This window comes from Piliocolobus tephrosceles, chromosome 9 (genome assembly GCF_002776525.5).
Source record: "Piliocolobus tephrosceles isolate RC106 chromosome 9, ASM277652v3, whole genome shotgun sequence".
Classification (NCBI taxonomy): Eukaryota; Metazoa; Chordata; class Mammalia; order Primates; family Cercopithecidae; genus Piliocolobus; species Piliocolobus tephrosceles.
Window position 1 is genome coordinate 123,388,094 of NC_045442.1, and position 69,919 is coordinate 123,458,012.

At 49.7% G+C, this 69,919-nt stretch overlaps 2 protein-coding genes and 1 pseudogene across 6 annotated transcripts; 2 read left to right on the forward strand and 1 right to left on the reverse strand.

Moving 5' to 3' along the window:
• Nucleotides 1-24,725: 24,725 nt before the first annotated feature.
• On the reverse strand, nucleotides 24,726-50,507 carry GATA3 (GATA binding protein 3). 4 transcript variants are annotated; one of them, XM_023230530.3, is made up of 6 exons: nucleotides 50,413-50,507; nucleotides 43,802-44,411; nucleotides 40,874-41,410; nucleotides 35,532-35,677; nucleotides 30,050-30,175; nucleotides 24,726-25,896 (listed from the first exon to the last, which is right to left on the reverse strand). In XM_023230530.3, exons 2-6 carry the CDS (start codon nucleotides 44,040-44,042, stop codon nucleotides 25,612-25,614), a joined length of 1,335 nt encoding a protein of 444 aa, XP_023086298.1. In that variant the 5' UTR covers nucleotides 44,043-44,411; nucleotides 50,413-50,507; the 3' UTR covers nucleotides 24,726-25,611. The 4 variants fall into 4 exon arrangements, with proteins under 4 accessions (XP_023086298.1, XP_023086297.1, XP_023086299.1 ...); XM_023230529.1 differs by lacking the exon at nucleotides 50,413-50,507 and adding an exon at nucleotides 45,933-46,112; XM_023230531.1 differs by lacking the exon at nucleotides 50,413-50,507 and adding an exon at nucleotides 44,805-45,049 and having other exon boundaries at nucleotides 35,532-35,674.
• LOC111554846 lies at nucleotides 47,829-52,638 on the forward strand. Its single transcript, XM_023230532.1, has 5 exons — nucleotides 47,829-48,450; nucleotides 50,660-50,860; nucleotides 51,083-51,155; nucleotides 51,991-52,194; nucleotides 52,408-52,638. The coding sequence occupies exons 1-5, from the start codon at nucleotides 48,428-48,430 to the stop codon at nucleotides 52,513-52,515; spliced, it is 609 nt and encodes a 202-aa protein (XP_023086300.1). The 5' UTR covers nucleotides 47,829-48,427; the 3' UTR covers nucleotides 52,516-52,638.
• On the forward strand, nucleotides 48,449-49,242 carry LOC111554847 (annotated as a pseudogene). Its single transcript, XR_003309557.1, has one exon. The product of XR_003309557.1 is annotated as a translation initiation factor IF-2-like (transcript).
• Nucleotides 52,639-69,919: the final 17,281 nt, after the last annotated feature.

Here is a 69,919-nt window from a genome sequence, read left to right on the forward strand (position 1 = left end):
AGGCCAAGGCAGGAGGATCGCTGAAGGCCAGGAGTTCAAGGCCAGCTTGAGCAACATAGGAAGACCCGATCTCTAAAAAAAAAAATTATTTTAATTAGCTAGGCATAGTGGCATACACCTACACCTATAGTTTCAACTACTCAGGAGGCTGAGGTGGGAGAATCACTTGAGCCCAGGAGGTGGAGGCTCTAGTGAGCCATGATTGCACCACTGTAATCCAGCCTGGGGGAGAGAGAGACTGCCTCAAAAAGAAACAAAACTTTACATACATACATATATAAATAAAATAAAAACAAAAATAAATAAATAAAAATCCAGGCCAGGCGTGGTGGCTTATGCCTGTAATCCCAATACTTTGGGAGGACGAGGCAGGCAGATCACCTGAGATCAGGAGTTCAAGACCAGCCTCGCCAACATAGTGAAACCCTGATTCTGTCTGATTCCAGTAATGTTAATTTCATCTTCTTATGAATGGGAAGTCAAGAGACTGGGACTCAGTGTTGGTTCAGTCAATTCCTAGTGGGTATTCTTGGGCTAATCTCATAGCCCTTAGATGCCCTTTGTTCATCTCTTTAATCAGATGATTAATTTTAATCTCTACTAAAAATACAAAAATGAGCCGGGCCTGCTGGCATGCACTTGTAATCCCAGCTACTTGGGAGGCTGAGGCAGGAGAATCACTAGAACCCGGGAGGCAGAGGTGGCAGTGAGCTGAGATCGCACCACTGCTCTCCAGCCTGGGTAACAGAGCAAGATACTGTCAAAAAAAAAAAAAAAAAAAAAAAAATCCAAGAGTTTGAGAGATTAAGCCCATCACAGGAGTCCAATAAATACTTCAGATCGATTATCAGATTTGTTTGTTGGCCTGGTTGGTTGGTTGGTTGGTTGGTTCGTTTTAAGTGGAAGCTATGAAGAAAAATTACAGGACCAGAAATTGCATCGGGGGTGAAGTGAGGTCAGGTGCGCTTAGAGGAGAGAAGAACAACTTCTTCTTCGTCTTCGTCTTCCCCAAAGAACACCCCAAAGAGAGGGATCTGCTGAGCACACAGGAGGCTAATGTCATGCTAGAGCTTTCTTCCTCTGATTATTAAAGCAATATAATTTCATTGTAGAACACCTGAAATGAAACTGAAAAAGTAGACGTCACCGTGGCGGTAATCGCTGTTAACCTGTGGGCAGACTTCCAGAGCTCTTTAAAGGCAGAAAACGGTCTTTCTTTCTCCAATGGTGTCAGTGAGGCCCTATTCAGAGGCAGGACCTTCTGCTTCAGTGTCAGGGAACCCCGGGGTGCTAAGCTTCGGTTCCTGCCACAGGAGCCTTTGCATTCCGTGCCGCAAGATGACTACAGCAGAGGGACCTGGAAAATAACAACCCCGCATTCTCAGGGCCCCTGCCTGCCGCAGAGCCTCGGGGCCCAAGCCTGGGGAGTTGTCGCCTGGCCCGATCCCCACCTTGCCCTCCTGCAACGTGAGCCATCCGTCCAGGTGAGGGTGGAGTAAGCCACGTACTGATAAATGGGAAAGTATCACCCTGAGGCACTCACAGCTCCTACGTGGAGCTCTCGGTTCAGGGGAAAAAAATAAACCAAGGGAGGAATTTTCCACTGTCGCATTAATCATGAGAGCAGCAGGCTCGGCGCAGGAAACTCAATGCAGGCACTCCAGGTCTTGGGACCCACCCAGCCCCACCACGAGTCGACACTTCCCTGGCGGGGTCACCGTCTGTTGTATAGTGCCTAATGGATCTTCATGTGTGTGAACAGCTTCTGAATATTTTTTACCTAATACGGGCACGGGCCTGCAAGATGGGCCAAGTGGCCTTAGCTCTTTGCACAGCTCCAGTAGGAGAAGCTACTTGAAAAGAGTTAGAAGAAAACTCGTGACCACACATCTTCCCCATCTTGGTTCACAGTGGCTGTGAGCACCCCTGAGATTTAAATCCTCAACTGGAGCCTTTCCCGGCCCCTCTAAGAGTGGATAAGAGGTTGCTCCACCACTAACTACTAGCTGTGCAAACTTAGGCAGGTTATTGAACCTCTTTAAGCCTCTGTATCCCCATCTGTAAATAATAGCAGCATTTCCCCTTTTAAGTTGTCATGAAGATTCCATGAGATAAATACACACATGCAACCTGGCACATCCACACTTAGCAAATGTGAGTTGTTAATATCCAGCAACTCATTTATTCAACAACTACTTATTGAGAGTCAAGATACCTCTGGGGACACATGTTTCCACCTTCAAGGATGACATCGTCTGGTGGGGGAGAGAAATGTTAAAAGCAAACAATGACTACATGCTGTGCTCACTTCTGTGAGGTGTGTAAAATAATCACCCTTTTGTGGCCTATCGCCTGTATCTCCCCAGTGATGCTACAAGGCACATATTAGCATGCCCATTTTACAGACGATGAGTCTGAGGCCCAGAGGTCACCTTGTGGACTCCAACCCAGGTTTGACCACAGTGCTCTTGGTCCACATTCACCGGTCCCCTGTTTTTTTTTTTTTTTTTGGTTTTTTGTTTTTTTTCTTTAGACAGAGTCTCAATTTCTTGCCCAGGCTGGAGTGCAGTGGCAAGCTTGGCTCACTGCAGCCTCCTCTTCCTAGGTTCAAGTGATTCTCCTGCCTTAGCCTCCCAAATAGCTGGGACTATAGGCACCCACCACCACACTCAGCTAATTTTTGTATTTTTAGTAGAGACAGGGTTTCATTATGTTGGCCAGGCTCTCCTTTTTTGGGTGGTTGGGAGGACGGGAACAGAGTCTCGCTCTGTTGCCCAGGCTGGAGTGCAGTGGCACCATCCTGGCTCACTGCAACCTTCACCTTCCAGGTTTAAGCAATCCTCCTGCCTCAGCTTCCTCTAGTAGCTGGGATTACAGACATGTGCCACCATGCCTGGCCAATTTTTGTATTTTTAGTAGAGACAGGGTTTCTCCATGTTCGCTGGTCTGGTCTCGAACTCCTGACCTCAGGTGATCCACGTGCCTTGGCCTCCCAAAGTGCTGGGGTTACAGGTGTGAGCCACCGCACCTGGGCTTTTTTTTTTTTTTTTTTTTTTTTAATATCTATTGTAGGATCCACCAAAGTTTCAGGTGGACCTGCTGAGGTTAACTCAGATGATCCCTTGACACTGTACACTGCTTTAAATCTGAACCCAAATACACTCACCCATTACGTGAGCCATGCTGCCAGGTTGATGCAAAAAACCCTGCAGATTGTCATCAGTCATGGTTCACGCTGTGGTCACCGCGGCTGTTCTTTGTCATTGCAGAGTTGCAACCCTGCATGTCACTCTGGGACATATGGCCCTGGGCCTATAAACTGCCACCAGGCCACCGACGGCTGCTCCTCACCGCCTGACAGTGACGATTAAACACGGTCTATTAGAGGAGCCGTAAAGAAGCCAGACATCCCTCGCAGGGGAGCAGAGGGGCGCACAAACAATGGGACAGATTTTCCCGTCTCTCGGGAGAGTCACCCTCTCGTCTTTCACCGAGAGAAAGAAAGTCATGCAATGAGAATCTGGCAGCAGAACCCAAGGGGGGTTTCGGAGCAGGAGAGGCAGCCAGGACATGGATGCCCGCCCAACGCTTCCGCTGCCCACGCTCCTACCTCAAGCAAAGAAATGGAAAGCACTTTTATTTCTTCTGAACTCACGGCCTGTCCCGCTAGTTTGGTTCATTTGCTGCTCTTGAAGGTAGAAATCCCCCAGCCCCAAGACAGCCCACCCAGCAAGCCAGGCCTGTCCAGTCTCCATCCAGTTTCTGTGCCCTGGCACCCAGATTTCAGAGTATGGCTGCAGAAAGCCCCTACCTTCACCCAAGCCCGCCCAAGGGCTCCACCATCCTTCAGTCATCTCCCGCGGGTTCCCTGCTGCGTTCCCTGAGGAATTCCCTGGCATCTCCAACCTGCCCAGCCCTGCTGTTCTCCCTGCAGATGGCCTGGCCTCTTCCCGCCATGACCGTCCTCAACTTCTCTGTTCGTCATTAACATAACACCCAGAGACGCCACAGCTATGTGCAGACACTGCCTTGTCTACCCTACTCCTTACCTCAACTTCTGAATTTTTTTCCTTCTATTTTTCTCTCTCTTGGGAGAAGGCCTTTGTTCCTGATCCTTTTCTCTCCCATCTCCTGGAGGATTTTTTGCCATTCAGCTCCATCAGTCTTGCACTTTGATTTTATTTTGTTAATAGAGATGAGGGTCTCACTATGTTGCCCAGGCTGTTCTCAAACTCCTGGCCTCAAGCAATCCTCCCATCTTGGCCTCTCCAAGTGTTGGGATTACAGGCATGAGCCACCGTGCCTGGCCCTGTCTGCCACCTTTTATCTTTATCTTCACTCCAGTCACTCCTTCTCTTCTGCTTGATAACCTGATTGCATCACTTCTAACCTAAAACACTTGAGAGCAACCCTTTCATCCCCTCTATTTATTAATTTATTAATTTATTAATTTATTAATTTATTTAGACGGAGTCTCATTCTGTCACCCAGCCTGGGGTGCAGTGGTGTGATCTCGGCTTGCTGCAACCTCCCTCTCCCAGGTTCAAGCAATTCTAGTGCCTCAGACTCCTGAGTAGCTGGAACTACAGGCAGGTACCACCATACCTGGCTAATTTTTGTATTTTTAGTAGAGACAGGGTTTTGCCATGTTGGCCAGGCTGGTCTTGAACTCCTGACCTCAAGCAATCCACCCACCTCAGCCTCCCAAAGTGCTGAGATTACAGGCATGAGCCACCATGCCTGGCCTCATTCATCAATTTAACACCCCAGTCTCTTCTCTGACGAAGATTTCCAAGATGAATCTCCAGGACTTCTTCCTCTCTTCCAACATGTGCTTTTGCCCCTACCCATCCAGTGCCCACCACGGCCATCTCACTGAAGCTCTTTTCCCAGGTCAAAATAGCCACCTCCCTCCAAAAGCTAGTGATCTCTTTAACCCTGATTTCTGCAACGTTTCGCCTTCCCCCTTGAACTGTCTCCTGGCTTGGCTTCCAGGAAACAGGTCTTCCTGGAGGCTGCTCTCACCCCTCAAATGGGCTTCTCATCTCCCTGTCCAGCTCCAGTGCTCTCTGCCTTCCACCTCGTGTGCAGGGCGATCGTCAAATCAATGGCATTCCCCATTGATAAATCCATGCTCTCCACTGTCAAGGTCTCTCTTTATGGCCTCACAGCCTTCCCATGACTGCAAGGGGGATTCTACTCAGATCGCCCCATCACATCTCTTCCTAATTCCACTCTCTACGTGTTGAACCCCTTGATCAAGATACCCCACCAGCAACTCAAGATGTCTGAAGCTCGGTTTATCATCTCTTCTCAAACACCGCCTCCTCAAGACTTGATATACCCTTCAAAGAGGCAGCAGGGGTGTTTGAGAAAGCAGAATAAAGAAGTCACTTCCCTGTCACCCGGCATAGACTCATTCTACCTCAGTCCACCTCATCTAGTCAATTTCCAGGTTCCCCTGATTCTCCTTTGCAAGTTCTCTCCCATCCATCCCCATCGCTCCAAGTTGCCCTCTGAGATGCCCCCTTTTACCTGGGCTCCTGCAATTGCCTCGGCTAGTTTCTCCTTTTCCCATCTTTCTACCCCCTAATCCATCCCATATCCACTGCCAAATGTGGAGCTGTGATAAGATCACTCCTCTGCTGAAATGCCTTTAATGTCTCCATATTAAATACAGAAGAAAGGCCCAATTCTTTGTTTTGTTTTGTTTCCGGGTTTTTTTCTTGAGACGGAGTCTCGCTCTGTCACCCAGGTTGGAGTGTGATAGCACAATCTTGGCTCACTGCAACCACCGCCCCCCAGTTTCAAGAGATTCTCCTGCCTCAGCCTACTGAGTAGCTGGGATTACAGGTGCATGCCACCACACCCAGCTAAATTATTATTATTTTTTTTTTTGAGACAGAGTCTCCCAGGCTCAAGCAATTCTCCCGCCTCAACCTCCCCAGTAGCTGGGATTACTGTCATACCCACCACGCCCAGCTAATTTTTGTATTTTTAGTACAGACGGGGTTTTACCATGTTGCCCAGGCTGGTCTTGAACTCCGGACATCAGGTGATCTACTTGCCTCAGCTTCCCAAAGTGCTGAGATTACAGGTGTGAGCCACCGCATCCGACTTTTTTTTTTTTTTTTTTTTTTTTTTTGTATTTTTAGTAGAGATGGGGATTTCTCCATGTTGGCCAGGCTGGACTCAAACTCCTGACTTCAAGTGATCTACCTGCCTCGGCCTCCTAAAGTGCCGGGACTACAAGCATGAGTCACCATGCCTGGCCTGATTTTCAAAGGTATTAAATATATTGATAGTCAGGCCTTTTTTTTTTTTTTTTTTTTTAAATAGAGAGACAGGGTCTTGCTGTATTGCCCAGGCTAGTCTCAAATTCCTGGGCTCAAGCGATCCACCCACCTTGGCCTCTCAATGTGCTGGGATTACAAAGCATGAGCCACTGCGCCCAGCAGGGCCTTTCTAATAATAACAGTCACTATCTATGGAACATTTGCTCTATGCCATGCACTGGGTTAAATGTCGTACCTATGTTATCTCATTTAATTCTCATTGCAGCTCCCATTTTACTGGTAAGAAAATATATTTTCTACAGTCTAAAAGTATGTGACTCAGTGACCCTCCACCCCTGCCCCACTCCCAACCAGACCCCCATGGTCCTGCGCTCCACTTCAGCTCTGGAAGCCTGGGGAGTTAAATGGCAATTCGCCTTGGTGCCTCATTTTAAGAATATCTGAGTTTATGGAGCCACTAATTCTCCTTATGAAGAGCCACTCATAAAGAATTTGCCACTGCTGTTAATCAGCACTAGCCACGAGTCAGTACGATAACAGGCAGGAGAAGCAGTCAGACCTGTTTGTCTCAATGTGCCTGAATCATTTTTTCTACTTCAATATTGAAGCTTTTTTTTTTTTTGGGACGGAGTCTCGCTCTGTCGCCCAGGCTGGAGTGCAGTGGCCGGATCTCAGCTCACTGCAAGCTCCGCCTCCTGGGTTCACTCCATTCTCCTGCCTCAGCCTCCCGAGTGGCTGGGACTACAGGCGCCCGCCACCTCGCCCGGCTAGTTTTTTTTTTTGTATTTTTTAGTAGAGATGGGGTTTCACCGTGTTAGCCAGGATGGTCTCGATCTGCTGACCTCGTGATCCGCCCGTCTCGACCTCCCAAAGTGCTGGGATTACAGGCTTGAGCCACCGCGCCCGGCCAATATTGAAGTTTTATGCATCTTTCACACCACTGGGTCACCACCAAAGGTACAGCACAATGTGTGGGACACAGTGGACACTTTATATTTTTTATTGAATTTTTTTTTTCTTTTTAGGGTGTAATTGAATTTTTGCACATGCACTGCTATCATACATGCACTGCTGTACATACACACAAGTCTACCTTACTCACACGGAAGCACATGTCCAGAAGGTGCAGAGGAGAAAGTATTTCCCTCATCTGCCTGCCCAGGATTCTAAAACCTTCATATTTTAGGAGAGTCAGAGATCTGAGTCCTACGCGAAGGCTGACTGCAGCCCTGGCCTGAATGCTTGGGGAGACTGGTCTAGGTAAGAGGTCAGGGCTTGATTGACCCTGAAACAAGGACCTAAGGGCTCTTCCCAGCCTCTCTGGGCTCCATGAAAGCATGAGGCAAGCACCACACAGAACAGAAACCTGTTTACACAGCTGACAGCACACTCCCTACACCTGCCTCACCAACGGAGAACAGGGCCCTGAGCTTTTTGGGACCTTGTCAAAGCTGGTCTCCAATCCAAACAGCCTATCAGAGTGGATCTCACTGCCTTTTTCCTACTTAAAGAAAGGGCAATCCTAAAAAGTATTCTCGGCCGGGGACGGTGGCTCACGCCTGTAGTCCCAGCACTCTGGGAGGCCGAGGTGGGCGGATCACGAGGTCAGGAGCTTGAGACCAGCCTGGCCAACATGGTGAAACCCCATCTCTACTAAAAACACAAAAATTAGCCAGGTGTGGTGGCAGGCACCTGTAATCCCAGCTACTCGGGAGACTGAGGCAGGAGAATCACTTGAGCCCAGGAGGCGGAGGTTGCAGTGAGGTGAGATTGCGCCACTGCACTGCAGCCTGGGTGACAGAGCAAGACTCTATCTCAAACATATATTCTCTTCCCCACCCAAATATTGAGCCTCAGATATCTGCTCTGATGGAAGAAGGAAAAAAATACAGGCACTAAACTCATTTACATTTGGATTTGGGATGTCAAGTGAACACACAAGCATGTAAACGCTTGCACATCCATTCAGAAAGACACAGGTGCACATTCTCCAGACATAGTCACTTCTGTAGCCATCCGCCACATGACTTTAACCTGATCCTATTATTGGGGATCAATGCCTTGATCACATTAAGCTATAAAGTTTTTCTTTTCTTTTTCTTTTTTTCTTAAGAGACAGGATCTCTCTCTGTCATCCAGGCTGGAGTACAGTGGTGTATTCATAGCTTGCTACAGCCTTGATTTCCTGGGTTCAAGCGATCCTCCCGCCTCTACCTCCCAAGTAGCTGGGACTGCAGACGCCACCATGCCTGACTATTTCTTCAATTTTTCTGTAGAGACAGGGTCTCACTATGTTTCCCAGGCTGGTCTCCAACTCCTGGCCTCAAGCAACCCTCCCATCTCGGCTTCTCAAAGTACTAGGATTATAGGCATGAGCCACCATGCCCGGCCCAACTTGTTCCTTTTGTGAGGATCCCCTGAGTCCGTTTGGGGCTGACGTCCACACCACCGATACTCCACTCTGGAGGACAAGAGTACATTCAGACGTTGAGCCAAATAGCACGTTGCATTGTGACACTTTTCAAATACTGTCCAACTATTTGACCTCAACCTAGGCTGGAATAACAACCCTTGGGGGAGGTCACAAAATAGGCCGCCTTGGACAACATATTCTTATCAATACTCCCTTCGCCAAAGGACCCACAAGCTATAATTACCATCGTATTCCACCGTCTTGAAAGGAGAAAACTAGCACGAAGGAAGTAAGGCCCTGGTCTGGTATTGTGTAACAAGTGAACATTAGGACAAAGACGACGAATCTCTCACGTTCTGCATATTTTTCAACACTTTCTTTCATAAACCCAGTGATTCCAAAAGGAAGAAAAGAGAACTTGAAAGATCAAATCCCAGCCCTTGGCGGGCATCCATTTCTCTTCATAAGGATGATTTTCCTTCTTGCCTTTTTATAGCACTGACAGGTGCTATAAAAAAAAGACAAACAAAAACCTGAATTGTACCTAGCATTGCTCTACTCATCCTTCCAACTCTAGGGATTTTTTATATATTTTTTTTTTTTAAAAGGAATTTCAGACAGTTAGAAATTTGACTTTATTGATCTCATAAGTGGGAGCTGAACAATGAGAACACATGAACACAGGGAGGGGAATGACATACACTGGGGTCTGTCAGGGGGTTGAAGGAAGGAGAGCATCAGGATAAATAGTTAATGCATGCAGGCCTGAATACCTGGGTGATGGGTTGATAGATGCAGCAAACCACCATGACACACGTTGACCTATGTAACAAACCTGCACATCCTGCACATATATTCCGGAACTAATTAAATTAAATTAAATTGGAAATTTCACTTTATTGGCCAATTCCTGGTAGGTAGCAGCATTCATATTCTTGTTTATTGCCTTCGTATGACTGATTATTTCATTGTCCAGTAAATGCCTTAATAAAGTCCGGTAGCCACCTCTCAGAAGGCAAGTTGTTTGGATTTTCATTTAGTTTTGCTTTGCTATAAATGCTTCAGTTTGTTCTGCCATCCCTTGAAGGATGTCACGTATAGTAATGACAGAGTGGGGCCACCTATTTTGTGCCACACGGGAATGTTTGGTTTCACAGGGTGTGCTAGGTGCAAGACTAATTCAGGACAGTGACTCCTAATACCCAGCCTAACCTTGGATATCACAGAGAGTTCGTAAGTCTCCTTCACAACCCCTAAGAAATACAATGGGGGCCGGGTGCAGTGGCTCATGCCTGTAATCCCAGCATTTTGGAAGGCTGAGGTGGGAAGATCACTTGAGCCCAGGAGTTAAAGATCAGCCTGAGCATCACAGCAAGACCCCTTCTCTACAAAAAGAAAAAAAAAAAATTAAAAACTAGCTTAGCATGGTGGCACATGTCTGTAGTCCCAGCTTCTCAGGAGGCTGAGGCAGGGGGATCGCTTGAGACCAGAAGTTCGAGGCTGCAGTGAGCTAGGATCAGTCCACTACTCTCCTGCCTGGGTGCCAGAGCAAGATCTCGCCTGTAAAAAAAAAAAGATTTATTTATTTATGTGTGTGTTTATTCTGAAATGGAGTCCCTCACTCTGTCGCCCAAGCTGGAGTGCAGTAGCATGACCACAGCTCACTGCAACCTCCGCCTCCTGGGTTCAAGCAATTCTTCTGCCTCAGCCTCTCAAGTAGTTGGGATTACAGGTGCCCGCCAACACGTCCGGGAAATTTTTCTATTTTTAGTAGAGTTGGGGCTTCGCCATAATGACCAGTCTGGTCTTGAACTCCTGACCTCAAGTGATCCGCCTGCCTCAGCCTCCCAAAGTGCTGGGATTACTGGCATGAGCCACTGCGCATGGCCAAAAATTTAAACTTAAATTTTCAAAAAATACTTCTGTTTTCATATTAATTCTGTTCAACCTCCAAAAGGGGGAGCGAGCCAGGCTAAGACCACCACTTCCACTTCCCCCACACGAAGTAGGACGGGGCTCACAGTGAAAAACAGGCAAAGCATCGCTGCTTCTTTTTCTAGATCCATGTACAGTTCTAACAGGGCCAATCACGCTCGTTCACGTTAACTAACCAGTCAGCCACTCTCAGATCTGGGACAAAAGGCAAAAGGCATGCAGAGTGTACCTCTATTAATATTACCATGGTTGTAATTATATCTTACGGCAGTTTCCCTACCCTCTCCTGCTCAAGACTGGTTAGTTTCTCCATCATAAAAAGAGGGGTTCTTTTATGGGACTAAGTGTTTTGTGATGAGTTTGGTTTGAGTTTTACCAGCCTAGACATAATTCAGGGTAGCAAGCCTCCACGTGGGGCCTGAAATCCGTTATGTGCTTAAGTGTGTGGGCAGGCAGGCAGTCTGAAAGGAAATGGCCACTCCCTGCAGTCTGTCCAATAGGAAACCACATCCTCCTTCTGCATTAGAAGGGGATTTTCTTTTTTTAATTTAATTTAATTTTTTTTTTTTTTTTTTTTAAGAGACAGGGTGTTGCTCTGTCTCCGAGGCTGGAGTACAGTGGCACCGTCACGGCTCACTGCAGCCTCAAACTCCTGGGTTCAACTGATTCTCCTGCCTCAGCCTCCCAAGTAGCTGGGATTCCAGGCACGCACCACCATTGCCATATAATTTTTAAATTTTTTGGTAGAGATGGGGTCTCTCTATGTTGCCCAGGCTGGTCTTGAACTCTTGGGCTTAAGTGATCCTCTGGCCTCAGCCTGTAATCTCACTGCAATCTCCACCTCCCAGGTTTAAGTGATTCTCCTGCCTCAGCCTCCCAAGTAGCTGGGATTACAGGTGTGCACCATCATGCCCAGTTAATTTGTGTATTTTTAGTAGAGACAGGAATTCACCATGTTGGCCAAGATGGTCTCCATCTCTTGACCTCATGCTCCGCCAGCCTCGGCCTCCCAAAGTGCTGGAATTACAGGCATGAGCCACTGCGCCCAGCCGGGAGGAGATTTTTTTAAACCAGAGCTTCCAAATTGGAGATGATGCTAGGCTCCTCAAGCCTATTAATGACCAACAAGAGATCAAATCTAAACTTAACCTACTTCTGCCAAGAACATTCCCCAAGTTATTGCCTCTTCACAATCCGTCTCTTGGTAAAACTCACGGTTCTTAAAGTCATCATCCCACACGTAAGTGCCTACAGGAAAAAAACCAATTTTGTAAAGGGGGAAGATCAAGCAGGTGCAGTGGCTCATGCCTGTAATCCCAGCACTTTGGGAAGCCAAGGCAGGAAGATCACTGAAGCCCAGGGCTTAGAGGCCAGCCTGGGCGACATAGCGAGACCTTGTCTCCACAAAAAAGTCAGCTGGGCATAGTGCAGGCCTGTAGTCCCAGCTACTCAGGAGGATGCCCAGACCTGAGCACCTATGGCTGTGACTTTTCACCCCAGTGCTGATTTGCTTGTAGTATTGGGCAAACAACCTCTTGAGATGAAGGGTTTAATGGTCAGGCTGCCTTACAAGGGAGAAACTGCAAGGCAACCACTCAACAGAAAAGATCAGTGGAAAATACTCTACAGAAATCCAGAAGCCTGGGGACATACAGCCTCAGGCTCCTTTTTCAGTTTCTATCTAGGGTTGAGGAGGGATGGTCACTCTCAGTAGAAAGTAAAGATAGTGGCTGGGTGCAATGGCTGTAACCCCAGCACTCTGGAAAGCCGAGGCTGGCAGATCACTTGAGGCCAGGAGTTCGAGACCAGTCTGGCCAACATACCGAAATTCCGTCTCTACCAAAAATACAAAAAAAAAAATAGCTGGGCGTGGTGGCGGGCACCTGTAATCCCAGCTACTGGGGAAGCTGAGGCAGGAGAATCACTTGAACTCAGGAGGTGGAGGTTGCAGTGAGCAACTTCTGTACTCTCCAGCCTGGGTGACACAGGGAGACTCCATCTCAAAAAAAAAAAAAAAAAGAAAGAAAGTAAAGGTAGCAACACAGCTCTTCGGTCAAAGCTACAGACCAGCGATGAGTTAATTCCTCAACTTAGCTTCTCTAAGCCTCTTTGTCCTCATATGTAAAACAGGGATGATAAATAATAATACTTACATCATAGGATTGTTGGGAAGATTAAGTGAGAGCATTTATGACAGCACGTGGTAAACGCTCAGAATTCAGGGTGGTCACTAAGTCTAGAAACGTCAGGGGATGCAGAAATGCTGTGTTGATATTAATTTCCTTACATGATAAAATCACTTCTATGTTTCCAGACTTGCTGGCCACCCTGCACATCAGCTGACAGTTATTATTCGACAAATTACACTGTGCTAGGTGTTGAAAGACATCTCTGACCAAAACTATCGTATCTCCCCTGGTGCCCGGAATTCCCACAGGATTCGCTTGCTTGGTATAAGTTTGAAGGCATTAAAGGCTTCTTTTACATGCAAAGCTCAACAAAGAAGGATAACATTAAGCCATTAAGAGTCATCAATACCTTAGCTCAAAAGAATGTATCAGCTCAGACTTAGTGTGGAGCAGGACTCTGAACAGCTCAGGTTTATTCTAGGGGGCAAGGATCAGTTGACGAGGGCCCAGCATACAGGGCCCTATTTGCATCAGGGTTCCGCAGATGAATGAGGAAACTGTACCAGGGGCCCAGTACCACTGTGACAAATACCAACATTTGTCACATTGTGAGGGCCAGAAACCGGAAGACGGAAGTAATTCTACTTCATCTTCTTGAGTTATCGCCTCTTCACAATCCATCTCTTGGCAAAACTCATGGTTCTTTTTTTTGGTTCTTTTTTTTTTTTCTTTTTTTCTTTTTTTTTGAGATGGAGTCTCAATCTGTCGCCAGGCTATAGTGCAGTGACACGATCTCGGCTCACTGCAACCTCCACCTCAAGGGTTCAAGCGATTCTCTTGCCTCAGTCTCCCGAATAGCTAGGACTACAGGCACCTGCCGCCATGCCTGGCTAATTTTTGTATTTTTAGTAGAGATGGGGTTTCACTACGTTTGCCAGGATGGTCTACATCTCTTGACCTCATGATCCGCCTACCTCGGTCTCCCAAAGTGCTGGGATTACAGGTGTGAGCCACCACGCCCAGCCCAAAACACGTGGTTCTTAAGGTCTCCATTCCACAACATAAGTGCCTACTCTATCCTGTCCACCTGCAGGAAAATAACCAATTTGGTACAAAGGGAAGATCAGCCAGGTGTGGTGGCTCACGCCTGTAATCCTAGCACTTTGGGAGGCCGAGGAGGGAAGATCACGTAAGCCTAGGAGTTTGAGACCAGCCTGGGCAATGTAGCAAGACCTTGTCTCTATAGAAAGAACTTAAAAATTAGCCAGGTGTAGTGTGCACATCTGTGGTTCCAGCTACTCAGGAGGCTGAGGGGAGAGGATTGCTTGATCCTGGAAGGTCAAGGCTGCAGTGAACCGTAATCACACCACTGCACTCCAGACTGTCTCCAAAGAAAAAGAAAGTGGAAGATCATAGTTCATCCTCCTTTTAGCACGGCAGTCCACTTTGACAGTGACATCAGAAGCCTTGGTGAGATTTCTGCATTGTAGCAAAGTTGCATTACCACTGGGAACCCATCTCAGATATGGAGGATAATCCTCCCCCTCCTTTGCATAGACTGTTAAGTATTCTGTTTTGTTTAATTCCCTAAGATGTCTTCAAAGGGTCCTCTAGATGTTCAGCCAGGCCACGCCTATGCAAGAGCAATAGACAGGGTGGGATCGCACGTGAAGCTGGAGCCGTGGTAATTACAGGGCAAAAAGGTTGGTCTGACGGGGTACGTGGGGTTTCTGTATTAGACATTTCATATTTCATGTGGACAAGTTTGATCCTTTAAGCTCTGAAAACACCCAGAGGGCAAACTGTCAGCACCATGCACAAGAATTTTGCCCTGAACAAAATGACCTTTGAGTTCTTAACTGGTTTCATATTTTCCAGGTCTCTGCATACATATTCCTCTTTGGTCACTCCCTAACATCTTAAATGCATTTATTTGCTGGTAGGGTTTGGCCTCCCTGGCCAACAGCCACTGATTAACATCTAGTCTGCAAACCATGTAGAAATGTAATCCTTAACAAAATGAGGGAAGTTCCCAGCAAGCCAACACATTGTATTGATTTGCAAACTTCAGCCCAACTTGAGCATCCCTTCTTACTACATTACAGCTGTCTGTCTTCAGCGAAAATTCATGCTTGCCATTCAGACTCTAGGATCAAGCTGGAACTCCTACTGGTCACACCTTCAACAGGCATTAAGTTCCATTGTGCAAAGCACAATTCAAAGACTTTTAATGGGGCATCCATTGACAAAAATGGGACTTACTTTCTTTCTTTCTCTCTCTCTCTTTCTCTCTCTCTTTCTTTCTTTCTTGACAGATTCTCGCTCTGTCACCCAGGCTGGAGTACAGGGGCAAGATCTCAGTTCACTGCAGCCTCTGTCTCCTGGGTTCCAGTGACTCTCCTGCCTTAGCCTCCTGGGTAGCTGGGATTACAGAACACCTGACTAATTTTTGTATTTTTAGTAGAGACAGGGTTTCACTATGTTGGCCAGGCTGGTCTCAAACTCCTGACCTCAGGTGATCCGCCCACTTCGACCTCCCAAAGTGCTGGGATTACAGGCATGAGCCACCGCGCCCAGCCCAAAACAATGGGACTTTTTTAAATGACAAATCAAGGTGACAACTCTGATTTGGGATATTTCTATCTAGATGTCAAAATGTATTTATCAGTCCTAAGCCAATACAGCATTTCCCTCAAATTTAAGAATCACACTGTGGGCTTTTCTTTTCTATTTTTTATTGTGAGTGCTGAGAGCAGATACACCAACAGTCTCACAATCTAGGACAGGCCCTTGGGGACAAGCCTTTCTGTGTCCTTGGGTAACTTCAACACATCCCGGAGTTTCAGTTTCCGGGGGCGTGACAGAGAGGACAGCAGTCTACCTTAGAGGACCATGCTGATGGAAAAAGTGGATTGATAGACGCCTCTTTTTCTCCTCCTCTCCTTTCACCTTTGGCCAGCCAGCTGGCTCCGAGGGCAGACATTCTGCCAGCACACTTCTATCTGGGGTAATGGAAAGCAGAGACACCTAATCCCCAGACTTCATCTTAGACACAACTGTAGTTTAAAACCTCTGCCTTCATCAGAGCTGCTGGTGATCCGTCCATGCGGCTGGCAGTGATGCTGCTACCTCTCCTTCCCCTTCTTCGCAGATGTGCAACGGCACGGAGGAGTGAGCTGCCTCCGGACTCTACAAGGAAACCGTGCAACAGGGTCTGTGTCACGAACAGCCTGGACAGCCAGCCTCGGATGGAGCTGACGGTGTGGAGTGCTGGCCAGAGCAGCAGTGAAGTGAATTAAGCTCCAAGTTCCATCCCTTTGTACCACCCACAATCACATTTTGAGAGCCCGAGTGGCAGCTCCAAGCCCCCTGATCCAACTAAGAGGCACAGCCCTCCTGTCTTCTGTTCGAAGAAAGGGATTGAGTGTCGCCACTTCCTCATCCAGTGAGCCAGAGCCACGTTCAGGACTTAATTGTTCTCAGGCACATCTTGTCACCCCAAGGAGATTGTAAACCTCTGACGGAAAGGGTTGACTTCACACATAGTTGGATTAGTTGCTCACTTACTTGGTATAATTTATTGGGAGCTGAGAGAAAGCTGTTTCCTGCTACTCACCCACCATAGTCTCTGAAGTTTCTGAAGTTTCATTCTTTTTTTTTTTTTCTAAGCCGGAGTCTGGCTCTGTCGCCCAGGCTGGAGTGCAGTGGCGCAATCTCGGCTCTCTGCAAGCTCCGCCTCCCGGGTTCACGCCATTCTCCTGCCTCAGCCTCCCGAGTAGCTGGGTCTACAGATGCCTGCCACCATGCCCGGCTAACTTTTTGTATTTTTAGTAGAGACAGGGTTTCACCGTATTAGCCAGGATGGTCTCAACCTCCTGACCTCATGATCCACCTGCCTCGCCCTCCCGAAGTGCTGGGATTAGAGGCATGAGCCACTGCGCCCGGCCTGAAGTTTCATTCTTAAAACAGCCTTTCATTGGGTAGAAATACTGTCATGAAAATGCCTTCATTTATAATTTTACAATGAAAACAGGCAGAATAGCAGAAGTCCCTGTCATTTTACTACACTCCACCATTACAGAAAGGTCCCACGTAGCAAGAAGAGATATAGAAAGAGGGCGTGCCTCCCTGCCCTGCTGAGAGATCTTGCACGAAGCCCTCTCGCCGACACATCTCAGGACATTCATCACACAACGACAAAAATCACACTCTCACCTCACCTTGGGGTCCAAGGAACCAGAGTCATCCTGACTTTGAGATTAGAAGACACGTACAAAACTGCCCTGGGCTTAGGTAAAAGAATTTCTTCAGTTTCTTATGTCTTTAACAAATACTTTGGTATCAGCTACATGCACAATCACTGAGGCCAAGTTCAGCTGATGAATGCCTTCAGCAAATAAAGCCAAGATTGCGGGCCCCATCTCCAGTTGGGGCTCACTAGCGAACTCTGCAGAGGAGAAAAACTCCCCAACTTCACCTGTCTCATCTGACCCCAAGAGCCCTTCCCCTGCTGTAACCTCTAAGCTGCATCTTTCTGCAGAGCAAAGGACAGCCAGATGGTTAGGGGATGTGATGACAGAAGCAAGAGGTTGGAGTGATGGCAGGAAAGGGCCATGCACCGAGGAATGCAGGCTGACTCCCAGGCGAGAGAAGGCAAAGCAGCAGACTCTCCCCCTGGAGCCTCCTACGGGAATCAGCCCTGCCAACACCACGACTATAGCCCAGTGACGCTGATTGCGAGCTTCTGACCTCCAGAGCTGCAAGAGAATACGTGGGTGCTGTTGAAGGCAACCAAGTTCAAATAACCATTCGTGAATGACAAATGTTATTTACACGTTAACGTGTTATTTAAATGTTATTTACAAATAATATTTGTTATTTGGAAATAACAAATAAACATTTGTTACAGCAGCTACAGGCAACTAACACAGATGCTGACTGAATCAAGGCCAGGGACTGGACATTGCAGAAGAGCGTCCCTAGAAGCTGAAGATCTCAGTGTTCTGTGGGTCTGTCCTCTGGCCTCTGAGGATCTTCAGACACATCCTGTCTGCCTCCCAGTTTCCCAGGACCTGCTATCTAACAAGAATCAGGGGAGACGAGAAGCCACTGTTTCTGACGGGTGATGTCAGTTTCTCCTCCAAAAAAGGGACCTACTTATGTTCAAAGCAGCATAACACTGGCCTTCATGTATTCAACCAAACCTATTGGGTGGGTCTTGCCTGCCGGCCACTGTGATCCTAGCAGGATTCTGGGAGGAGCAAAAGGGACCTGATGCCCCTCCTTATGTTGAACTCCTGTTGGAGGCAAATTACTTACCCTTTGTATCCCGTGATTTTCCTACCCATAAAATAAGGGGAGTGATCTTCCCACATTCCAGAGCTTTTCTGAGTCAAGGGAGAAAAATCTCTCCAAAGAGTTCAACACTGAGCATGTGCTCAGTGGAAACACCCACTGCCATTTGCCAGGGGTTTGATGTGTTACAAACTTAGTTTGTTAGCCTCTGTGCACTGTGTGAGGCCAGCTTCCCAGCCTATTTTCTCAGGTGGATTACTCTCATCGTCCAGGCTGAGTGAGTCCCAGCGGCTGTACTGAACAAATCCATTCCCTTATCTTTCTAGGATGGCCCCATGGGTCTATGCAGTTGTCCGGAGTTCGGAGGTCTGGTTTCCAGAACAGTGACTCCAATCTGGGAAATTGAGAATTTGCCACCGGAGGCCCATCTTGTGTCAACGCACTCAGGTCACTCTGGCACAAAGGAGCCCGAAGATGTTCAAAGTGAAGAACAGGGTGATTTCACACACTTGGGTATCGAATTTATCAAAGACAGGCCAGCTCGTGTGCCTGGCATGGGAACGGTCTTCCTGGAGTGGAGGAGTGTCACAGAGCTCCTGACTCGGGATCATCAGGTTGGCGATGGAGGGAAAGTCAGGCAGTGTCTGCTGAGAGTTGGCTGTGCCCGTGGGTAGAGGCTGTCCTGGAAGCTGCGGGAGGTTGTGGGGCAGTGTGGGCCACTTGTTGCGCCTGCTCAAGCAGTCCCTGTGTTATCCTTGGCATGGCTGTAGCCTAGTAGACCCAATAAAGAGGAACAGAGACTCCCCAACAGTAAGAAGAGGGTGGCCACAGTTTACAAGGTGGTTTTTACTTAACGACCCCTTCCAGTTCATGAGATGAACTTTTCATGACCCTCAAAAAAGCAAATGCTATACGCAAGCTTCCCCCACCCCCACCCCCAGAGACCATCAGGTTCAAGACAGCATTCAGGACAAACCCTTCCTAAGACTGCACTGCACGTGGTCAATTCAACAGCAAGGAGGAAAACTCTGCAGCTTCTGCTTCTTTTATTTATTTATTTATTTATTTATTTATTTATTTATTTATTTATTTTTTATTTTGAGACAGACTCTCGCTCTGTCGCCCAGGCTGGAGTGCAGTGGCGCAATTTCAGCTCACTGCAACCTCCCCCTCCTGAGTTCAAGTGATTCTTGTGCCTCAGCCTCCCGAGTAGCTGGGACTACAGGCGTGCACCACCACGCCTGGCTAATTTTCATATGTTTAGCCAGGTTGGTCTTGAACTCCTGACCTCAAGTGATCCTCCTGCCTTGGCCTCCCAAAGTGCCGGGATTACAGGTGAGAGCCACCACACCTGGCTCTTCTGCTTCTTCTAAAAAACAGTTTGGTACTTTATAAGTTTGGTCAATAAATTATTAACTAATTTTGTAATTTTTTTAAAAAAGGAAAGAAAACAAAACTTTAATTTTCTGGAAGTTTCTTATGCCCACAGGCAGCCCACCCCCACCCCCTCAAAACAAAAACAAAACCGGATTGGCTGGTTTCCTTGCAGAGCACGCAGTAGTCTGGGCATTGTGCAACCCGCATCTCTGAAGCAGGGTCCTCTTTAGACCTGTTCTCTGAATGAGGACCTGGTCCTGGGAGCCTCAATTCCCCACACAACATCCCTTAGTTACACAATGCAAGGCCCAAGCACAAAGCCTCCTCCAGGTGTTTACACATCTTTCAGGCTCTTGCTGGGGACCCGGACCTGCCACTACAGTCAGGGATGAGATGAGTGGCTTTATACAGCATGGCTTTTGTTTAGCTTGAGACCTGTGGGGGTAGGGAAGGGCGAGGGGAGAGGGCCCACTCTCTAAATCCCTGCTCCAATGTGCAGCCTGCCGAACTGCACACAGACATGACAGGGGATTGTAAAAATGCACCACAGACAATGTAGCTAATGGACCAGCGTCCCCTGCACCAGAGCTCAAGGGCGTGTCAGGAAGTGACTTGGGGACACCAGGATCCAAACAGAGCATCCTAAAAGGAACCACTTTTCTGAGCACTGATCCACTTCCTCCGTTGATCCCCTTCTCCAAAGAGAAAGAGAGACAGGCAAGACAAGGAAAAAAAAAAAAAAGACTGGACTCTGGCTATAGCCCTAGAATAGCCTGTAAGCAATTCAGGCAGAATTTCTTTACACAATGGATGAGAGAAATATGAACCAGGCTGCCAAAATCAGCAGGACAAGCAAGCCCTGTGTATTCAGTTCGAGAGGGGCCTGGACACATTTCAGAAAGAGCAGACTCCTAAGACTGAGACGCTGACTCGTATCCCGGGTTGACAGTCATGAAATACAAGTTAATTTGCAGTTCACGAGATAGCACTAAGGGCAGATAGAAGTGGAACTCCCCCAGCCCATCTGGAATCTTTTTTATTTATTTATATTTATTTATTTATTTATTTATTTATTTATTTATTTATTTATTTGAGGCTGAGTCTCGCTCTGTCACCCAGGCTGGAGTGTAGCGGCAGGATCTCGCTCACTGCAACGTCCGCCTCCTGGGTTCAGGTGATTCTACTGCCTCAGCCTCTCGAGTAGCTGGAATTACAGGCATGCACCACGACACCTGGCTAATTTTTGTATTTTTAGTAGAGACAGCGTTTCACTTGTTGGCAAGGCTTGTCTCGAACCCCTGACCTCAGGTGATGCGCCCGTCTCGGCCTCCCAAAGTGTTAGGATTGTAAGCATGAGCCACTGAGCCCAGCCCCCATCTGGAATCTTTAATTGGCTATTCTCCCTTCAGGCTTTTCAAATACCCTGGTCAAAATTATGGGCCAGGCATGGTGGCTTATGCCTGTAATCACAGGCACTTTGGGAGGTCGAGATGAGTGGATGACTTGAGGCCAGGAGTTTAAGACTAGCCTGGCCAATATGGTGAAACTCCATCTCTACTAAAAACACAAAAATTAGCCGGGCATGGTGGTGGGCGCCTGTAATCTCAGCTATTCCAGAGACTGAGGCACGAGAATTGCTTGAACCCAGGAGGCAGAGGTTGCAGAGAGCCAAGATTGTGCCACTGCACTCCAGCCTGGGCAACAGAGTGAGACTCCACCTCAAAAAAAATAAATTAAAAAAAATATGGCTGGGGGTGCGAAGAATCCTTTCCTCAGAAAAGTTCTCAAAAAAAAAAAAAAAAAAAAAAAAAAAAAAAACTCCAATGAGTCTTAGAGAGTCTCTCACTAATTACAGAGTTACAAAGCTCCCAGAGAAATCAAACAGAGAGCCTCACATCATCCCGTTAACTGTCAGCACAGCCAAGAACGAAGCCCTAGTTTCCAGACTCCTAGGACAATAGTCAAAACACGCTCAAATGATCAATGAGTGTCTCAGAATTCCAGGGTTTTCCCCTTCCTGGGCTCTTTGCAAAGCGTATGGACAAGACAGAGCTGATGATGTCAAATCTGCTTGAGCTGGAGGGTACAAAGACAAATGAAGACGTTTTCCGGAAGTTTGCTTCATTTTGAAGGGCGAAAGGTGTTGGTGTGTTGCTCTGCTGATTTAGATAATGGCTAGCATTTTGTCCTATGGATAAGATTCTATGCCATTGTCCAAATGTTTTCCTTTGGTCTTTTAATCTCTCCTTAGCTTGGAAGTTGCAGAGGGCTCACCAATGTCCTCTGTCCATGCAGGATCCCAAAAATGGCTCTAGGGGTAGATTTGGGGTTGAGGATGTGGACAGGGGAATGGAACAAGAGAAAATGGAGTAATAATACCTCTACATCTTCAAAATGTAAATAGGACAATTTACCATGAGGAGGAAAACATCCAAGGCAGGCAATGGATTGCGTTGGAGTTTGTGGGTTTGCATTTGGGAACGGGTGTTTCACTAAACTCGAGTCACGTATGCAATATCTGGAAAGAATCTGCACCCTTCACACACTTTGAAACTTGTGAAATACCAAAATGAAGTCTTGTGATGAGGAGTAGGCTTTAAAAACAACTTTAAGACCTTAGAAAGCTTTAGAAAGCAAGGGCCGGGTGAGGTGGCTCATGCCTGTAATCCCAGCACTTTGGGAGGCCAAGATGGGTGGATCCCCTGAGGTCAGGAGTTCAAGACCAGCCTGGCCAACATGGAGAAACCCCATCTCTACTAAAAATACAAAAATTAGCTGGGCGCAGTGGCGCGTGCCTGTAATCCCAGCTACTCAGGAGGCTGAGGCAGGAGAATCACTTGAACCCGGGAGGTGGAGGTTGCAGTGAGCCGAGATCGCACCACTGCGCTCTAGCCTGGGCGACAGGGCGAGACTCCGTCTCAAAAAATAAAGAAAAAGAGGTTTAGAAAGCAGACGCTGATCTCAGAAGGTGAGCTCTGGGTAACCCTAGTTCCATCACAACCTGTCTGCTTAGGGACTAACCCAGAGGCCCAGTGAGAACACACCCCAGTTCACGCAGTTCATTTTAAAGAAGAATAACAATGTAAATGTCACAAAGTAAGAATGACGTCACTGGAATCTTGATTTCTCTGTTTCCTGATCTGCTTTTTAAAAAATTAAAAAAAAAAAAAAAAGGTCAACGTAGACATTTGGGTATTTGTTGAATAAATGAAAAAAGTGCTTAATCCAGAAGCACTATAGAGGCGTTTATAAATAGCAAAACTTTTCGATTCCTACGTAATTTTTTTCTATTTTGTTGGATTTTTAAATGTTTTAAAGAACTAACCCAAATCCTCAGATCTTTTAAAAAAAAAAACCCATACATTTCTCAAATATTCTCCCATAGATGTGCTAATACAACAACTTCAAAAGTGAGGTCAAACAGATTGGAAATTAGTTAGGAATACAATTTACTCAAAAAAAATTTAGCAATATTTTAGATCTGCAATCTTGTTCTACTTTTCTAGATTAAACCCTCTTTAGTATTGCTGTTCTACTGTGTCTTACGGTTTTGAAAAAGGAAAAAAGAACCAAACCATTCTGGCCATTAAAATATATGATAATATTCCAAAGAAGAAATTGAATGGGCCGGGTGCAGTGGCTCATGCCTGTAATCCCAGCACTCATTTGAGGTCAGGAAGTCGAGACCATCCTGGCCAACATGGTGAAACCCCATGTCTACTAAAAATACAAAAATTAGCTGAGCATGGTGGTGGGCACCTGTAGTCCCAGCTACTCCGGAGGCTGAGGCAGGAGAATCGCTTGAACCTGGGAGGCGGAGGTTGCAGTGAGCCGAGATTGCGCCCCTGCACTCCAGCCTGGGCGACAGAACCAGACTCCGTCTCGAAAAAGAAAACAAAAAAAAAGGATCTGAATCACTGTTATTATATATATATATTTATATTTTACGGCTGTTGCATCATCTGCTAGAAACATCTTAGAAGGTTCAATCCATGCCCACAACGATGAAATGACATTTCCTTGAAGAAGGAATGGGATGAAATGTACCTAAAACAAACCGTAGCTGAGATACTGAGTTTGGGATTTTTCCACGTGTCCCCCGCCCCTTGTCCAGCCCTAAGAATGTCAAGAATTTGAACTCCCTGTTCTTAAGGTGAAAGGGCATTAACTCAAATCTGTTCATGAAGCAAAGCGGTGGCAAACCTGAAGACACTGGAACTATGTGACAAAACCTCCCAAGTTTACCACGGCCAGCAGTGATTCTTTCCTTCGGTGTTTCAGAAGTAATTGGAAACAACATTCGAGTTGTAGGTCATTAATTAGGAGCCAGAGAGAGCTCCGTTTGCATCTCAGTGATGCTCTACACCTTTACTTCAACATTTAGCTTTAGGTTTAAAATATTTGCCAAGATAGCGCAGAGGCAATTAACAGATTTCTTTTAAATGTGTGCTATAGTTACACACTCCCTCCACAGGAAAAGAAAACTATACAGCAGAAGTTTAAAATGGTTATTTAGTGTTTCGAAAACATTCCAAAAATCCCTTCACTGTGGTGTTATTCACTCAACAGTAGAAAAGCAAAACAGAAATGAACAGAAGAGCAGCCGGCTCGTTTCCATCTCAAAGAGAACCTCGAGGAACCCGTCAGCTGCAGTTTGCGCCTGGGAATCTCAGCATAAAATCTTCCCAGTCCTCCTTCCATGGGCAGGAGGAGAGCAGGAAGACACACTGCCGCTCACTAGGGGACCCCAGATGTCACCCCAGCCCCAGGATAAATTCCTCCAGGCCGCATGTAGAACTCCAGATACTCCCACTTTCCCCCAAAAGAGACGTTGACTCTCGGGGGTTAGCATCGGCTCCTAGTGAATAACTTAACACGTCAGGTTGTTGTCTCTTTTAACTCCTTTCTCTGAAATGAACTAGAGCTACCAGATCATTCTAGAAGAGCTTGGCCACCACGTGGATACGATGTCATTTTGTAGTTTTAAAATATTTCAACTTTATTATTATGCTTATAATATTATTCCAACAGACTGTATTAAAGGCAGTGATCACTAACACAGAACACGACAGGGCGAAGAGGCAGCCGGGCTGCTTGCAGGACATGGCCTGTCGGGCCGGGGTCGCTGACATGCACGTTGATAGCTCATACACTGCTACCCTCAGCACAGGCTGCAGGAATAGGGACAAGACAGATGGCGCCGGACTCTTAGAAGCTATTTAATAAATATCATCCAAAAACAAAATGGAAAAGAGCAAGAAACCCTCCGAGCACAACCACCTTAGGCCAACTGAATGTAATCTAGTTTATTCAACCAAAAATCGAGAGAGAAGGAAAATATTGAAACAAACAAAGGAAAGAAAGCAGTTCTTAAGACTAGCAGTAAATAAATTTATACAACAATTCGGTCTGTATAATATGATGAAATAAATCTACATCTTTTCTTATTTTGGTGCTTTGAATTATACATACAAACAACAATTACAGGGACTTGTTCACAAAGCATGTAGGCCCAGTAAAAGGCTCTCTGAAACCCTCAATGGCAACTGGTGAACGGTAACACGGATTGCCCGGAACTGGTATTTCCTTTGCAGAGGCCAACAGCTTTGAACGAATGATTCGCCTACAACTTTTTTCTTTTTTTTTTTTTCTTTTTTCTTTTTTCTTTTTTTTTTTTTTTTTTTCTTTTAATGCATCAAACAACTGTGGCCAGTGAAAGGAAACAAAACTGGCAATTTGTCCTTTTGAATATCAGACCTAGTTTCTTCTTAATTTCCACACTCTATTTCTCTCATATTCCTTAAACTTCTTGGCATCCTTCATGCCTTACAGCTACCCAGATGCAATAAAGTCATTGTACAGTATTTCTTACAATATAAGTTATATGCAATGTTCAGCATTTTTTTTTTTCACAGCACTAGAGACCCTGTTAAATAGGGGATATGAGTCAGAATGGCTTATTCACAGATGGGGTCCAGATTCAGTGGTTGGAACACAGACACCACAGTGAGCTCCTTTGCAAAGTGGCAAACATAATTTTGCTTTCTGCCTTCAAAAAACATATATCCATCGCGTTTAGGCTTCATGATGCTGCTCCTGCAAAAATGCACGTCGAAGGGGGCTGCAGGGACTCTCGCTGGCGGCCCTGCGAGCCTCAAGCAGGGCTCTAACCCATGGCAGTGACCATGCTGGAGGGGTGATGCGGTCCAAAGGACAGGCTGGATGGCGGGTGCATCGGCGTGGGCGTGGTCAGCATGTGGCTGGAGTGGCTGAAGGGCGAGATGTGGCTCAGGGAGGACATGTGTCTGGACAGGGCGGCCGGGTTAAACGAGCTGTTCTTGGGGAAGTCCTCCAGTGAGTCATGCACTTTTTTGCACTTTTTGGATTTGCTAGACATTTTTCGGTTTCTGGTCTGGATGCCTTCCTTCTTCATGGTCAGGGGTCTGTTAATCTAAACAAAGATCAATTTTTTTTTTTTTTTTTTTACTTTTTGGCTGCCTCTGAAATGCACAGGCTCTCCCACACCAACAAGGGTTCCACCGGCCGCCCTGGTCAGGGATCCGTTTCCATTTCAGCCGGCCCCTTCCTCTATCCCACTTTCTCCTGTCTCTGTCCCAGGGACGGAAGAACTCAAATACATACAGTTACCAGATTAGAGACCCATCTAATAGCATTGTATTTCTCTGGTAACGAAAATGGAGTTCACTTGTCTTATTTCTTTAGAACTTCCTTAGGCTATATCATAAGAATCGAGGTAGTGAAGAATCTTCAAGAGGGAAATACCATTTTGTCTACTCTGACAAATCTGAACTTGAACAGCACTCCCCAGGTCATCAGCCTCTAGGTGGTTAAGGCCGTCTGCCTTGAAGAAATGAGGACTGTACCGCTCTACTGAATAACTTGTGGTTGCCTCTTTTCTACCTGGCCTTTGAGAGGTCATAAAATCTTCCCCTAGAATTTATATGTAGCAGGGTTATACTTCACGAAACCATGCGTTTCTTAAAGGTGATCTCTTTTTTTTTTTCTTTTTTTTTTTTTTTTTTTGAGACGAAGTCTCACTCTGTTGTCTAGGCTGGAGTGCAGTGGTGCAATCTTGGCTCACTGAAACCTCTGTCTCCTGGGTTCACGCCATTCTCCTGCCTCAGCCTCCTGAATAGCTGGGACTAGAGGCGCCCGCCACCATGCCTGGCTAATTTTTGTATATTTAGTAGAGACGGGGTTTCACCATATTGGGCAGGCTGGTCTCGAACTCCTGACATTGTGATCCACCCAGCTCGGCCTCCCAAATGCTGGGATTACAGGCGTGAGCCACCGCGCCTGGCCAAAAGGTGATCTCTTGCCTCTATATTACTCCAGCAGCAGCTGTAGTGGTTGCAAGTGCTATTTCCACTTAGCTCTGACTCTCCACTTCTAACCAAACAGCCAACCAACAAATCAACTAGTATTTAATAACCACCTATGGGGTGCAAAGCACAAAAGGGCACTCATGTTAATAAGGAAAGACCAAGAATGTGCTAGAGTAAAGAGACGGAGACCAGACCCTACTCTGAAGATCAAGAGACTTCAATCTCGAAGACAGCTACCATTTCTCTCTTCTTGATAAACCTCATTTGCCTTTTAAAAATACACTTGCTTTGGGGGCCCAGAATCAAGAAAGGAAACTTGACAAAGTAAACAGAAGCTACTCCCCACAGGGAGGCAGAGGCAGACTAACCCCGACAGCAGACATCTGCCCGGAAGAGCAAACTCCACATCTGGCCACATTCCCAGGGGAGGGTGGCAAACAGACTCAAGGAGGGAATGTCAGTGTCGGGCCGCTCCTGACTTCCCAGGCTGAAAGCATCGCTTTCCACCACAGTTCTCAAGCGTGGAGAACCCTTGGCTCTGGGTTTTACCTATCTATTCCCAAAGCCAGAAAATCACACCTGAGAAAGGGAGAATTCAAATGGCCAGTGTGCTGAGAGCAGCCAACACCCAGCTTCCCGAAGATGAGCTGGGAGAGGTCACCTGGAGAAAGAGACAAAGCCCCACACTGGAGCTGAGACCTTATTTCCCCCACACCCAGGAAGGCAATGTGACCGACGGCAGGAGAGCCCAGAAAGGTCACTGCCAGAAGAACATCTCCAGGTTCCTTCTTCAAAGTTTTCATCAAGATAAAGATGCAGACTACAGAAATGACAGGAATCTACTCCCACATCAAATCTTCACCAAGATGATGTCCAGATACACAGCTGTGGATGCTGACATCTAGCTATACATAGCCGGGTATCTAAATATAATATCTAGTTACACCAGTAGCCACACAACCCCAGATAACCAGTCACAACACCACTGAGAGATGCTGATACCGAGGTAGGCAGTTATCTCAACACCTAGATAAGAAGAAGGAGCTTATGGTGTCCATGTAGACATGTCTAGAAGGGCAGAGCAAAACGCAACGCGATGACAACGTTAATAGATTGTTATCTCTTACTGTTCAATACACATCAATCGCCTCCTTTTACAAGTTCCTGGTAAACCAGAGAAGACAGAAAAACCACTCTTGAGGATGAGGAAGTTTGTCTCCCACTCACCCGAGCCCAGTCATGAAGACCAAGCTCATTAAGACTGAGGAGGTAGAAGTGAGCCATGCAGAGGATTTGTCAGCTTTTCTTTGATTTGAGAAATTCATATTCTTCAGAAATATATTACATATATATATGTATATGATCAGACACAAGTGAGATCATATCTCATCCCAGCTAACTATTCAAAAAAGCATATAACTAGTTAATCTCCTGTAATTCCTATACTTTCACGGATATAGGGATGAAATATACATACACACACGATTCGTTACGATTTTGTTGTACTCTAAAAAAAGACAGCATTCCCTTTCCCCTGGTTCTCCTCTTAGTTCTGACACTGCCAACCTCCCAGGAAAGCCTCCTGACTCTGAAATGGGCCCCGATTCTTCTTTCTCAGCCACGTTACCTTGTGCAAGCAACTTGCTTTTCTGAGTCATAATTCCTTCAAGTAAAACCGAAATAAAAATAATTTCTGCCCCATCTACATCATGGGACTATCTCAGGCTCAAATGTAATCAAGTAACAGGAAAGTTCTTTGAAATCCATAAATTACGGCCCAGAAATAACTTCATAGGCAGTGCTGATGACTTGATAGCTAATAAACCCTAATGCTAAGAGCCTAATAGCTTATAAGCCCAAGTCTTCCAGATTTTAATCATGAATCTCTATCTCTACTGCAGTCAGCAAGTAAATTCCCCAAAGTGAAAACAGAACTTGGATTCAATTGCTGATAAATGTATATGGACCACAGTCCCAGGACCTAAGGGGAAAGAAGGGATCGTAGTAAGACTCTAGTTTCATTCATTGGACCGGGACCACAGCGAGAGAGATGGCACAGGCAGGGAAATGAGTGTATAGAGCTCCTCGGAATCACAACAACTTGTTCCCAAGAAGTGAAAAAGAAGCAGGGTGCTGGGGTCACCCTAAGAAGTTCTCTATGACTCAAAAAATCCAACCAGAAAAGCTTCCTCCCCAATTCCCAGGTATTCCTGAGTAAGATGAGTTCATTGCCAGAACCGCCGCAAGCAAACGTCCCTGTCTCCTCCCCGTTCAGCCCCAGACTTTGCCAAAGTCAGGTCGGCCAAGAGAATTTAGGAGAATCAGAAAGAGCTAAAAAGGAAGGAGAGAGAGAACAAGACAGAGAGAGACCAAAATGACCATTTTTGTCTTTGGAATTAACGTAAACTTGAAGCCTCACTAGGATCATGGCCTGTGAGCCAGAATGGTTTCAGGAAAAAGGAAAAAAAAACCTGAAAAAAAACTTTTTAAGGTTAAGATATATTACGAAATGAGAGGACCCCAAATGGAAAGATTAGAAATGACACAGCTAAACTCAGGTGACTGGCAATTACCATTCTGCTAACATGACATAAAAGGAGAAAATGACAGCTTCTTTTCCCTGGTATGGTAACTTCTCCCAGGTGAGCCACCTTCCTCAGGAGCTAGCTCTCTGCACGTAAAAGTTGGTTCGGACAAAGACATCAGACAAAATCTCTCAGACATTTTTTCCGTGTCTTTTATACGGAGAATCCATTTCAAATTCATAGCACAGATTTAGCCAAGACTTTTTACCTCTCAGTAACCGAATGGATCCTCTTGGTTTCCAGAGGCCCTACCACTCATTACAATTCTATTTACCTTTCTCTTTCACTCTCTCTTTCTGCAAAAAGTTTAAAATGTAAGGAAACAACAACATAGGACCGGTGGCTGTTTTTGTTTTCCAAAAGGAAGATTTTTTTTTTTTTTTCCGTTATAAACCAGACAGGCCCAGCCAGCACATCGGATTGCTGCATGGTATGTGGAGTGTCCAATGCATACCAAGGGGGCTGTGTGGCCGCCAGGCTGTAAAACCCCTCGGCCTCAGCAAGGCTATGCTAGACAAAGTAGTTTTCCAAGCTAGGTCCTATTGCATCGATTATTTGGAGCCTGTGATCTGCCCCCGCGGTGGGCGATTCACATGGAGAGGGCGGTGGTGACACTGTTTGCCAGTCACCATCAGGAAGGGAGCCCTGTTCTTGCTGGTCCCAGTCCACTTACATTGTGCAGCTTGTAGTAGAGCCCACAGGCATTGCAGACAGGGTCGCCATTGGCGTTCCTCCTCCAGAGCGTGGTTGTGGTGGTCTGACAGTTTGCACAGGACGTCCCTGCTCTCCTGGCTGCAGACTGAGAGTGGGGAGAGAGGAGAGGGTAAAATCAAAACAAATGTTAAATGTGTTGCCATCACTATGAAGACAGCCTTAAAAAAAAAACAAAAGGAAGGAAGAAATTATCATTGAAATCAAAACTAGCAAGTGGCCCACATGAAAGTGATACAGATCCCCAAAAGCTGCCTCGAGAAGAAAAATGTCGCCACTACACTGAAGCATGTCAGGATTGCAGTAACGTGGCCAGAATTTCACCCACCACTCTCCGGTAGGAGCAGGAAGCCAGGGCCTCCTCCCACAAAGTACACCAGAGGGTTCATTTTTATGGGTGGCAATTTTGAATTAGCCAGCCAATTTTGGAACTGGGCTTTCAGTTGCCTTTTTCACCAAGTCCAAGGCCACAAGAGGTCGTTTCCAAACTCCAACTCAACTCCCAAGAATATCCATCCTCAAACAGGCTCCGGTCATCAGCAAAGGAAGCACAAAGCCAAGCACCAAAAACACTCTGGATCCCAAATAAAGAAATGCTGAGTTATCAAGAAAACAGCCTACTAACACAACAGCAAATTCTGCAAAGAATGTCTGTGCAAGTGTGTGGCATGCACACATGGGTGACACACCTGAGGAAGCGCTGAGTAGGACATCCTAAGTTGACAAGACCTCCTAAATTTATACAGCCTGCACTTACTTTTTTTCTCTTTTCGAGACAGAGTCTCACTCTGTCACCCAGGCTGGAGTGCAGTGGTGTGATCTCAGCTCACTGCAACCTCTGTGTCACGGGTTGAAGCAATTCTCCTGCCTCAGCCTCCCAAGAAGCTGCGATTTATAGGCACCTGCCACCACGCCCAGCTAATTTTTCTATTTTTAGTAGAGACAGGGTTTTACTATGTTGGCCAGGCTGGTCTTGAACTCCTGACCTCAAGTGATCCGCCTGCCTCGGCCTCCCAAAGTGCTGGGATTACAGGCGTGAGCCACCACAGCCTGTGCTTTCAAGCTTGGTCACTTCCCATTCACGAGACAGCCATCCTCACTCTCTTTAGGTGGCTGTCACCTAAATTTGATTCACCAATCAAACAAACTCAAAAGACCAAGGAATGTTGCCACTCATCAGGAACCAGAATTCAAGGATCCAGAATCCCTTGCCTCCTCTGATACCAGTTCACCTTCGTGAAATCAGGCATTTCCTATTTGCTGTTCACGGAGTAGCATAGTTGCAGGTCAAAGGTCAGCCTCAACTTGAATTTTAATTCCTTGGTTGTGTTACTGCCCTAATTTCCTTTAAAAGAGAGATTTTTCTTTCACTTTTTGACATATTTAAATTGATCAAGTGACTATTCTCTGTTCATGCTTTTAAAAAAAATGAAAAAAACCGTTGGAAGAAAATGGAGTTGGGTCACTTCTAATACTAACCTCTCTCTCTTCCTCACCTTCTATCACGAAAAAAAAAATATTAACTGCAAAATTATCCCCGTTCCTGGATCAAAAATGTTATCAAAGGAAAGGTAAGAGAAGAAAGAGTTTAGTCTCTGTCTGTGATGAAGAAAATTCTGGTATGGTTATAAGAACACAGAACAAGAACTATAGGGATCGTGCTACAGTTTTGTTTTTTGTTTTTCATTTTGTTTTGCTTTGTTTTGAGACAGAGTCTCGCTCTGTCGCCCAGGCTGGAGTGCAGTGGCGTGATCTTGGCTCACTGCAAGCTCCGCCTCCCGGGTTCACGCCATTCTTCTGCCTCAGCCTCCCGAGTAGCTGGGACAGCAGGCACCCGCCACCACGCCTGGCTAATTTTTTGTATTTTTAGTAGAGACGGGATTTCACCATGTTAGCCAGGATGGTCTCGATCTCCTGACCTCATGATCCGCCTGTCTCGGCCTCCCAAAGTGCTGGGATTACAGGTGTGAGCCACTGCACCTGGCCTGGGATCCTGGTACAATTTTATATCAATATTTTATCAAGCAAAACGTTGAAGTCAACACCCAAAGCCACCAAATATGGAGAACCCAGTGGCAATTTTGAATTAACCTGAGTGACCCTTTTTCTTTCAAAGTTGCTAAATTGTTCCACAGATATGCTCCTGTGGGATATAAATAACAGAGTATATTATGACCTTTTTAAACAAATTCTTTCTTTTCTGTATTCTAAGGAACTGGAAACTAAAAACTGCCCTGATCTATCACAATGGAGAAGATGGGAGTCTTTTGCTGTCCATCTTGAACGTAATTCACATTGTCCATGAGTGTCGATTCTAACCCCATATGCCTCTGCCAGACTGCCTTTATGAAACGTGATAATTTAAGGCTGAAACAACTGTTTCATTTGTGTACTCTTCGGGAGAAAGTACAACATAAAACCAGTGCTTAATGATTTTGACAATTAAATTATATGTGATTATTATCTTCCTATAGTGTTTTTTTTTCTTTAGAAGAGCTACTCAGATATAGCAGATTAGTATCACTCAGGCACCTGGGTTTCCTAGCCCAGCAATTCTGAATGTACACAGTACAAGCGTATAATGCCAACTGGTAAAATCAGAGCTCCAGATGACAAGGTGCAGCGTGTAATCTTTTGCAGTCTATTGACAGCAACCTAAATAAAAGCAAAGGAAGATGCTTCCCGTACTGCAAACTTTATGGGAACTTAGGGTCTCTCAAAGCCATACTGTTTGGGTCACTAGCAGGAGGTAGAATATATTAAGGCAAGCAGCTCAGCCTCTCGCTAGTGGTGAGATGGATGAAAATCCTGGCAACGCCAGGGGGAAAAGAATCTATGAATCTTCCTTTCAGTTCTCTCTCCTGTTTCCTGCATTAGTTTCTTCAGAGTTGAATATGCATCTCACAGAAGAGCTAGCTATGTATGGGCTGAGTGGTCTTCAGTGAATCTGCAAATGTTTTCAACAAAAATAGCAATCTGGAACTGGAATAAAGGGTTAGGGAATACAGGAAAAAAGAAAACAACGGGTTCTAGGTGTTCAGAAGTCAAATACATCTCAGGGCTGAAAAAAGACAGAAAGAAAGAAAGAGAGAAAGAGAGAAAGAAAGAAGAAAGAAAGAAAGAAAGAAAGAAAGAAAGAAAGAAAGAAAGAAAGAAAGAAAGAAAGAAAGAAAGAAACTAAGAAAGAAAGAAAGGAAAAGAAAGAGAGAGAGAAAGGAAGCGAAATCTGAATGTGTCCTGTGTTCTATCTCCCTGTAGCTTATGAATTCTATAGAAATAAAAACATCAAACCGCCCAAGACAGATGATTAAGAAAGAAAAGACAGATGAAAATGTGACAGTCATTGAACTCTAAAATTCAAAGCAATTATTACTCAGAGTTCTAGAGCTTTCCTATGAAAGGTGAGTGGAGACAAAATTGTATAAAATGGAAGTACGATCCTCCTCTGCAATCTGACCAGACACAAGAAGAAAACCCAAGAAAATGTCAAATAAACTTTTGCTCACCAATCAGCCCATACCTTAAGACTTTTAATCCTTCTCTTTTGCCTTCTTTACTTTTATTTAAAAAAAAAAAAAAAAAAAAAACTATAATGGTACCAAGACACATTTTAACAAGAAGGTTTTTGTTGGGTTTTTTTTTTCCTCTCTCTCTCTCTCTTTTTTTTTTTTTTTTTTTTTTTTTACTAGGGCCAGGTTTTTGAGTGATTCAAAACATTCTTTTGTGGTGTGATCATATTCATTCTGCACTAACACCTCTAGCCTTTTTTTTTTTTTTTTTTCAAACACTTCTTGTTCTGATACGCTCAAACATCTTGGTGTTTAGGTTGGGGAAGCTGAGTTGTTGTTTATGAGTTATCTCCAGTGCTCAGATATCCGGCAGCTTTTTCCTAGGAAGTCAGCTTTGCACATGAGAGAAAGGAAAAAAAAAAAAAAACCAAACTGCAGGAGGAGAGCTGGGGGAAGGTTGAGAAAGTTGGAGAAGGGGCAAAGATCAGAAAGAATAAAGCCTCAATATCCAGGATTGTCAAAGATTAAAGTCATGTGGACATTTCCATCCCTAGAAAGTTTTCCTTCTTCGGCCGGGAGCGGTGGCTCATGCCTGTAATCCCAGCATTCTGGGAGGCTGAGGTGGGTAGATCACCTGCGGTCAGGAGTTTGAGACCAGCCTGGCCAACAAGGCGAAACCCTGTCTCTACTGAAAAAATACAAAAATTTGCCAGGTGTTGGGGTGTGTGCCCGTAGTTCCAGCTACTCGGGAGGCTGAGACAGGAGAATTGCTTGAACCTGGGAGGTGGAGGTCACAGTGAGCCGAGATTGTGCCACTGCACTCCAGCCTGGGTGACAGAGTAAGACTCTATCTCAAAAAAAAAAAAAAAAAGAAAGTTTTTCCTTCTTCAAAAGAGGATGTGAAACGTGTTGAGTTGCACTACAATCTGATGGGGAGGGCAAATAATTCTTTAAAAAGAATACAAAAGTGTTCTTTTTCCTCCCTTAGAAATTGATGGATGCTAATGTATCCATCAATCTGCATGGGGAAATCCCCTCCTCCCATATCTACTTGGTGAATGTCAGCACCACATTCACATTTTGATCTCTTAGCTGTGGCTAGAGTTGTTATTTGTGTGTCACGTACATTCACTATTCAAACTTCCAAAGAGGAGCTTGCAAATGAATGTCCCTTTTGAGTCTTCCTTATAAATGCTTGACAGAACCAGGTTTTCTCAAGGACCCCTCATGCTTCAAAAGTTTTTTAAAGAATAATGAGAGAGGAGGGAAAAAACTATCACCCTACTGGTAGTAGTTCAAAGAGAAAATAAGACCAAATGCCAGGTATGAGAGGACTCACACGACGTTGCCCCCAGGAATTGCCTGTGGAAAGTTCTCGAATGCTGAGACCAAGAAGGGAGGAAAGTGGCATTAGGCTCACTGGTTGCTAGTGAAGCCTCTGAAATTCATTTAATCAGCTCCAACCATTTCGAAGCATTAGCATAACAAGTCCATCCACTGCACCGAGTCTGTGATCCTTCCTAGGAAGCCACACACCACAACTTCAGGAACCCACTCTGGATGGTTTCTGGAACATTCCATCCTCATACTAAATATCTCTATCTGTCAAACAGCGCTCATCCATACATTTAAACCAGCTGCGCCGGTCCTGTTCATACCATTATTCTATTCAGGAATACACTGCAGATTTGATAACCAAGGATTCAGTCTCCTTAAAATTTTCACAAGTGACTTAAGAAACACGGATGGGGAAAAAGAGTTGTTCTGTGTATCAAACTTGAAAGAAAAAAAAAAAAAAAAACTACCCCAAGCCAGCTGACATGATTGGAGGCTATCCTGTCAATCAATTTCCTGCAGAAAGCTATCCTTCCGGAAGAGAGGAAATGAGAAACCCGGAATGGTCAGCGTGGAATCCATCCCTTCCCGAGAACTTACCAGCCTTCGCTTGGGCTTAATGAGGGGCCGGTTCTGTCCGTTCATTTTGTGGTAGAGCCCACAGGCATTGCACAGGTAATGCCCCGTGCCATCTCGCCGCCACAGTGGGGTCGAGGTTGCTCCGCAGTTCACACACTCCCTGCCTTCTGGAAACAAAAGCACAGATAAGCCACTTAGGGAAGGAAAACACGCGGGAAGGCTGACAGCATTTGGAACTGGGGGAAGAAAAGTAAAATGGAGAACTTTTTTCCTTCTCCTTCCTCTTTTGGGGAGCGTGTCCACCCCCACCTCTTTCCAAGACGCTCCAAAGTTGAGCTGGGGAATGCTGTCCCCGCGTGACCTCTCCCCCGACACACATAGAGGCGCCCGCAGAAGGGGTAGATGCATCGTTGCAACAGAACCCTGTTCTTGGCTTGCCCGACCTGATGGAGAAGATCGGGCAGGACTGAGAAGGAACGCAGATTCCAGCTCAAAGACTTCCCTGAGAAAATCCTGAGCCCTGGATGGTGGCAAAAGCCACACATTCCGTTCATTTCCCTCAAAGGAAAAAAGGAAGACAAAGGTGACCCATTATCATCATGGGTCTGTCTATAGAGATTGATTAAATAATGAAGATTAGGATAGGGGAAAGGAAGGATTAATCAATGGCTAGATAGGTGAACAAATAATAGATAGATGTATAGATTGGTCAATCGGCTGATTGATTTCAGTAGCTAGGGTTTTAGATTTTACTTCCAATCAAACTGTAAATGTCCCCGGCTGGAGAGGAAGCGATTAGGACCCAGCAGGGGTTTCCATAGCTTTCCAGTCACTGTTACAGAGACTGAAGTTAAAGTATGACCCCAGCCAGGGTGTGCAGGGGGGAGATGCAAACTTTAGGCGGGGAACCCAGAAGAGGGGGAGGGAGGGAAAAAGGAAAAGGGAAGGTTTGGGAGGACAGAGTGAAGCCGATCAGAGGAAGATCAGGAGAAGAGGCAAGTTAACGAAGGGGGGTGGCTGCTCATTAACCAAGGCCTGCCTGCAGTTTCTCTTTTTCCAAAAACACAAACAAACAAAATAAACGAAAAACCGGCCAGGCCGGTAGGGAGTTTGAGCGGCATATTCACTCCCTCAGTCCCGGCTGGAAAGTGACCCAGACCCACCCAGAAAACTCCTTGAAAGAATCCCTTAAATTACCATTTCAAGACATGGGGGAGTTTGCTAACTGATTTCAACTTCTGCAGGAGGAAGAGAAAGATGCTTTCTAGGAGAATCGCCTTGCTTCTGGGGGGCCCAGGGACACCTGGGTCTCTAGTGCCCAGTCTCTTGGTGCGGGGAGAAAGCCAGGACTCCCATTCCCTGAAGGAACAGGAGGCTCAACTCCAGTTGGTCCCCCAGAGAGGGGAGGCACAGAGGAGGGCCCTGGAGGGTGGGTAAGGAAGAAAAATGAGCCCTGAAGACTGTTTTGTTTTAAGAGAGTAATTAATGACCTCCAACCTGCCTGGACCACTGGGGTGGAAACAGAGAACGCAGTAAGGTCCTTAGAATTTTGATTCCCCTAAAAGGAGGAAAAATCTGCCTTGGCAGATACGGGACCTATTGGGCCTTTGGAAAGCCCCAGACCAAGTAGGAGGGATCTAGGGGGGGTTCACACTTGGGGGCCTGTGATCCTCTCCAGGGATAAGTTCTTCAGGAAAGTTAAAGACTTTTGCAAATGGAAGAAGGTCTTGCACCCTTTTCCATGAGAGTCAGGGATGGTGCCCACTAGTTTTTGTCTACTTTGCTTTTTCAAAAAAGAAAATTGAGGACGTAAGAGAGGTTTTTTTTTTTTTTTTTTTTTTCTCCACATTCCAAAAGGTTCTTAACCCAGGGTCCCCAGAGTGCCTTCACTGTGCCCCAGAACCCCTGAGATTAAACACAAACATGCCACAATTCGTGCCAAAGGCACCTTCCTAAGCACCCAACGGCTCTTCTCAGTTCTTGAAAAAGACTCAGGCCTGAATCACACCCAGACACCTTTCAGTTGGGGTCAAAAGCCTGAGGGATGTGGCAGACTGGATGTGGGGGAGGCTGGAAGGAAAGAGTGAAGGGTGAGTGGGCGAGCAGCCGGCTACAGCCCAAGCCAGGAGGCCACAGGCCTGCCTTTTTGCGTCCCCGGTGGCCGCTGGGTTAGCTCCTTCTAGAGCAGCACTGGCCCTGTCCCAGCTAGGACTGCAGGCCCACTACCCACCCTGCCCAGACAGGGGACCCCTTCAGGCTCCTCCCCTACTTGTGCACTGGGCAGAGGGCAGTGTGAGGAGAGGCCGCTGTGGTTGGAGGCGGGGAGTGTGGTTGCCACCCGGCTCCTGGGCACCCTGGCGCTGGGGGACCTCCCAGTCTGACGTGATCAGTCTGATTTCCTTTCATTTGCAGGGCGCTGGGGAGGGTGATAGCTTCCTTTTCAGAAACACCTTGAAAGCTAGCAACGGTTACCTCTTCAACAAGGATCTGCACACTAGGGCAATTTTCTGTCTTGATTCACTCGGCAAGTTTGCCATTGCCTCTATGGGCTTTTCTTCTTTTTTCCTTGCTGCCTCTGATCTGTGACTTCAGCAAACAGCCAATTTTCCTAATGGAGGCCCTGACTCTCTCGTGCCTTCTTTCCTCCCCACTCCTCACCCCTGCCTGCTGTGAGCTGCTCAGGCAGACACCTCTCTCTTAGGTGACAAGAACCACAGAGCTGCGAGGCCTCTTGACATTCAACAGCTGCTGGCAAACGCCTCTTACTCTGCCTTGGCCTGAAACCCTGAAACCAGGCTGTGGGAGTGGGTAGAGGGCAGGGCAGGAGCTTGGTCAGAGGACAGTGGAGGGAGATGCCCAGCTGGAAAGGTGGCAGGGGAGCTAAGAAGCGGCCCTGGATACAAAGACTCTGTCTTTTGTTTGCAAAAGCTTCGTCCCAGCCCTGAAAGCCTAGGCGTTAAGACAGCAATAGGTGCCCTAACCACAACTTCAACCGTTTCCAGCGACAACCCCAAAAACTCTCTCTTCTCTGTGTCCTCCTTCAGCAAATGCATTTGCAAAGAAGAGGTTAAAGGGGGAAAAAAAATAGAGAGAGAGAGAGAGAGAGCAACCACTAAAACCAAGAGAATCCCCTCCTCAAGAATTCCCACCACCTCCACCCCCTGCACAAGGAGGGGCTTCTCAAAACTTCCCCTCCACACTCCCAAAAGTCCCAGCCCGCTCGCCGCCCCCGCCAGGTGTGCTGCTCTTGGTTTTCATGACTGTGAGAAAGGAATTAAGAAGGAGGAAGTAAAAAGGCCAAATTGCAATGGCCTCCTCTCCCCCTTGCCAAAAAACCAAAATCGGTGTATCGGTATTCCTAGCTCTGGCTTAGGGAAACCACAGACCTCTCTTTCTCCCCTCCATGTCCAGAGTCTTACAGAAAGAAATGAGAGGAAAGAAAAGACTAGACTTAAGGCCGAAAGTGTGCACAAGAGGAGGAGAAATCAAACACGGAAATGAGGGTAAAGAAACCAGAGTATCTTGGAAAAGTCACTCTGTCCCCCCCGCCCGCCCCCCCCCCCCCCCAACCACTACCCCGGCCTCAGATACCACGAGCTCTCCCCAACCTCATAGCCTTACCAGAAAAGAGAACTTTAAAAAAAAAAGAAGAAGAAGAAGAAGAAGAAAAAGAAAAGAAATCCTATCATGACCTCAAAATGCACAGGTCTGCTCTCTTTAGATTTAGCGACCCAGCCTGTGTTTCTGAGTCAAGCTGCACCCCACTTCTCCTTAATCCTTCCCTCCACCTCCAAGCCCAGCCCCTGCCAGGCACCACGGCCACTTTGTGCCTCCAGCTCTCCCGGCCTCTTGCTTTCTTTTTGACTCCACCAGCTAGCCTGCCTCCCTCTCCCTCCTGCCTACTTTCATGTACTGAACATGCAGGTCTGAGTTCTTCTGTCAGCCTAACCGCATCCGGACTCTATTAAAGTTCCTGGCTCGGGATAAACAATGCAACTGTCGCGTGCAGCAGTCTGAAAATAATTGGATTAGCTAAAACATATCAACTAAATAGAGACAGTCCTGCTCAGGCAGTCGGAGTGAATGTCACCCTGGAAAAAAACCCTGAAAACTGATCTCATGGTCACTGGGCTCCCAGAGTACTCCCTCTGAAGTTTTTCAAACCAGAGCTTTGGGAGCTCGGTTTCAAGGCTGCTCATCTCATCCCTAAAAGACAAGTGATTTTCACGATTGCTTTCTATATAGGATCTATACAGAGAGAGAGCAGAGGCAAGATACCTGGAGTGGATCAGGGAAGAGATGCCCACTCTGAAATGGACACGCCTAAGGAGACATCAAAATCTTCACCAAACCCTGTCTAAAAATACAGTTAAATCGATCTCAGAGAATCCCTAGCTCTCTTTTGACTCAATCACTTTGGTTAGAAATGGAATTGGTGATGGATTGATTTATTTTTAAAGCCAAAGTATTTTGTGGGGGGGGGGGTTCTTTCATGCAAGTAATGACACCAATTGAATAAAAATGCAGCGTGCTGCTAGGCAGCGCTTGCATTTTGGAAAGGAACAGAGCACAGGAAACTGAGATACACACCTGGAGCACTTTTCCGTTCCTTTCTACCTCCTCTGGCTGCAGCTCAGCCAAGCAGTATGTCCTAATACGGCTTCCTGCCCCTGCCTGCACTGAGAGCTCTAGGAGACGCTGCAGGTAACTAACTGGGCCAGGCAATATTTGATTTTCATTCAACTCGGCTTCCCCAGTGCAAAGCCACCACTTTCTCTCAGTTCAGCTGAGAGCCCCCTCTTCCACGCAGAGAATATGTGTGCAGCTTTGGCCAGGCTCTTGCACACACACTTTGTATCTACATGTCTAATAAAGGACTGTCCTCACTGCATGGTCCCCTTTGAGCTGAGCGAGAGGAACAGTCAGAATGACAGAGGCCAAAGGGGTCATAGAGGGACCTGTGTTTGTTTAGGCTTGAGGAGGTTTCGTTTTAGCATGAAACACTCAAGATTTATTCCCTCGGCCTTCCATTTGGTTTTGGAAACTAAAAGTTACCAACCGAATCCAGAAGTCCTGCGACAGGCAGAAGAGGGCATGACTTTGTTTTTGTTTGTCTTTTTCCTTTCCCAGCTCATTTGGGGGTTTTAAATCAGATCCCACTTCCCCTCTGCTTCCGAAGCCAGGCCTGAGCTAGGATGGGAGGACATGCAGTGCCTTCTCGGCAGGAAGAATGGGAAGAAATGGCATCTCAGCGGGCTTTGGGACACACCGGCTCCCCGGAGGGGTCCCTCTGGGTGCGGTCCTGGATTGAGGAAAAGGGGAGGAGGGAGGAGAAAAAGCTCCAGGGTAGAGCTGGCTCCTACCTGTGCTGGACCGGGCCTTGGGCCTGGACTTGCATCCGAAGCCGGTGGGGGAGCCGCCCAGCAGACTGCTGGGGGGGAAGAGTCCGGAGCTGTACTCGGGCACGTAGGGTGGGTAGGTGGTGATGGGGTGGTGGGCCGACGAGGAGGCCCCCCCCAGGGCGGTCATGCTGCCACGGGAGTGGGACGACTCCAGCTTCATGCTGTCGGGCAGCGGCACCTGGTACTTGAGGCACTCTTTCTCGTCCTGCCGGGCCGAGCCGGCCGAGCCCGGGGTGGACAGCGACGGGTCCGGGGAGACGTCCTTAGGTGGGGTGGGCGGGAAGGTGAAGAGGTGCGGGCTGGCGTGGCCCCCCGACAGGGAGGAGGACGAGGCCGGGGGATAGACGGAGAGGGGCCCCGGGGAGCCGTGGTGGATGGACGTCTTGGAGAAGGGGCTGAGGTTCCAGGGGGAGGCGGCGTGGTGGCTGCCCAGGGCTTTGCCGCCGTCCAGCCAGGGCAGGGATCCATGAAGCAGAGGCGGGCGGCACACCTGGCTCCCTGTGGGGCAGCGGGGAAAGGGCAGGACAGAGAAGGAGGGTGAGTGTGACCCTGCAAGGCCGTCAGGGACACCTGGGGACTCTCTCCCTCGCACTAGCCTCCCTTTCAGCAAAAGTCCAAGCACAGACAAGGGCTCAGGCCCATTCTCTCATCCCAGTGGTCCCAGGAGTAGCTGCCTGGCACACCTGGGGGTCAGGCTGGGGACAGAATCCTTCACCCCTCTCTCCCACAGGGATGTCCCATCAAATCCAGCAGAATGAAGGGCCTGTGGCTGACACCCGAGAGGTTGCTGCAGGGTGGAGAAGGGCCCCTTTGCTTATTTGGCCTCTCCAGATACACCGCCTAAATCACATTCCCCAAAGTCTCTCTCTAGAACCTGACTTGATTTATGGGTTTCCTTCAATGGCCCTGAGTTCCCCGACTGGGACTTAATCCCAGTCAGCCTGATAAGAGAGACGGCTGTGAGTGAGGAGGCCTGAAGGCTGGAGCCCGGCCACACAACTGCTCCACACCAGAAAACGACCCTGGAGTCAGGCCCAGCTCCCAGCACTGAATGCAGGAAGGAGAGGCCTTGGGACAGAAGTCAGGAGATTTCAGGGTTAGTTCCCGGAAACCTAACCCAGTGCTTGCTCAGAATCAGCCAGGCTGCCTGCAAAAGGCCTGAAATGGGATTTGCAGGGACATTTTCATTGCTGGGGCTGTTGGAGAAAGTTCCCAAGGCTGGACCCTGGGATGGCCGTTTTCTCTACTTTTCTCACCCTCCCAAATCCTAAAGGAGAAGGAGATAACATAAGCCCCAGGCGCCCTCCATAAAACTATGAGCCCACCAGTGCCACAGGTGCGTTTTCACCTGAGCCCCAAAGACACAAAATTCCAGTTGATGTATATATTTTAAATCAAAGATGACTCAGATACAGAGTCTGTTTAGCCTTCCTTTACAACGCACAATAAAGTAGCTGTAACTCATGTACTCTGAGGGGTTCATTTAAAAAGCAAGTGCAAATCCACAGACTTCTTGATCTTTAAATCGGGTACCTGCCTCAGCATTTGACATTCGATTCAACCATTAAGAACAATACTGAAACTAAACTTAAGAGAGAGGAAGGGGAGGGGAGTGGAGAGGGAAAGAGAGTTCTCTGAACACCAAGGGTCAAGATTCATATTATGCAGGAAGTAGTATAGTAAATAATATTAAGTCTGCCTCTACCGCATTTCCACTTAACTGTTGATCTGCACACAACGTGGGCAGAGAGCGCCCCATCCGCAGAAACGATTGTTTAAAACCTGGCGACAGCAAGGTAGAGGACGCCTGCTGCCGGAGGGGCTATGTCATCGGTGCCTAGGCAGGCTCTAAGTAGGGGGATCAGGGCAGAATTCCGTCTGGCTGGACTCAGAAAGCCTCACACTTTTTCTGACCAATGTTTTGCCCCTGTTTCTTCTTTAGGAACAAACTTAGAGCTGGAAAGTATTCGATCTTTTTTCCTCAAACTGCACAGGCCCGGTCTTTTTTTACATTTCAAAACTCTCCTAAACGTCTCCAGGTGAAAGGGGGAAAGAGGTGCTTCTGGAATTGCCTCTATTTAAACGGGGGTGTATCCTACATCTTAGGTGGGAGGCTAGTGGAGGGCAGTACCCAGAGACAGAGTATAAGGCACGAGTTGCAGGCAAGGAGGCAACTTGAAAGCAAAGACGCAGGAAAATTCTGTGCAGCCGGGAATCTGGGAAACGTCAGATCCCTCAAACTTAAGACAGGGGTCTCCCCTCCAAATCCCTTCAGCATCAGAATTCCATTCCTGAAGCCAAGAGGTAGGAGACCTGTCTAAAAACCAAAGGCACTAGCTTTGGGAAAAGGTCAAGGAGAAGGGTGTGAATAAGTAAGTCTCTGGGGCCTTTCTGAAAATGTGCGAATTGAGGGACGCTGGCAGAGGCCGCCCCCCTAGAAAGAGCTAGCGGGTAACAGGGAACGCCAGGTTTTTTGGAAGAGCCGGGTTCCAGCCGGGCTTGGCCGGCGCCAGCTACCGGGCCCAGAGAGCCCGGACCCGCGGAGACAGAACCAGGGCACCCCACGCCTGGGGACATCCCGAGACCCCCCCTCCAAAACCTGCAGCCGCGCAGGGACGAAGGGCTGCGGCCTGGCGCCCGCCAGGTGAGCGCCAGGCCCCAGGGCCACCAGCCGGGAGAGGCGCCTGCTGCGACTGTTTGAAAACACACTCTGGCGACGAGCAAGAGGCCTTCCTTGCCCATTTCCGGGCCCCAATTTTTTTGTAAAAGAACCAGGAACGGCAGATGGGGGCTTTCGATTGACCTCTCCCCGCCCTCAGGTCCTTCCCGACCTCCCCGAGCTGGGACTGACGCAGCCGACAACAGCCCCCGCACCCCGGGCGCACTCACCATGGTGGGTCGGAGGGTACCTCTGCACCGTGGCCCTGACCGAGTTTCCGTAGTAGGGCGGGACGTGGTTGCCTTGACCGTCGATGTTAAAAAGCACATCCACCTCCTCCGGCAGTGGGTACTGCGCCGGGTCCATGTAGGAGTGGCCGAGGCCCGGGTGGTGCGTGTCCGGGTGCTGCCCGTTGAGCACGGCGGGGTGGTGGTGGCTTACCCAGCGCGGCTGGTCTGCCGTCACCTCCATGGCCTCGGCTGCGCTCGCGCCCTCTCGCCGGGCCCGGAACCCGCGCGCGGGGAGGGAGGGCGGTCGGCCTGGGAGGTGGAGGGGCTCCTGCCGTCGGAGGGTCGGGGGTCGTTGAATGATTTGCTTTCGGTGGGGGGATGGGAAGGCTGGGAAGCAAAGGTGAGCAAAGGAGAGGATTTTAAAAAACTAATCTTGGAGGGGTCTTTTAGCAAAGAGAAGACGGGGAAGACAAAAATCCAAAAACTGGGTACGGCAGGATAAAAGGGGACCAGGTTGTAAAAAGGGGCGACGACTCTGGAATTCTGCGAGCCAGGCTCCTCTGCACCGGGGTCCTCAGCCGCTCCGAGGCGGAGTCCCTCCTCGGGTCACCTGCAAGGGAGAGAAGGGGAGACTTGGATGAGCCCCTGAGTTGCTGGAGTGGCACCACCTCCCTTCGCGCCGCCCGCCCGCGCAGCGCACCCGAGACCCGCACAGGCGCGCGGGGAAACGGCCAGGGAGCCCGCAGGACTCTCAGGGACGTCCCTGCAGCCTGACTCGCGGGAGCCGGGGCTGGCTGAGCAACTTGGAGGACAAGTCCCAGGGCTGACTGTTGCAACTTGGAGGACAAGTCCCTCCCTCGGGGACACCGGTCCCGGGACCATCCCCTCAGCCCCTAGAAAACCTCCAAAAGAGGAGAGTTGAGTTTTTAAAATTGCTTTACGTCCTCCCAAGTGGTTGGGGGCAAAAAATAAAAGATAAAAAAAAAAAGTCACCAGTACCAACCTGGGTAGCAAAGAGCAGAGAGGAGAAGGAGGCGGCGGCGTACGACCTGCTCGGTCAGATTGCGTAGCTCGCTCTGTCTCGCTCTCCCTCCGTCCCTCTCACTTCTTCTCTCGCTCTCTCCCTCTCTCAGTATTTTTTTTTTTTTTTTTTTTTTTTTTTACAGGGAATGCATTCTTTCTGAAAGTATCAAGACGGCGCCAGGCAGCTCAGTGTTCGCAGACAGCTGTGGCGCGACGCAACTTAAGGAGGTTCTAGTGTCATCCGCGCCGAGGGGGGAGGAGCCTGGCGCTGGCGAGTAGGGGACAGGATCCCCGGCACAAGGAAACTGCAACCCAAACCGGCTCCAGGACTTCTCCCCCCGCCCCGCGCACCCCCGCCCCTCCTCCCGCCCCTCCACTGACCGGAAAGGGGCGCCGCAGAGGGCGGCCGCGGGCGGAGGGGCGGCGGGCAGGGTGGGCGAGGCCCGCGGGGCTTAGGGGCGGACGGGAGGGAACGCGCGCTCTGGCCCTTTAAATGTGGCCTCGGCTCCTGCGGATTCATTCGGGTCGGGTGGACGATTCTGTCCCAGTGCAGCCAGCCTGCCCCATTCATGAAGTTCATTTCGATGGGCAGACTTTTCTTTTTCAGACTTTTAAACAATAGGCACGCATGGATCGTCATTAGGATCCAATGCAGGCTGTTTGGGAGAGCGCATCGATGTGGGGAGACGTGCGCGTTAAATTGATCAGTAAAACAAAATGTTTGGTGTCAAAGTGCTTTGAGATTTGCCTCTCCGGCCGACTTCCTAAGAGGGTGAGGCATCGGGTAAAGGAGAGATGCCTTTGACTGGTGAGTCCGTGTCAATTTTGTTGTCACTGTCACCTCTTTCCCGAGCCTTCTGCGCTCTCGAGCCCCCAGAGTGAACACGCTTCAGCTGTTGCAGCTGCCCTTTCCAGACCTAATATTTGTAATCAATGTGTGCTTTTGACTTGAGTGGCAACAGTGAGGGATTAGAAGGGGGGAGGGGAGGGGAGGAAGAATGGCTCTAACTCATTCCCCGAGTACGCTCAGTGTAGACGGACAGAAAGAATTCGGTCTTCACTCCAGGAACCCAACTTTTCCTTTCGCCCCGCCCGGAGTCCTACTTACTCCGGCTCCCGGCGTTTCTCCCCCAGTCGAGGAAACCAGCCCTCAGTCTGCACCGACCCCAACCCCGGCCTCCGGTCGGGGCTCCACGGCGACCTTCCCCGGCTCGCGGGTCTCCAGGCCAGGCCACGCTCTGCGCAATGGGCACCCCGGCGCGGAGGGCACACGGCTGCAAGGCGCCCCAGAGAGGGGGCGGGGCGAGAAGGGGCGGGGCCTCGAGGGACCAATCAGCGGGCGAGGCTGCGAACTAGCCGCGATTGGCCCGCCCCGCGGGCTCCAACCTGCACGGCCCGCTCGGTCCTTTGAGCCACTGCATCCCCTAGTGGCGCCCGGGTGGCTGCAGCCGCCGGCCCGAAAATGCTTCTCGGGCGAGCAGGGGTCAGGCGGGAAAAGACTCCAAATCCACTCTCTGCTCGCCCCCAGGGCAATGCTGAGAGAAGAGGGAGTGGGTTCCGCCGCAGGCTATCCCACCGACGGGGCTGAGAGCTTAATTTGGGGTTTTATTTGGAGACGTTGTGCCCTCTTCGCTCTTCTACTCCATAAAATTCCCTACAAATGCAAAAATTCGAGATAGAAGAAGCTGGCCCTGAAAGTAAGTTCCGAAGGATTCCTTTCATGCGGTGAAGGAACATCAGCATTCAGCTTCAACTTGGTGTGTGAGGGTTGTCGTGTTTTAAAACACTATCCCTGTAGAAAGATTAGTGAAATGTATTGGAAGAAGTGGTGGAAACGCAGCTCTTCCTGGTCTTGCGTTTGGATCTTCTTTGGAGTCCTCACCTTCTTAAATCTGATGTTTGTTTGAAATCTGGGCTGAATTTCCATATATAGGACAGAAAGAACCCTAATTTTTCTTAAAGAAAGCTCTCCCCCACGTTTCGCCTGAGCCCACTTGGTCTCCCGTTATTAGGCGGCCCAGTTAAGAGGCATCGATTTTCCTTTCGTTCTCTGACCACTCGTCTCTCCTGGGCCAGCCAAGCTGCCCGCATCTTCTCCTGCTCACAGCGCTCTCTAAACCTTTTAATTATTTAGTTGCTGTCTAACATTCACCGGAAACCTCTCCATAAACAAGGAGAAACGAACGCACACGCATTTTTTGCTAAGAAGCCCGGGATTAAGATGAAGGATAGAAGCTGAAAGAAAAAATGAAAAATGTTTCTCCGCCCGTCAATCGGGGGGTGGATGCGCCACGCAGCGTGAGCCCAGCTTACAGCCACGCGTAAAACCAAGAGCAGCCCTGGGTCCTGCGCGCGGAGACCTCAGAGCCGAAGAGAGAAGTCCCCGCGATAGAAACGCTGCGGATGCCAGGTCTTGAAAATGCTAACTTCTGAGGCTAAGAATTATTTTAAAGCCAAAAAGAAAAGACTGGTGAGGAGGCCTTCCGGTGCGGGGGCGCCTCTCCGCTAATTTTGGATGGCGAAATGGGGATTATTCGTTTAAATTCAGTTGCCAGCACCAAGTCGGACTGGCCGGGGATGGAGCACAGCAACCCCCGCCTTTAGAAAAATAAAAAATCTCCGAAGGCCCTTCTTGGTCTGGGTGGTTTGAGGCTGGCAGAGAGGGGTGGGGGGCCTGGGGCTGGATGCCCCGGGTAATGGAGCCAGCCGGTAGGGGGTATTTAACATTTAATTCCCAGCCGGTCCGCCCCTGTTCCCGGACTGACAGTGGGTAATTGGGAGAGAGGACGTTGCTCTTTTGATGGCCCGCGCCGGCCAGTCTCGCCGACGCCACACTGGGTTTGACGTCACGGGCCCAGCCCGGGAGCCCGGAGCACAGGGCAGCGGGGGAGGGAAAAGGATGGGAGGGGGATACCCAGGAGGGAGGGCCGAGGTCGGCCCCGGGACCCACGGGGAAGGAAGGGGGAAGGGAGAGAGGTTGGAGAGGCTGCGGCGCGTGGCCTGAGGCGGGGAGCCGGGCTGCGGGGGTCCGAGCCAGGCCAGGCGCCGGCATGACCCGCCTCGCCAGCAAGAGCAGGCCGGGCTTCCTCCTCCCTTGGCGGGGGGGGGGGGGGAGGGGGGCTCCTGGCTGGGGGGAAGGGGGATAAGGTGGTCCTGATTCTCCCTGTGCCACAGCCACAAAGCCGATCCTGGCCTCCTGCGGAGGAGCCTGAGCGCCTTCCCGCAGAACTGACGCGACCCCTCCCCAGGTACCTGGGCCTCGGCCTGGTCTAGCGAGTCCCCTTCCACCCAAGGAGCAGCCAGCGGAGCTCGGGTGGAGGAAAGCGAGGAGGCGACCCGGAGGATGCCGCCGCCGCCGCCGCTGCAGGGCCCAGGGCTTCTGTAGGGCACAAGGCCTCCCTCACCAGGGTAAGGGGCTGGCGATCAACCTGGACGCCTAGGACCCTGGGAGCAAGCATGCCGCAACCGAGCAGGCGACGGCGCGGCCACCGCCTGGAGAGGAGCCGGGGCCCAGGGCGGCGTGCGGGGCGGTGGCAGCCGGCTTGGCCTATCTGAAACCCCTGGCCTGGAAGCGGCTGCTTTAGGCGTCAAGTTGAGCCGGGTATGTGTGTCCTCTTGGGGAAAAGGTGAGAAATGGAGCCGGAGTTTCTCCGCTCGGTAGGGGTTAAGCTGGGACCCACACCCCCCCCCAAACACATGCCCACGTGCAAGTCCCTCCCACCCGCCCTCCCAGGGGCGAAGAGACCCTGTCCCGGTGGAAGTGGGGACACCCAGTCGGGTACAGAAAGCAGAGGCCATGGCGCAGAGAGGAGTCGCGGCTTTCCGGGGCTCAGCCCTAGGGCTACGGACCCAGGCTGCGGAGATGCTCGCGCCACCCACCCGAGCCAGGCAACCGATGCTTCCAGGCGAGCTCCGCGGGGCCGAGGTGCCGGGAGAACCGGCCCCGGGCGCCCGCGCGCTGCCCGACCTGGGTAACCGGCAAAGTGGAGCCCCGGGGTCGAAGTCCTAAAGTTACTAATCCCGCGCAGGGGGAGAGAGCATGCCTCGGGCCGCCCGGGGCGGTCATTTGAGCGTGTTTACTTAAAGACTTTGCAAGCAGAGCGCGCGCGAAATCGTCGGATTTCCAGCAAGGCAGCAAATATTTGCAGGCAGGAGAAAGAAGCGGAGCCGAGCCGCGCCGCCGAGTCCCTCCCCCCTGAGCCCCGGCGCCGGCCTGGGCGGACCCGGCCGCGCAGTTAAAGACAGAAAAGAAACCGGGAATCTGCGAGGCTGGGGGGCGGGGAGCGACACCAAAGGCCAGAAACTGCAGCACGGCCGAGGCCCTGACGAGCCGGGCCTGGGGGAGGAGAAGTCCCTTCCCATTCCAGCTCGATCAATCTTGCTGGGCTGCGATCGGTCAGTAAAAACAGTGTGAAGCGGCCGCTGTCGCTGTGAGTCTGGGGAGGAAGTGGAGGCCAAAGGTGTCGAGGCCGGCGCCAGCGCCCAGCACCAGCCAGGTCCGCGGCCACGCGGTCTACACGCCGCAGGCCGGGGGACAGAGCTTTGCCGGGAGCAGAGCATAGCCCGGCGGGGCCTTTAATTGGGTGTCTCCATTTTAATAGAGGCCATTGTTCGAGCAATTAGCCAAAGACAATAACCGCCCAGAGGCGTTTAATTCGATTCCCTGCGCCGGCCGCAGTCCGCGCCGGGGCGCTCTGTAAGAGTGGCCGAGGCTGCGCGGAAGGGAGGGTCCGCTTGGGGAGGCGCCGGCTCCTTTCCTTGCTCGCTTTGCCTTCAGTGTGGGAATTGGAAAGGGCGACTGGGGCAAGATGAAAGCGGGGCGAGGGCGACCTGAGCCAGGCCAGGGCGGGAAACTTGTCCCTGGCCTCGCTAACCCACGCCGGGCGCCCCCGGGCCCGCCGCGCCTTTCGCTGCGCGCGTCTAGCTGTGGCAGCCGCGCAGGTCCCCAGCGCCTGTTCAAAGGAGAGAAGCCGCAGGACGGGGTCGTGAAAACTGGCCTCCTTCCTCCTTAGCCCCGGGTCCCCATTTCGGTCACCCGAACCATGTCCAAATTTCCTTCCCTATGGTGGGAGGAGGGGCAAAGGAGAGATCCCGGATAGTGGCGCGCGCACACCTCCCTCTCCAACCCAGCCAGTCTCACTGCCCCCTCCTCCGCCTCGGCCCCTGGATTAGGTTACCCTGGCCGAGCGAGGGTTTTTACTGGATAGGACTGTAGCACAGGTAAAGCTGTATAAACAGCTCGCCGGCTGCCGGGCGGGAGGGTTATGCCGGGGACACGGCTCCAGGCGCCACCGCTGGCCCCGGCTGCGCGGGCCACACCGCGGGGAGCTCGCTGCGGCAAGGCGCCCCGGACCGCTCAGGTTAAATACATATTATCTCTGCATCTGCCGCCCGGGCCTCCTTTTTCTTTCCCTGACGAGCTGAAATGCGGAGAGCGGGGAGCAAGATCTAAACGGGAGGAGAAAGCAGCCGGGCAGTGGGCAATGCTGGTTGAGGATCCCGGCCCAGCAAGGCTGGCTCTTCTCAAACAAAACCCAGCGAGCAGGGAACTTGGGGAAAAGCAGAGAAAGAGGGACCCTAAAACTCACTGGCGAAGGGAAGATGATGGAGGCGGGTGCGTCCAAGGGGCAACTCTCCCCGCGGCTCCCACGCCCACGCGCCCCGGGCCCGGAGTCTACCTTCCCTGTGAAATGAGCCATCGTTTTGGGGGTGGTATGTGATTTGATTTGCCCTTTTTTCTTTTCCTTCATTTCTTTTTTCTTTCTTTTTTTTTTTTTTTTTTTTTCCTTTTTTTTTGTTTTGCTTATTCATCTACCACCGTTTAAAACTCGGAAGGAAACCCGCCCAGGCCAGGAGGAGTCGCGAGTGGTGGGGAGAGTCAAAAAAGAGGAGATGCGCCGGGAGATTACCCCCGCCCCCGCACTCCGCCCCCAGCCCGGCCCCGGCCTCCACTTCGAGGGATCCTGAGCCTCCCACAGCCACTACCACCTTTTCCCCGGTTGAGAAAACCCCTGATTGTAGCGAGATAAAAATTGGGTAGGTAGGGGTGCAGCGGAAAGGGGGAGACGGGAAGGGAGAAGGCAGGGGATTTCTGCTTTCGGGTTTAACAATGCACACGTGAGGCGGGTGGCAGTTGGGGGGAGCCCTGGGTTGGGTGGGAGAGAAAGAACTCGCCTTGAGGGTGAGTGGAAAGCAATTGGAGTCACCCTGGAGGAAAAGTGCCCTTTTCAGCTCTCTCCCCCCTCCTGGCCTTGGCAGGTGGGGGAACAGGTGGATGCCGCCGGAGAAAAAGGGACGGAGGCAGCCCAGCCGGCGGCCCTGGGTCTCCAGGGTAAGCCCGAACCGCTTACCCTCCCTCAGCGGCATCAGTGACTCTTAGGAGCTTGCTACTTCTAGACCCAGCCTCTCCTCCCTCCCAGGGCACCCCTCAGCCTCACTGCTACAGCACCCAGGACTCCAGCCCCTGCACCTAGGAAAGGCTCCAGCCTGGCAGAAATTCACCCGTTTCAAGGCTTGGCCCACCAGACCTTAGCATTGCCGGGTGAGGTGGGGTGCACGCGGTGCTCAGGACGGCCAGTGGAGTCACCTGCTCCACTCCCCCTGCCTGGACACCCACCTCCTCACAGCTACCCAGCTCCTGAGGCCCCTGGCCAACTACAGCCCCAGCCCCCAGCGCTGGCCTCACCCGAGTCTCCTCCGTCTGCTTCAGTTTGGCCTTTTTGGAGGAGAAGGAGGGCTTTATCTGGGGACTATTGTGTTTTGACTCCTTTATATTAGCCAAGGAACTGGAGTGTGATTGTAGCGGGACGATCTGGCAGGCGGAGTGTTCACAGCAGGGGTAGGAAAAGAGGGGGAGGGGGACTCCGTTCAGATCCTGGAGACAGTAGAGGCGCACTTTTAAAAGCACAAGCCGTTCGTGTCTTCCTTTGGACGTGCTAGAGACCCCCTGGTAAAAAATCCATGTTTGTGCCTGGCTCAGAGGTGCAAAGGAGAAGGTTTGGCGTGCGCACCCTTCTCCCGGCCTCCCTTGGTCCCGGGCTGCCCCCTACCCACAGCCTCTCCCTCCCGGCAGCTCAGCTGTAGGCTGCCTTCCACCTCGCGGACCCCAAGCAATTTGTTATATAAAACAAAACAGCAACCAGACGCATGTGCCTGTTCTTCACTAGCGCCAGCAGTCCAGCAGCGACGGACACCCGGCGGACCTCAGCCGGGACGCCTCGGGCAGCTGCTTCTTGCTCGCTGCCGCACCCACCTCTGCACCCCAACTCCGGTCAGCCCAGCAGCCAAAGCAAAAAGGAGATTCCTCAGTTTGCTCCCTTGGAGGCTGCAAAGCCTCTCTCTGGTTATTCCAACCATTAAGGAAAAAAGAGGTGATGGGAAAGATTTGGTCTGCACACAAAGACATACCAGAAGAATGCACATTTATGTGTAAAATAGCCCAGGCACCAAGAATGAGACATTACTTCAGTACAGCCTAGAAATGGTTAAATATGACTGAATGCTAGAGGACAGGAGTGGTTTTGGGATCTGCCCCACACACCTTATCAGGATCCCTAATTCCCCGCCATCTCCTATGGTTCCAGAACACAAACTGCTGTAACCCCCAGAAGAGGAGTTCTCAGCCACCTGGCTCCCACGCACCTGCCGGTTCCCCAGGCACTCTGTGTGTCCGGGGCAGCTGGAAACCCTAACAGAAAACCCCTACCGAAGAATGCTCACGAGTTCCCACTCCCATCCCTTCTCTGCACCCCTGACTGTCCCCACCTCCTTTATCTTTTGCAAGAAGGCAGGTTGCAAATGTCAAATAAAGAAAAATGCAGCTTGCCAAGTCTCCTTGCTTTTGGTGGGGACAGAACAGCCCCAGTGCAGTGCTGGGGCTGGCAGAGACCTCTTGTGCAGAGTGGAGGATGGGCCCGTGGATTGCAGCCACTCCGCATTTTCTAAGCCCTGCGGCTTCTTAGGCCAGGGACTTTGGGCTTTAGGAGGCAGCTGGCTGGAAGCTGCAAGCAGAGACTCCTGCTTGATCCCACCGAGAGACTCCATAATCAGATCCCCCATGCGACCAGACACCCAATGGGGTCTTGGTCTGAACTGACACCACACCCCAACTGGGTTCAAATGGGTAGAAAACAATTCCATTCTTCTGAATGGCACAAATAGGTCATGGTAAGCCTCTCTCTCTCTCTCACACACACACAAACTACCAGCTATGTGGGCCCCCAAGCATCTCATTTACAGATGCCTGGATGGACTCAACGTGACTGGCTAGTCCCCAGCCCACCCATGGTCACTACCAGTACCTTCCCTGCAGCAGCCGGTAAGCAGAGGAGACTTAGGAAATGCTGTTTCATCACGTATCCCTTTAAAGTTCTTAATGTCCCATCTGCGACCCCAGCATCCTGGTGAGCATGGACAATGGGGAGGAGAGAAGGACCAGGAAATATGGGAACCAAGCCGAGGGAGATGCTGTGCCACTGGACTCCCGTTCCTCCCTGCCCTTGCCAGAGAATCACCCATGTCACTTTCCTCAGGCACCCTGTCCGTATCCCAGAGAAAGAGAAGGCGTGTATAATAGCAGCTGTCCTGCCCAGACTCACTTCACTTCCTTGACATTTTAACATTATCTGTCTTCAGGGGGCAACTGCCCTCGAGTGACTTTTTGGAGGTCTGTTGGTCCGATGTCCGAGAAGTTAAGTCCAAATCTTTTCCTCTCTGCCCCTTCCGCTTCGGATGCCCCTGGGCAACCTCTGGGGAGGCTGCGGTTTTCTCACCCACCTCAGGGTGCTCCTGGAAGCAAAGAAGCCTCCCAACCCCTAGCTTCCCCGGGCTATGCCAGATGCTGACACATCTGGGTTCCAACTTTATCTTACAGCGCACAGCTGTTTATTTAATTGTATGCAGAGACAATGAGCCTCAACACACGCTTTAAAACAGAGGAAAATACACATGAAATTGACACTGAAGCCACCTTTAGGAGAAGGCTCCTGGGCACAGGAGTTGTCTTCCCCAATCCTCTGCCCTCCTTGCAGTGGGAAACGTGTCTCCGGCCCTTTCCAAGCATTCCCACGGGCTCTCATTCTTCCGCTGGGTTTTTCTTCCCATCCCCACTTCTACCAGCTCTTTCCCGCAAACGAGGACATCCACACACTCACACACCGTGCCCGCCCAAGGTCACCACAGAAACCCAGAGATTTCCAGGGACCAAAAAGAACAATGAGAACTGGGTTCTAGCTGAGTTTCTTTCAGAGGCAGTCTGCCCTTTGGAGAGGAGGCCTCCTCCTAATTCTCTCCACGTGGAGCGGGGAGAGGGCGTGCGGAGTTAGAGAGGAAAGAGAGTGATACTCACTGACCTGGGCAGCTCGCTCCCGAGGGCCAGCTGTTTTTTATTTGTTTTTTCCTGACTCGCCCGGAGATCTGAAGGCAGAAATGACAGGCAGACTTCGCCACTGTGGCCGCCGCTGCCGTCCTGGCCGCTGGAACTGCTCACCGCATCTCAGGCGGGCTTCCAGCGAGAGGTAAAACCTGGGCGATGTGCGTTCTTCCTGGGAGCCCCCTCCCCTCCGCCTTCTCCTGCTCACTGTAGAGAGCGGAGCTCTTCCGGGTTGCGAAGAGGGAAAGGGAGGGAGGGAAGGAGAAAGAGCGAGGGAATGAATTTCACCCCCTTTTGCAAACAGGCAAACCGCACCTCAGGGGTGTGTGAAACTGACAGAGCTGGGGGGGGTGGGGAAAGGCGGCCTGAAATGTGACCGGCACCTGGCGCCGGCACAGCTCGCTGTCTTCTGGTAGGGTTGGAATTAACACTACACATGTCATCAGAAGTGCGGACTAGGTCATTACCGTAGGCATAAACCCATGCATGGCATTTTCCTTCCACTTTTGGGAGCAGTGGGGATGCAGGGGGGATGTCTTGGTCCAGCCAGTGGCATCCATTAGCAGGGCGAAGGAGCTAGGGTCTCTGCCCTCCAGGGCTCTCCCTCTCCCTTCCGACTATTTCTCCTGTTCCTGTCTATGCTGACGCCTCCAAAACGCCCCGATTCTACCTTCATCTCTCCTGAGCCGTAGTTGCCCTGTAAAAGTTAGGAGGTGCAGGATGCTGGGTGACTGGCTGCTACCCCTTGACCCTCCTTGGAGTAGACATAAGAATATTTGGAGATGCAGTATCCTTGGGCACACATACTAGAGGCTGGGGGGATTCTCCAGGGGTCTCAGTTTTTTGTGGTTTTGTTTTGTTTTGTTTTGTTTTTTTGAGTCAGAGTCTCACTCTGTCACTCAGGCTGGAGTGCAGTGGTGCCATCTTAGCTCACTGCAACCTCTGCCTCCCAGGTTCAAGCGATTCTCCTGCCTCAGCCTCCCGAGTAGATGGGACTACAGGCTCCCGCCACCACACCCAGCTAATTTTCTGTATTTTCAGTAGAGACGGGATTTCACCATATTGGCCAGGCTGGTCTCGAACTCCTGACCTCATGATCCGCCCGCCTCTGCTTCTCAAAGTGCTGGGATTACAGGCGTGAGTCACCGTGCCCTGCCTCAATTCTTTTTAAGAAAACTTCTAGGACAAATCTACTTCTAGGAGAGTGAGATAAGAAAGCAGGAATCAGAGGTCGCGCTGGAGATAAAATGTCAGAAAGAAAATGATCCCGTTGGGCCACCCGTAGGGCCAAGTAAACTCCAGCCCTCCCTGCAAAACCACCTCTCTCCGGTACCATCCCTACCCCTGCTGGTGAGGAGATCAAAAGAATCCACGGAGAGAGAATCTGTCATGAATAAATTTCGGCAAGAGTAAAATGAAACTCCATAAACATTGGGGTAGAAAGGCCAGAGTCCATTTGTTTTGACAGGTAGACTTTTCCCTTCACAATATTTATACAATAAGAATATGGAGACTGACTTTAAAAATAAATAAATCTTTGGGGAGAAATAAAACAAAATTTGTCTGTGGCTGGGCCAGGAAGTCAAGAAGTTTCTTGTGCTCCAACCGGTTGGATAGAAAGGAGTTGCTATTTTCATGGGGCAAAGGGTTTGGGGGGTGGCCATTTCGTGGCGGGGAGGCCGAGGCACTTGGTCCCTAGAGTCGGGAGAACTGGGGTGTGGACAGAGGTGGAGGTGGGGTGAGGGCGAAGCTGCGTGGACATGGGGTTCAGAGAGCGGCTGAGCGCGATGCCCAGGCTCGGGGCGCCACGCTAGGAGCCATGCCGCAGCTCTGCGCGGTGGGGCCTCCTGCCCTCTCCTCTGGTTCCGTGGCCTGCCTCCAGCCGTCGGAACCCCAAACCAGCCTCCACCCAGGCGCACCCCAGCCCGTCAGCCAACCCATGTGCGTCTCCGCTGCACACCCCTGGGGGAAGTTTAGGCCAAGGGTCCAGGGAGAGGGACTTATGATTTGCCAAGTTGGCCAGGTCTGTCTGCCCTCTGGGGAGTCCCGAAGTCCTTCCCCCTCCGCCCCCCGTCGTCACGAATGCAGCCCCTCCTCCACCTTCCTGCCCTGTCCCTCCCGCCTTCCGCCACCAAGTGGCAGAGCCACGTTCTTGGCGCGTTTCGAGGACGCAGGGAGAAGGCCATCTCTTGACAGCTTGCACCCAACCTGTTGCCCTGACGAACGGGGTCGAGGGGGTGGGGGCTGCCTGGCCTGTCCCAGGAAGGTCCCTGCTGCTGGGAAAAGAAGCGTCGCTGGCATTCCGGATCCCCGGAGGGTCCCAACACCGCCTCCTCCCTTCTTGCGCGCTGCTCTCCCGTGGGGACTAGGGCGGGGGCGCAGGGAGGGGGCATCGGTCACCAAGGCGGCGACAGTTGTCTCCTTGACCCGGGCATTAACTGTACCTCAACTCGCCGACCACTGGGCCGGAGGGGACACAAGCGTCTTCCTCCAAGCTCCCCTCTCCGGCTTCTCGTCCTCATTCTCCTGCCCCTCCTCCCTTCCCGCCTTTGGCTCGCCTCCCAGGGGAAAGCCCTTTTCCCTTAGAACCTGGAACCCGCAACAGCACCCTCTGAGACCCAAGGCGGGCTCTCCTGTCTCTCCTCCGTCCCCCGGGCCACCCAGGCCCTGATCGCCGGCGACCCTCTCTCCGCCTGTTTCCCGTCGATCTGGCGGCCTCGCTCCCCGTTCCTTTTCTGCTGACGCGGGCACTTGCTTTTCTCGGGTCTCAAGTGACTCCTTGGTGAGGGGTTGTGAAATCTGATGCCCTACACACATCTCCCCATCACTCCAATTCTACCTTTAAGGGAAGATGCCTTGATGGAAGGAAATTTAGCTGCCAAAGAGACTCAGGCTTTAGAAAGAAAATCCAAAGGGCTTAATAAAAATACTGCTGTTTTCCAATTTAATGGTCAGACAGGGGCACATGCTGCCAGCTGGACATTTCTTGCTGTCTTGATGGGCTTGGGGTGGAAATCCTGCTAATTAGGGTGAGGTATTCCAGGAGAGTTGGGACAGGTTTGAGGGTGGGGAGCAAGTGGGGGAGGAAGGAGAGAATTTATTCTGAGAAGGAAGCAAAGGGAGAGAAATCCTCCCTTGGTAGTAGCTTGGTCGGACTTCCTGGGCAGTAGGGCTGAAGATTTATTTCTGACCAGTGGACATGTGGCCAGGCACACGGCAAAGATACTGCTTTAATGAAACCCCAAGTCGCTCCCTGAATTTTAAAAGCTACCACTCTGGCTCACTGATTCGTGGCTCTGGTTTCTGTGTGTGTAAATATACTTGGGGGTGACAGAGGACGAGAAGAGAAGAGAGAGTAAATGGCATTATGTATACAGGGACAACTGTCTATTACACACTAGGGAGCAGTGGAGGAGGCCAGTTGCTCAGAGCCCACCCTAACCTAACATGCCTGAGAGGACAGGGGTGGCTTCGCTCCCAGGTTTTAGGACTTTCTGGAGGGAACCTTTTCACCGAAAAAGTTTTTGAGTGGGGTGCATGCCTAGAGTCCCAGCCCAGGCACGGATCCACTCACAGCCACACACAGACACAAACACCCACTGCTGGTCACCTCTTCCTCACACGCCACGATCCTGCACCCTGCTTCAGGCCTCTCTGGCTCCATTTACCCTCGCTGAAGCACCTACCACCAGTCTTTTAGCCTTTTGTCCCCGGGCGGGCGTTCATGCTTCTCAGAGGGAGATTCAGAGCTGAACCAGCTAGCCAGATGGACCAGAACCCTGGTCCTGGAGACAGAGCTCAGCTTTGGGACTCTTCCTGAAGGCAAACACCTCATCCTAATTGGCATCGGCGCCAGCCACTTTCAATCCTGTGGTACATCCTGCAAGTTTTATCAGACCACATTTCTAGAAGCTAAGGCATTTGATTGGATTTTAAATATAAAGGGAAGTCACCGGACATGTGGAAGTAGAAGATGGATCAGCAAATGACTGATAGATAATAGAAACAGCTTGCTCAGATCTCCACGATGGCCACGTAGATATGAAGTTTACCTGTTGGATAAAGAAAAAGGAGATTCCGTAGGAAGAGGTAATCAGTGGCAGAATCTCCAATCTTCCTAAGAACGTGTGGCCACATAGAGTAGCTCTGTGTAGAGCTGCAGAACCAACATATTTATTCATCCGCGTTTCCAACATCTTGTTTCTTTTCCCTAAAACACGTATTTTTCTTTCTGCCCATCAGTATTCAGAGTCACCCTCCCTTTTCAATTGTTCTACCTTCCCATAAATACTCAGATTGGTTTAGTTCTTTAAAGTGCACTCTGCCACACGACAGCACACACCACCGGGTTTGAAAGTTCTAATCTTCCAATTCCACTCATTGAGATTTATTTTACTATAAATGTGCGTGGGGTGGGAATTGAGAGGGCATAAAGGAGGTATCACATGGGAACCATCCAGTTTTCTGCTGCTTCTTATAAAAGAACATTTTTGTTAAACTCAACTTTCAGAACCGTGACTACCACTACATTTCCGGGACAAGAACTGCAGCCCGGGTGGGGCGGGTGGGGCGGCGGCGGGGGTGGAGGGGGGGCTAGGTGGTCTGGAACTATGGACGTCGCAAATGAAAGTTTCAAAAGCAGTGACTGGAAATTTAAAAAAATAATAAAAAAAATCAGACCTTTTCCACCCAGGCGCCCTAAATAAATAGCCCCGTTTGCAAATTCCTATCAATTATTACGTGATGGGAAAAAATCCTATCTGAAAATAAAGCACGTGGACGTGGAGAATTTTAATTAAATCTTACTGTGGATATAATAACATGGAAGTGATTTTTCATTCGGCGCTTGCCTGCTCACCAGTGTTTTATGGCGTTTTCTTGCCTCTGACTTTATTTTAAAATATTAGACGAGGTGGAGAATTATAAACGACTCTTTCCTTATCTGTGCTGCTCACATATCCAGGATCAGAGGAGCTGATTAAGAAAGAAGTCAGAGGCAACGTTGGATTCATAATGATTTGGAATAATGAATCCTTATCTCTGCTTTCCAGATTATCTGCCTTTCAGCTCCCAATGTTTTGTTACATGGGATAATTTATTGCATCTAATACATCACAATGAATCTGATGGTAGAAAGTGATGGCCCATGTTGTGAAAAGGGGGCCCTTATTTTTTATCCTGGGGCAATGAAACTGCTTTTTGCAGTTTTTAATTGGGAAAATATAAGGTAGATCTGATTAAAAAAAAAAAAAAGAGCTGGGTCTAATCTTGCCTGCTCGTGCTTTACCACGCTGCTCTTTAATTAGTGTGTCAATTTCAGGCTGAAATTAACAAGATCGACCTGAAACCAGTGCTTAGTTTCTCCCCAGCGTGGAGATCCTAATTTTTAACATGATTTATTTTTATGAAAAAGGAGATAATTAATCATAAACACTGACTAAAGCACAGGGCCAAGTTAAGATAAAATGCCATTTGCATCTTTATATAGAAAGATACCAATAATGTTAATTTTTCTGAGACTTTCTCTCTCCTCACCAGAGCTCCCTGCCCCCTCCAACAACCCCACCCTAACTGCTGCCCACTCCAGCCCCATTCCAAGTAAACAAGAAAAAAAAAAAAAAATCAATTCCTGGTTCCTCTCCATGTTTATTGCTTGTTTTTATAAGAATATGCATGTATGTGTGTGTGCGCGCGCGTGTGTGACAGATAGAGAGATAGATAGATAGATAGATAGATAGATAGATAGATAGATAGATCTACAGCTGTCCTGGCTTTGTCTATTAACACAAGCAGAATACATAGGTTTCCTCTAATTAGATCTCAAGGGTGAGAGGGTGCTCCTAGACCCCACCCCACACCTACCCTCATCAACTTCCCTCCATTTTAGAGTTAGAGAGAAGAGGGTACATATCTCATTTAAAGGTCAATTAGGACCAATCATTGGCATTTTTGTTTCTTTTGTCTTTTACCCTAATGCCAAAGGAACAAAAGCCACCTCAACGCAACAGGCTTTACTGGCTGCTTCTTGCAGGATGGATTTCAGAATCCAAGGCTGCACGGGGAGTGTCCTCCCAACCACTGACAGCACCAGAATCTCCCGACTTCAGGAAGTGGAAGGGGCAGGAGTCATTGGTAATTTGCTCTTTAAGCTTTTTGTGCCTGTTGATTACTTTCTGGTTGCTTGGATTAAACAATCGTTGCAAATATGCAAACCACTGAGAGGAGATTCATACATATTCGTTCTCCAATTGTTCCTCTTGACGTCAGATCATAATTTCCTGGTAATTGGATGGCTTGCACCAAATAATGCTAGTCTGAAATTCTCCCTGTTTCCCTAAGTTGCAGCAGATTTTGTACTGGGAGATGGGAGGAGGACTTTTTAAAAAAAAAAAAAAAAAAGAATTATTTTCTGTTCACTGTAGTTCCCATTGTCTCCCTTCTCCCCCATACTTAAGAATATTTATTCCTGAAGTGTGAGGATCTGGAGTTTATTTCCTGGGAGTGTAATTTCCCAGATAGTTCTTGAGTAGTTTGAAGAAGGTTGACATGGGCCAGTAAAGATGGAGGAAATGGGTCTGATTGGGGCAGAGGCAGGGGTGAGGTTCCATAGAGCAAAGCACCCTGCCCTCCCTCTGCTTGGATCCAAAAGAGCAGCCTGGAGTGGTCACACCCATCAGCCACGCAGTTTTCCTCCCCTGGGGTAACCCAGGGTTCTCATTTAAGTAACTCATGAGTTGAGTTCAAGTCTGAACTCCTGATCCTGTCCTACACTCTCAAGTTAAGTAGGCAGCCAAATAATTATCAATTTCTTTTTAAAAAAAAAAAAAAAAAAAAAAAAAAGCTTGAATCTTGATCATAAAGATATTTCAGATTTTAGGTGGTGGTAGAGGGAGACCCAGAAAATATCCCATATTTCCTGGGATATTTTCTCCTTTATCTTCCAGTTCGTTCTGGCCTCAGCACAGTGGACTTCAGACTTCAGATTCCAATTCTGTATTCAATAATGTGTGACTTCCCTCTTCTTCCTCTCTCTTCTTTTCTCCTTTTCCCCTCTCCCTTTTCCTCCCTTCCTCTCTTCCCTCTCTTTATGACACATCACTCCAAGAATTTCAAGTATCAATTATAAGTAATATTAATTTCTCAGCCCCAACCAGTGAAGTGCGGATGATCTGATAGGAGCATAAAAACGGTGCTTTCCTAGATGAAACAGACCAGTGGAGCCTACTGGGCCGTTTCCCATGCCCAGATGAACATTCAATTTTCCGGCATTATCTCCGCACTTAAACTCGCTTTCTCCATTTCTGTGCCAAGATAAATTTGCATAATATTTGCAGCTGTAATTAGCTGATGAGCATCTCCCAGCCTCCCCCTTTTGTTTCCCCCTGCATTTGGTCTTCCATTGATGCTACGTTTGATCTTTAATATCACAGGATTCCCGATAGAGGATTGCATATCTTATCTTCCCTGCTCCAAAAATCTTTTAAGAAGGAGAGAGAAACGGAGAGAGGGGGCTTGGGGGAAAAGCGTGAGTGAAGAGAATGAAGCTTTTACTAATCAGAGTTTGGAAAGATTACATTGGAAGAAGCTATGGGGAGTGACAGGACAAATAAGATAAATGGAAAAGGAGGGTGGAGTGGGGATGGGAGAGGCTGGACCAGCCTCTTGGAATGGGAGAGCCTGGGATAAACATGTTATTACTTAGAGACTACGGGAGTGGGGTTAGGGGAGATTGGGAGTAGGGACTGGACAGTGGACAGATGAGGGTGTGGGAAGTGGGGTTTGTGGCCAGCCTCAACTGCGGGGCCTGCCTCCCTTTCTGGAGAAGCATAACTGCCACTCTCTGAGTGAGACGTCTCTGTCCTTTGCTCCCTTTAAGCAGAAACTGGAACTTTTGAAACCAGGTGACTACCTTATCTGCTCATCTGTTTGTCTCTGGTTAATAGAGAGCCCTGCACTCCTGAATTCCTAATATGCTACGGACACTTTCATTCTCTCCAGCCCAGTTAAAAGCAATAACCTTCCCCACCCCCGCAAAAAAAAAGTAAGAGAAGAGAAAAATAAAAATGATACAAGAAACTGAAGAAGAGGAGGCAGTGATCGGTGGCAGATGAACGGTGTCGCCTCCAGGAGCGGAGCAAAACCAGGAGAGGTTCCCCCGTTGCCCCCTCCCCGCGGCCCCGGCTCCGGCCGGATTGTCATTCTTGTTTTCTTATTTTTCTCCAGATCTGGAGTTTTTCGGACTTGGGTGGCGCCTGGTAGGAGGGGAAGGAGCATTGGAGGAGCCACTGGTTGGATTAGTATTTGTGGGAATGCGGAGGGGGAGAGGGAGAAAGGAAAGGAAAAAGGGAGAAGGAGGAAAAAAAGAAGACAAGAAAGAGTCGATTTTCATGCCAATCATTGGAACAAATAGCTAACATTTAACGTTTACACCCGCACTGGCGGCGCCCTGGCGCTCCGCGGACCCGGAGCCGGGCTAAAATGTCCCGAAAGCCTTTGGAGAAAACGAGTTTCCAGCTATCAGGTTCTCCCCGTCTCCCCCCTTTCAAGAGGCTTCGGTTTCAGGCTGGGCTTGTCCAATGTCTGCGTTACCGCTGCGAGCTCCTAAATGGGTGTCAAGGAGGCAAATATCAAATAGCGCCGGGGTCAGGGCGATTGAGTTAACCACTGGGGCCTCAGGACTGGAAACCTGTGTGACTCCGCGGGAAAGGGGAGGCGGCGGAGGGAGGGTGAAGGAATAAATGAATGAATGAATGAAGTGGCAGAGGGGAGCGCTGGACACCCAGAGAAGAGGGCCCAGACTAAGCTGGCCTGAGCCACAAGCCACCCCCTTCTCCAGCCCTGGCCCCTCCCCGGGCAAACTTAAGGCTCTCAGTTTGAGAAAAGTTTCCTTAAAACTTTTGCTGTCTTTTAAATAGGGCCAATTTTTCCAAACCGAAGTTTAGACACCGAAGTTTAGAAAATTGGGCTGTAACCTCGTCCCTGTCAATGGGTGGCTAGTAATTTCGTCATCTCCAGGCCTCAGTTTCCCCATTCGCTAATGGAGGGAATTGACAAGAAAATAGCGAGGTCTCTTCCTGTTGGGAAAAAGAGCAGGCTGTGGGCTTTGGCAGGAAACAGGGAGTGCGGGTTCTGCTATCCCGACCCCTGTCAACCTGGGCACCTGGTGCCACCCCCAGCCTGGCTCTTGGGGCTGGCCAGAAACCAGGGTAGAGAGAGCCACTGAGCTTCCCCACCTCCAGCCGAACCCCAGTGCTCAGCAGCTGGGACCCAGTGATTATCCCGGGGTCACCCCCGAGGGAGGCCCCCGTTCTCCTATTCCAGCAGACCCAGGTCTTTATGCGTCCCTTCCAGAGTCTTGTGCTTCTCAGGTATTTCCAAAAGAGAATCATCTCTCTCTTTTTGTGGGGGGGCTGGAAAAGGGGTACACCCTCTCTTGGGGTAGGTGGGGGGGAAGCGGATTGAGGTTTATGTCAAAATTCCTGACTCAAGCGCCAGAGCGGAAGTCCAAGCGGACTCAGCCTCTGCGCGGAGGGGGTCACTGAGCCTCACCACAGGCGTGTTTGAAATCGATTAACCAAAGCCCGCTTCTTCGCGCCGTAAGGTCTTTTTTTTGTTTATTGTGGAGACCCCCATGTCACGTGTGCAAGGTCTGCGTGCTTGGGCGTGTGTGTGTTTGACGGGGGCGGTTGTGTTACAACCTGGGGGAGGGGTGTGCACCAGGTTCGATTTATTTCCCCAGCGCTGAGCGGAACATCAAGACAACCAAGGCAGGGGACAGCCTACAGGGTTTGCTGCCAAGGAAACCGGCTGCTCACTGTCCTTCCTCATCCCCTCTCCCCGCACCTTCCGCGCCCCCGGGGCGCAGCTCCGGGTCCCCTTGGGGCCGAGCAACGGGCGCGTGCCCCGCAGTTGGATGCCGGGGAGGACTCGGGCTGAGGAACAGAGGTCCCCCCGGGAGGCAGGAGGTACCGCAGGGAGGGACCGAGAGGGGCGCAAGAGCGAGGTGCCCAGACGTGCTGGGCTGGGGTGGGGGCACCTGTCTCCTTAAATACCCCTCCTTTTTGTGATCCCTTCCCTCTCTCAGTGTAATTCGCAATGATAGTCATGAAGAATAATCACGATGATACTTTCCCCTTCTTTCTCAAATTAAAAAAAGAGAGGAAAAAAAATACGCACCCAACTCCACTACCATGCGGGTTCCGGAGAAATTCTCAAATAGAGCAGTGTAATTTCTCAGTTGATTTTGATTGACACACTGTCCCTGGGATCATGTGTTAATCCCTTCTTCACTCAAGCCTTTTCATAACTCATTTCTCTCTTGCTAGATGGGGACTCTGATGGTTACCGAGGCAACGATGATAGCACTAAGCTATTTCCCTCTCTGCAAGGAGACCATTATTCCGCATGCATAGGCCATTTGCAACAGAGGTCGTCACAAAGTCATCCACAACACAGCACACGTTTATTAAACTTTTATTCCCTTTTTTTCCCCAACACAGAAACTAGTTTGCACTTGTACGGGGGCGGGGGGGGGGGGGGGGGGGGGGGGCATGGTTTTCCTCTTCTATGTTGGTAAGGATCACCCTGAGTGTCACGGTCATTGACACAGCGACACGGCAGGCGCAGGGGCCACGGTTCTCTCCACTGCCCGATCCGCCCGTCGGGGTCGTCTCTGACCACCTCGGGATGGCTGGGACCTTCGGGATGAGAAGAAGCGGGGGACCCTGGCTTCCAGGCCGCGCCACCTCTGTTGCGCGGGACTTGGTGACCCACGCCCCTTTCCTGGCGTACCTTCTGAAATAAAGCCTTTCGTCCCACTTCCTCAGAGGCCCCCCACCACCAACCCTCCCGCAACGCCGCTTTCACCGTCCCCTACTTCGGATCTGCCGCTCCCCCCAACCCCCGCCGACGCCAAGCCCTCCTCGGGCACCCGCGGACGCCAGGCCGGGTCCCCAGGCGCCGCCCGGCCGCGCTGGCAGCCCTGGCTCCGCAGAAAGCCACCTGCCGGGAGCGCGCGGTTCTTAGGTTTCTTCCCCCAGTTTGTCCAGGAAACAGGGCCTGCTGGTGGGGGCGGGTTCCTGGGAAGCGGATGGATGTGGTCCTCGGCTTCTCTGCGGAGGGTTGGGGCGGGAGGGTGTGTGTGTGTGACGAGGGGGTGGGTCCCCGGAACATCTGGGGACAGTCAACCAAGAGCTTGCCAAGAGGCCAGTCTGAAAGCGAACATGGCAGACTCGAATCCCGGCCTGCAAGGTCACCAAAACCAAAGGGCAGTTATGAACACAGGCCACTGGTGGCCAAGGCCCCTTTTTCCCCTCCAGCTTTCCTCAGTCGCCCGCACTCCCTTTTCAATTTCTTCCCTTCCACATCCTCCGCCGCCCCCGTCTTTGTTTTTTTTATGGGAGCAGGGGGCCTCCTGGGGCTCTGGGGCGAAGCCCAGGCCCCTCCCGCCTCTGTGAACTTGACCCAGGGGGTTCCCTTCGTGCCAGCCCCCGTCCCCCAGGGACGGCCTTCGACGCCGCTGCAGCCCCCGGAGCGCCCTGCTGTCTCGTCGTCTCGCAGCTAGGGGCACGACCTCTCCGGGCCACCCCGGTCGCTTGTCTGCGTGCCACCCGCGAGCCAGGACCAAGCCGCAGAGCTGGCTGGGGCTCCGCAGACACTGGCTGGGACTGGAGCTGGGCTGGCCTAGACGTGCGGCGCGGTAGAGATGCGAACTGGGCTCCTAGGTGGCAGGTGGAAGGACTCCCGAGAGCTCCAGGGATCAGCCTCCTCCCCAAGCCCGGGACAGTCCGTCATCTGGGCTGTGGTGACCCCGCAGGCCGAAGGGATGCCACGTGCACAGAACGATCCCATCCTGGTCCTACCTTAAGAGTTTGGGAACCCTGAGTTCCTCCATGGAAACGTAGTCGCCTGCCACCTGGAAACTCAGAAGAGCTGGGTGTAGATCCCCAGGGCCTCCTTCGCGGCGTCCCACCCCAGAGGCAGTGGGCTAGAGCCGGGGAGTTGGGAGGAAAAGGGAAGAGGCGAGCCTTGCCCTGGGAGTCAGCAGGCTGCTCTCCTTCCCACATCTACAGCCGTTCCCATGAAAATAAACCAGAAAACAACGCATCGCCTTGGGGTGCCGGCGTCTAGAGCCTCCAGACCAGGGGGCAGATGGGTGGTGCTGGCTGCACTGGTCCGCGCAGGGACTAGTGGGGTGTGTTGGTGTCTGACCCAGCTTTTTTAAAAGAAGCCCCCAAGCCCTTGGAGTACGGGTTGGGAGCTGGATGTGGGGCCAGGAGGAAGCAGAAAGAGTTGGCTGCTGGGGTGCGGAGGGTCAAAGCAATGCCAAGTTCCTCACTGCTGTTGACAAAGTCTAAGTCAGAGGGTCTGGATACCTGGGCCTGGGTAAGTGTGGCCTTTGGAGAGAGGCCACAGATCTAGGAGGGTGTTGGAGTGTCCCCACCGTGCTTTCCAATGGAATTTAAGTTTATAGGTGAATGGAGGTAAAAACTATAATTATTTTATTTATTTATTTATTTATTTATTTATTTATTTATTTGGAAATGGAGTTTCACTCTTATCGCCCAGGCTGGAGTGCAATGGTACAATCTTGGTTCACCACAACCTCCACTTTCCCAGTTCAAGCAAATGTCCTGTCTCAGCCTCCTAAGTAGCTGGGATTACAGGCTCACGCCACCACGCCCAGCTAATTTTTGTGTTTTTAGTAGAGACAGGGTTTCATCATATTGGTCAGGCTGGTCTCAAACTCCTGACCTCAGGTGGTCCACCCACCTCTGCCTCTCAAAGTGCTGGGATTACAGGTGTGAGCCACCGCGCCTGGGCCAAAATAGAAATATTAGGACTCTGGTCACCTGGAGTCTTTCCTGTTAGCTTTAGATCTGATCAATCTGCATTTTGTAGGGTTTTTTTGTTAGTGTGTCTTGTTTTGGTTTGTTTGAGACAGGGTCTTGCTCTGTTACTCAGGCTGGAATCCAGTGGCGCAATCATGGCTCACTGCAGCCTCAACCTCCTGGGCTCTAGCAATTCTCCCATCTCAGCCTCTTGAGTAGTTGGGACTTACAGGTATATGCCACCATGACCCAGCTAATATTTTTTATTTTTAACATTTTCTTGTAGCGATGGGGTCTTGCTATGTTGCCCAGGCTCATGTTGAACTCCTGGCCTCAGCCTACGGAAGTGCTGGGATTATAGGCATGACCCACCACTCTTGGCCCGAGACGAATGCCTTCAATGCAGGTCTCTCCTCTGTTAATAGACTCATGACAGAAAACATGTCTGGCTTTCAGCTAAGTGAGAAGATTTCAGCTCTCTCTCCTCCCATGTGCACCAAAGAAAATAGCAAAGTGCTGGGATTACCGTGTGAGCCACTGTGCCAGGATCCTTCACCAAACTGAGTCATCATCCCAGGGGAAACCAAACTGATGGAAATCCTGTCTTACAAGAAAAGACCACCGAAATTACTGGAAGCTTAGGCTCTTGCACCAAAGGGCATTATATATATATATATATATATTTTTTTTTTTTTTTTTTTTTTTTTGAGATGGAGTCTCACTCTGTCATCCAGACTGGGTGCAATGGCACAAGCTCAGCTCACTGCAACCTCTGCCTCCTGGGTTCAAGCGATTCTCCTGCCTCAGCCTCACCACCACGCCTGGCTAATTTTTGTATTTTTAGTAGAGACAGGGTTTAGCCATGCTAGCCAGGCTGGTCTCAAACTCTTGACCTCAGGTGATTCACCTGCCTCGGCCTCCCAAAGTGCTGGGATTACAGGCGTGAGCTACCGTGCTTGACCAATCATATTATTATAGAATGACAGTAACTGCATTCATCACAAACTAAGTAGGTTACAAGCATCATCTCATCCAATACGAGAAACATCCTCTAAGACAGGTGGATCTCGCCCCACACCCCTGCCCCCGCATTTTTTTTTTTTTTTTTACAAGTCACACAGTCTCTCTGTTCATAGCCCCAGCTCTCACCACCACTCCTTGGATTTCCTTCTTTCCTTCCAGCAGATCTCAGTGTACACATAGGCGTGTGAGTAGATTCAAGAGTGCTGGTATCTATTCATTCATGATCCTTTCCTTCCTTCATCATGGTGTTGAATAGGCCCCTGCCAAGCTCTGAGACTACCAAGTAGGCAACTTTCTCTGTCCTCAAGATGCCCCCCAGGTAGAGTGGCAAGAAAGACAAATAGATCAATAACTACGTGAGAAGTCTGGCCCAATGATGTGTGGGCCCAGAGCGAGAGTGGCAGGAGGTGCCCTCAAATGTTCCACCAAAGGGGCAAGAGTGGTCTGGCCTACAGAGGAGGCCAAGGAGCTTACAGAGCACAGCAGGGACAAAGAGCGTTCCAGGAGGGAAAAGAAAGGGGCAGAGGCATAGGGCAGAGGAAGGGAGAGTGTGGCAGACCCTAAGAATGTGGTGTGCCCTGAGTAGGGGACTCGTGAGGGAGGCAGATCCATGCCACAGTGATTTACTTCATAAGTCAAGCAAAGTGCCTTTATCCTGAGGGCTGTGGGGACCCAGGGATGGGTTTTATGGAGAAGAGCAGCATGCTCAGAATGAGTTAAGGAGGTAGAGATTCCAGGCCAGGTGCAGTGGCTCACACCTGTAATCCCAGTGCCTTGGGAGGCCGAGGAGGGAGGATTGCTTGAGCCCAGAAGTTTGAGACCAGACTGGGCAACACAGCAAGATCCCATCTCTATGAAAAATTTAAAAATTAGCCAGGTACATGGCACGTGCCTGTAATACTAGCAACTACCTGCTAGGGAGGCTGAGGTGGGAGGATTCCTTGAGTCCAGAAGTCTGAGGCTGCAGTGAGCTGTGATCATGCCATTGCACTCCAGCCTGGGCAACAGCACGAGACCCTGTTTCTGAAAAAGAACTTATACATTCTCGATGCCATTCTGGGAACTAGCGTCTGCCCTTCCCTCATCCACACACCCAGTGTTTGTCTTGGTGTTTCAAATGTTGTCAAATCTTGTGTGGTAACATTGTTTCCGCAGAATGCTCCATGACACCAAGGCTGTGTTTCTCTGGGTTTTTTCAAGAAGACCGCGTGGTCCTATGGGGTTGAGAAGAACAGTCCTGCTCATTGACTTTGTTTCAAAGTCACAGCCTTGCCTGGACCAAATGTACCCTGACAGTTTCCCTATGGCAAGGGGGCCAAAGCAAAGCCCAGAAGGTGGGCAGAGACGCCACCTGGGAAACCAGACCACCAGGCACCTGTCCGTGATGGGAGAGAGAAAAGAGGGCAGTGCGCTCTCATGAATATATGGCAGGTATCTACAAACCCTCCAGCTAATTGATGAGCTCTCTATATATCATCCTAGATAAAGGGCCACTGTGCAGTAAACGCTGATGTTCAGAACATCCTGATAGGGCTTTGTTAACAAGAAGATAACAGAAGAGCAAGATATGTTTGTTTAGCTGCCTATAGATAAATCCAATAGGTCTTTGTTAACTTTTCGCGACTGATGGCAGCCACTAACCATGATAAATACTCCTGGAGTGGTGAACTTTATTTAAAGGGCTAGAAAGGGGGCCTACGTTTTTAGCTTTTCTGAACGAGGAAGAAGTGTTGTCTGAGTGTGACTATACATGTCCTTGTTCACCAACATCTGCTTTTCTGTTAATACTTTTACTTTTATTATTTTTTGAAACATGATTTCTTTGTGTCACCCAGGCTGGAGTGTAGTGGTGTGATCACTGCTCACTGCAGC

Excerpts from the sequence above, each read along its gene's own strand:
- GATA3 (XM_023230530.3), bottom strand. The coding sequence starts at position 44,042 with ATGGAGGTGACGGCAGACCAGCCGCGCTGGGTAAGCCACCACCACCCC. Across the intron at positions 35,678-40,873 it reads CAAGGCCCGGTCCAGCACAG|AAGGCAGGGAGTGTGTGAAC; the intron begins GTAGGAGCCAGC and ends TTTTGTTTCCAG. Across the intron at positions 30,176-35,531 it reads TTAAGCCCAAGCGAAGGCTG|TCTGCAGCCAGGAGAGCAGG; the intron begins GTAAGTTCTCGG and ends CCCCACTCTCAG.
- LOC111554846 (XM_023230532.1), top strand. The coding sequence starts at position 48,428 with ATGTGTGTCCTCTTGGGGAAAAG. Across the intron at positions 48,451-50,659 it reads TGTGTCCTCTTGGGGAAAAG|GAAACCCGCCCAGGCCAGGA; the intron begins GTGAGAAATGGA and ends AAAACTCGGAAG. Across the intron at positions 51,156-51,990 it reads GGCGGCCCTGGGTCTCCAGG|CGCCAGCAGTCCAGCAGCGA; the intron begins GTAAGCCCGAAC and ends GTTCTTCACTAG.